This window comes from Idiotropiscis lumnitzeri, chromosome 10 (genome assembly GCF_059441095.1).
Source record: "Idiotropiscis lumnitzeri isolate Australia: NSW breed Sydney's pygmy pipehorse chromosome 10, RoL_Ilum_1.0, whole genome shotgun sequence".
Classification (NCBI taxonomy): domain Eukaryota; kingdom Metazoa; phylum Chordata; class Actinopteri; order Syngnathiformes; family Syngnathidae; genus Idiotropiscis; species Idiotropiscis lumnitzeri.
This window is the reverse complement of record NC_142400.1, coordinates 20,773,200-20,845,288: the sequence shown is the minus strand read 5'-3', so window position 1 is coordinate 20,845,288 and position 72,089 is coordinate 20,773,200. Positions and strand designations below refer to the sequence as shown.

The 72,089-nt window shown below is 42.7% G+C and overlaps 3 protein-coding genes across 6 annotated transcripts; 1 reads left to right on the top strand and 2 right to left on the bottom strand.

The window, feature by feature from the left end:
- Window positions 1–36,944: 36,944 nt before the first annotated feature.
- trmt11 (tRNA methyltransferase 11) lies at window positions 36,945–51,690 on the bottom strand. Of its 3 annotated transcripts, none has more exons than XM_088306861.1 (13): window positions 51,613–51,690; window positions 49,581–49,646; window positions 48,500–48,573; window positions 48,305–48,386; window positions 48,143–48,235; window positions 46,259–46,393; window positions 45,644–45,800; window positions 45,393–45,473; window positions 45,067–45,231; window positions 44,773–44,845; window positions 44,570–44,704; window positions 41,205–41,325; window positions 36,945–37,324 (listed from the first exon to the last, which is right to left on the bottom strand). In XM_088306861.1, the coding sequence occupies exons 1-13, from the start codon at window positions 51,673–51,675 to the stop codon at window positions 37,100–37,102; spliced, it is 1,470 nt and encodes a 489-aa protein (XP_088162987.1). In that variant the 5' UTR covers window positions 51,676–51,690; the 3' UTR covers window positions 36,945–37,099. The 3 variants fall into 3 exon arrangements, with proteins under 3 accessions (XP_088162987.1, XP_088162988.1, XP_088162986.1); XM_088306862.1 differs by lacking the exon at window positions 51,613–51,690 and adding an exon at window positions 51,475–51,575; XM_088306860.1 differs by lacking the exon at window positions 51,613–51,690 and adding an exon at window positions 51,177–51,311.
- Window positions 51,383–53,153, top strand: LOC148329632 (actin-binding Rho-activating protein). 2 transcript variants are annotated; one of them, XM_088306863.1, is made up of 2 exons: window positions 51,383–51,487; window positions 52,079–53,153. In XM_088306863.1, the coding sequence occupies exons 1-2, from the start codon at window positions 51,452–51,454 to the stop codon at window positions 52,601–52,603; spliced, it is 561 nt and encodes a 186-aa protein (XP_088162989.1). In that variant the 5' UTR covers window positions 51,383–51,451; the 3' UTR covers window positions 52,604–53,153. The 2 variants fall into 2 exon arrangements, with proteins under 2 accessions (XP_088162989.1, XP_088162990.1); XM_088306864.1 differs by lacking the exon at window positions 51,383–51,487 and adding an exon at window positions 51,722–51,867.
- Window positions 53,154–53,211: 58 nt separating this feature from the next.
- On the bottom strand, window positions 53,212–58,869 carry hint3 (histidine triad nucleotide binding protein 3). Its single transcript, XM_088306865.1, has 5 exons — window positions 58,506–58,869; window positions 58,058–58,175; window positions 57,354–57,423; window positions 55,519–55,645; window positions 53,212–55,033 (listed from the first exon to the last, which is right to left on the bottom strand). Exons 1-5 carry the CDS (start codon window positions 58,641–58,643, stop codon window positions 54,986–54,988), a joined length of 501 nt encoding a protein of 166 aa, XP_088162991.1. The 5' UTR covers window positions 58,644–58,869; the 3' UTR covers window positions 53,212–54,985.
- Window positions 58,870–72,089: the final 13,220 nt, after the last annotated feature.

Below are 72,089 nucleotides of genomic sequence, written 5' to 3'. Positions count from 1 at the left end.
GCACACACAATTGGAGGGGGATTGGTTAAATCTGAGATAAGTGCTGTGTCAACTCAAATCACAGATTCCCAGCAGACAAATCACACTTGCACGTAGTTCACTTTCACCCAGGATTAGCAAATCATACACACATGTTCTTCTTAAGATCAGAAACAACAGACTGCTCACAGACAAATACCATGTTTGTCCATGTAAGACTGCATGCTGCATTTTAAGAAACACACAAAATAAAGTGTTACAAGCATTCATTACAAACATTGCATAACGCAAATATAAATGATGTGAGCATGAAACAATGTTGTAGCTAATTGAATGGTGATCTCTCTCTCTCTGTCATGTTGCCCTCTTGAATGCTTGGCCTGGAGGCTCGACTTGGACTTAGAGAAGGCATCTGTTGAATATCGGCCTGCAACCTGCTGCGAAAGACCTCCAGAGTTGATTGCTAAGAAACATAAAACAGGTGCATGCAAACACGCACACACATACGCACACAGAGGAAATGGACCCCAGATTTTGACCAAGAGTCTGCAAAAGGGGATTTCTCCAAGTACGCAGTATGTGCATCTCTTGCACTAACATACAAGTTGGGTGTGCAGTGGGCATCATTTGAACCACTGATTGCTTGTGGTAAGGCTGAAAAATGTTGCAAAAATGTAACTTTTTGATGTTGTAGTTTGTTGCAAAATATTGTCTTTGTAGCATTGACTAAAATTTATTTGGCACATTACTCATCTCACAGTCTTGTGCAGTCGTCGCCAAGAATTGTGTAGTGACTCAAATGTTATGTTTCACTATCTGGGCTGCTTAGTTTTGTCTTCCACATTGTTTCTTTATTGTTGTAATGAGGGGCCTTTTTCTTTTTCCTTTCCTTTTTCTTTTTTGTCCCTCCCAATGTCATGATCCGCGTCGGGCATGACAGGGGCTTTGTTATTGTTTTCATGTGCATGCGGTTTTGTTATTGTTTTCGTCACCTCCCTGCCATGTGCACTTTGTTTTTGTTTTGTCAGCTGAGTGGGGCGTTTCCCCTCAGCACTCCCTCCTCACCAGCCACGCACCTGTTCCCCGTTACCCTCATCACGCACCTGATCCCCATCCGCTCCCTTAATGACCGGACTATTTAAGCCTCCCAGACCAACTACTCAGTGTCGGGTCATTGCCGCACTTTACGGACTTCCACGACCACGTTTGTTCTCGTTCCTTGTTCTCGTTCATGCTCTGATTCTCGTTCCGCTCTCGCTCACGCCCCCGCTCTCGTTCATGCCCTTTATCCTTGTCCCAGTTAGTCGTGTTCACTTTGCCCTGGTTGTTTTGTATCCAGCCACGTTGTTTGTCCATGTTCGATCCCTTCAATAAATTCCCTTAAGTTACCCTTTTCCCCTGCTTCCTCGCCTTTTGGGTCCACCTCCTCTTCGCCGAACGGCGAACCCTAACAGAATGACCCGACCAACTACGGACCCAGGGGGAAGCTCTCGGCGACGTCATCGTCGTCGCCGATCGGACAGACGCCCTCATCAGCCTGCCGACCAATCTCGCGTCCATCACGTAGGTGCAATGTTCCGTTCTACGTCTGTTTCTCCCCTCTCCTTCCACGATCACTGTATTGATTACCAACCGGTCATACCTCCACATCTTATCATAGACTGCGACTACGAAGACGAATTTGAGCGCCTTGCCATTTCACCCCCTCGCATTGTGGTCAGATCATGAGGACGATTTTGAATACATATACCACCTGTTATACGCCCAGCCTGACACAGATTCGGTTAGGACCCGTCACTTTCCTCCCCCCGAACAACTTCCGTCATCTTTTTCTTTTGACTGTTTTGAGTCCACTTCCCACTCTACCTCGCGCGCTTCACGTCCAAAGTCACGGTCCCGTCGCTCCCCTCGTCCACCGTCGCTTTCCGCACCTGATCACGTTCCCCTTGCGCATCATAGCTCACGTTCACCAGCACCTATAGTCTCGGTCCCTCGTGTCTCCCATTCCCCTGATTCCCTATGGCGGCAGGCTGATAGGGATCAGTTCCCCCGTCTCGGCTGCGCCCTGGCTGCAGCCTCCACGTCAGCTGCACAGACCATGCCGCCTCCACGCCTGTTGCAGCAACCAGTGCCGGCTCCTCGTCAGCTGCAGCCTCCAGTGCCGGCTCCTCGTCAGCTGCAGCCTCCAGTGCCGGCTCCTCGTCAGCTGCAGCCTCCAGTGCCGGCTCCTCGTCAGCTGCAGCCTCCAGTGCCGGCTCCTCGTCAGCTGCAGCCTCCTGTGCCGGCTCCTCGTCAGCGGCAGCCTCCTGTGCCGGCTCCTCGTCAGCGGCAGCCTCCTGTGCCGGCTCCTCGTCAGCGGCAGCCTCCTGTGCCGGCTCCTCGTCAGCGGCAGCCTCCTGTGCCGGCTCCTCGTCAGCGGCAGCCTCCTGTGCCGGCTCCTCGTCAGCGGCAGCCTCCTGTGCCGGCTCCTCGTCAGCGGCAGCCTCCTGTGCCGGCTCCTAGTCAGCGGCAGCCTCCTGTGCCGGCTCCTCGTCAGCGGCAGCCTCCTGTGCCGGCTCCTCGTCAGCGGCAGCCTCCTGTGCCGGCTCCTCGTCAGCGGCAGCCCTCTGTGCCGGTTCCTCGTCCGCTGCAGCCCTCTGCGCCGGTTCCTCGTCCGCTGCAGCCTCCAGAGTCCCACTCCGGCTCCTCCCCAGCTGCTGAGCCCCGTTCAGGCTCCCCGCCTGTTGCTGAGCCCGTCTCGGCTCCTCGCCAGTTGCTGAGCCTCGTTCCGGGCCCTGCCAGCGCCCCAGGTCCACGTTCCGGCGGAGCACGTCCTGCGTCCGCCCCAAGTCCATGTCCCGGCGGTGCACGTCGTGCGTTCGCCCCAAGTCCATGTTCCGGCGGTGCACGTCGTGCGTCCGCCCCAAGTCCATGTTCCGGCGGTGCACGTCGTGCGTCCGCCCCAAGTCCATGTCGCGGCGGAGCACGTCGTGCGTCCGTCCCCAGTTCATGTTCAGGCGGAGCACGTCGTGCGTCCGTCCCCAGTTCAAGTTCAGGCGGAGCATGTCGTGCGTCCGTCCCCAGTTCAAGTTCAGGCGGAGCACGTCGTGCGTCCGCCCCAAGTCCATGTCGCGGCGGAGCACGTCGTGCGTCCGCCCCAAGTCCATGTCCCGGCGGAGCACGTCGTGCGTCCGTCCCCAGTTCATGTTCCGGCGGAGCACGTCGTGCGTCCGTCCCCAGTTCAAGTTCAGGCGGAGCACGTCGTGCGTCCGTCCCCAGTTCACGTTCAGGCGGAGCACGTCGTGCGTCCGTCCCAGGTTCACGTTCAGGCGGAGCACGTCGTGCGTCCGTCCCAGGTTCAGGTTCAGGCGGAGCACGTTGTGCGTCCGTCCCAGGTTCAGGTTCAGGCGGAGCACGTTGTGCGTCCGTCCCAGGTTCACGTTCAGGCGGAGCACGTTGTGCGTCCGTCCCCGGTTCACGTTCAGGCGGAGCACGTGGTGCGTCCGTCCCCGGTTCACGTTCAGGCGGAGCACGTGGTGCGTCCGTCCCCGGTTCACGTTCAGGCGGAGCCCGTCCCGCGTCCGCCTCCGGTCCAGGATCCGACAGCGCCTGTCCTGCGCCCGTCGCAAGTGCCTGCCCCGGCAGCGCTCGGCGACCCACGGTCGCTCCCGGCTCCTGCCTCGGCGGTGGACGACGACACGCCGCCGCCTCTCGACTCTGCCTCGGCGGCCTTCGACGACGCGCCGCCGCTTCTCGTCACGGCCTCGGCGGCGTCCGACGGTCCACCGCCGCTCCACGTGCCTGTCTCGGCGGGGTTCGACCACCAACCGCCGCTCCACGTTCCTGTGTCGGCGGGGTTCGAGGACCAGCCGCCGCTCCACGTTCCTGTGTCGGCGGGGCTCGACGACCAGCCGTCGCTCCACGTTCCTGTCCCGGCGGGGTACGACGTCCAGCCCCCGCTCCACGTTCCTGTCCCGGGTGCGCCCGGACGTCCGCCTGAATGGCCACGGGTGGACTCATGGATCTGGCCTCCCGGACGTCCGCCCGAATGGCCTCGACGGGACTCGCTGGTCTGGCCTCCAGGACATCCGCCAGACCGGTCTCGCTCGCGGTCCCTGGTTCCGCCTCCCGGACGTCCGCCCGACTGGCCACGACGGGACTCGCTGGTCTGGCCTCCCGGACACCCGCCAGACCGGTCTCGAACTCGGGGTCGTTGAACCACCTCCCGACCCCTTCCGCCCACCCTCATTTTTGGACATGGTTTTTCTTTTTGTTCTTTTTGTGGAATCCGTCCCTTGAGGGGGGGGTACTGTCATGATCCGCGTCGGGCATGACAGGGGCTTTGTTATTGTTTTCATGTGCGTGCGGTTTTGTTATTGTTTTCGTCACCTCCCTGCCATGTGCACTTTGTTTTTGTTTTGTCAGGTGAGTGGGGCGTTTCCCCTCAGCACTCCCTCCTCACCAGCCACGCACCTGTTCCCCGTTACCCTCATCACGCACCTGATCCCCATCCGCTCCATTAATGACCGGACTATTTAAGCCTCCCAGACCAACTACTCAGTGTCGGGTCATTGCCGCACTTTACGGACTTCCACGACCACGTTTGTTCTCGTTCCTTGTTCTCGTTCATGCTCTGATTCTCGTTCCGCTCTCGCTCACGCCCCCGCTCTCGTTCATGCCCTTTATCCTTGTCCCAGTTAGTCGTGTTCACTTTGCCCTGGTTGTTTTGTATCCTGCCACGTTGTTTGTCCATGTTCGATCCCTTCAATAAATTCCCTTAAGTTACCCTTTTCCCCTGCTTCCTCGCCTTTTGGGTCCACCTCCTCTACGCCAAACGGCGAACCCTAACACCCAATAAATCTGTTCAACTCTGCTTCTCTGGCATTTTCTAAATTACAGTAGAATTGTATTGCACTGCACATAATACAAACCAATAATAATCATTCAATCAGACTTTTATTAAAAAAACACAAAAATTGAACTAGCAAATTTTTCAATGTCAAATGCCATAGTTAACATCATATACTTGTTTCCTGTTAATTTTGTTTTAACAATCACCATGTTTTGTTTCATTTTCACACAATTGCTTGTTTCTTAAATTTCACCAAAGGTGTGTGTTGGTGCTTATTTCCTTGGATTACTTTGTGTAGCTAAGTAAAATGTTCCAATTTTCTACTAATTGATACACACACTATCTTTTTTTTTCCAGATGGATACATTTATTAATTGTATCTTACCAAACAGAGACACAGTGGGCCATTTATTGTCTCCCACTGGGTAAGCAGACATACAGTGAGTTATTACAGATATCAAGAATGATTTGTCTTGGTTCAAAAGGCAGGGGGTCAGACAGCAAGCTCTAACCTGGTGTGAAAAATCTGTTCAGGAACATACTGTGCCATAACTCTACAAGCCTTGCAGCAAATAGCCATAAGAGCGCTATGGGGTTCATCTTGTCTTCTTTTTAAGGTACTTTAAATTTTCTTTCCTCAGCCAATATTTTTTTTCCATTAAAGAGAAAAAACTCTCTTACCATGCTCACAGTTTTTATTATGACAAAAGCTGGAGTGACAAATAGCCATAAAAGGCTTGCAAGTGTGATAATATACCACACTGTTGGGTGATTCATAATCAAATTTATTTGATGAATATTTCCAGCTATTCCTGTGTATAGTTACGATGACGAGCAACAAGGCCAATGAATGAATCAAATTTGATGACAAGTTCCAAACTAAGAGCTGTAACTCTGAATCTCAAAAACGGAAATGATGATTTCACACATTACATGACTGCTATTAATTTCCAACAACAAATAAATTAACACAGTTATTTTTCCCCCAGGTTCTTTTCACAGAGGTAGTTTTGAATATTCTTTTTCCCTTAATAAGTAATATCACCTTTTAAAAACTGCAATTTATCTTTACTCGGGCTATCTGATATTTGCATTTGTTTGACGATCTTAAACATTGTAGTAGGTGAACAATGAAGAGAAGTACGAATTTGAGAAGAGAGCAAATACTTTTTATTGTATCCATCCATTATCTGACCTGCTTCTCCTCTCTAGGGTCGCGGGGGGAGCCTATCCCAGCTTTCTTCTGGCAGTAGGTGTGGTACAACCTTAACTGGTTGCCAGCCAATCACAGGGTGCACAAAGACGAACAACCATTCAGACTCACAATCACACCTTGGGACAATTTAGAGCATAGGTATTCAATTAAAAGTCACAGAGGTCCACGACTAAAATTTCTTCCAATTAAAAGGTCCGAACCAAAGTCCAACTTCCCTTAATGTCTAGTCTATGATCACATTTTTACATAGTTTCAATATTTAGTCATTTTCAACAGAGCGCACTCATATACTAAATATTTAGCAATGTTTCCATTAAACACCTTTGCCACTCAAACAAATATAAGGCGTTTATTTCACATTCAAGAAAATGTGGCTTCAGGAATTTAAGGGTGCCACTTCCAAAAAAAAACCTGTAAAATATCTCCTTCAGAAATATATCAAGTGCTAAGCATTGAGTTAACATCTTTTACCTTTTTTTCCGAAATCAAAGAGTTATCAGCCTAAAAAAAACAGAAAGCCTAATTATCCAAGTAAAACAGGTTAACATGTTGAGTACACAATCAATAGAAATGGCTGTCCTCATGAAAAACAAATTCAAAATGAGCTTTGACACCGCCTTTTCTTTTGAATATTTTTAACTTCTCTTAATGAGAAAATGAGTTTGTGACTGCCCTGCCAGTGACTTAAATCTGGGTTGGAACGGAGTCAGGGACATTGGGATTTGGTAGATTATTTCACACATCTGGGCTTTGGGTTTTCCTCCGAGTTGGCTGCCAGGATGGCCGAGTGGTCTAAGGCGCCGCGTTCAGGACCCAGTCTCCCCAGGAGGCCTGGGTTCGAATCTCGAATTTCCCCATTGTGGGACTAATAAAGGGCAAATTATTATTATTATTATTATTATATTATTAAATAATGTTTGTGCAACCACATTTAAGCACTCCTTCACAACTTCCCCATCACTGAATTTTTTTTATGTTTCCCTAAAATCCATCATACTTTTAATGAACATTCGTTTGCATGCCGCTGGGCTGTAAAAGAAAATGTAAAAATCTGTTACACTGCACTGGAAGTTCGATGTTTTTGCGTGCGCTCACCTCAAACTTCAGCGGATAACTTTGCACAAAAGGGCGGTGCTTTGTTTCGTAGTGGCGCTTCGCAACGTTGCGACGGTTTCAGAGAATATGATGCACACTGGTTTTGAATTGGCTGCAGCCAGAACGAAACTAAATTTCTCCGTCCATTCATTTAAAACAACACGCATCGACCTTGCTAACTTTTTAGCACGGCAAACTGTCAGCAGCACTCTCTTCCGGTCTGCTGCGCAATTGGCAGTTGATCGTAAACAAAAGATTTGATTGGCTCAAATTGCAGCGTCAACGTTTGCGAATGCGCCCTGAAAAAAAATCATCATAGATTGGTCATGGGTCTGGTCCGAACCATCTGGTGATGCCTGATTTAGAGTGTTCAATCGACCTACGATGCATATTGTTGGAATGTGGAACAGGGAGAACATGCAAACTCCACACAGGAAGGCCGGATCCAGAATCGAACCATGCACCTCTGAACTGTGAGGCAGATGTGCTAAGGAGTCGGTTAACATGCCGCCCATACTTTATATTATATATTAATATTTTTACATGACTATTTCTGTTATAGTGTTAGCTCTTGTTTTTACTTTACCACTCAAAGTTATGAGTTTAGTTTTAAATTTTAAATTGTAAAAGATTAAAGTAAAATTAATAAATTGTTTTCTTTTTAATGTGGCAAATAAAATGACACATACAATCACATACTCGCATTTTAAGCATTAAATGTGTACTCAAGTCTCCGTCTCTTCTGTATTTCAGCTGTTTGCATCAGATTTTTTGACATTAAGTTGTATGTGCTGACAGTTTGTGAGGTTTGCTCTCTTTTCTTTCTGCACAAAGCGGGAGGATTTTGCTTGGCATAGCAAGCGAGGTTGTACACATGTTTTATGCAAGTAGCTCCAATAAGCTCCAAGAGAACAGAGACAAGTCAAACAAAAAGTGGAGAAAAAAAATAAGCAACCATTTGCGGTGGCATGAAAACCAGTATAATGTTGCGCACCATCCAAACTAAACTAAGCATTGCAAAAAGAAATGGCAACTGTTCTTTTTCCTCAGGTGAACCATGTCTGAACAAGAATAAATCTGCCTTAATTACCAGTCTAGAACAACACAGCTGCAATAGCAAAAGGCAGCCAGTCCATTCCTGGTGCGTCCTGGTCCGAGGGTGTCAAGAAAGCTGACCCTCACACATAGCAAATAAAAGTGATTTAGTGCTGCTTCACCGCTTGCACCACACTTTATAAAACTGTCCCGGGCAGAGTTATGACGCCAGGTAATGTGTCCATAGACACATATTCACACAACAAACACACATGCATGCAGACACACTTCATTTACACAAACACACAAGCACACACACAGATCCGATGATAGATCCAGAGGCTGAATAGGAATTTGATTGTATCTCAAGATATTTTCACATGCACAAACTCTACCCTTTTAAGGCAAAGAAAATGATGCTCATGAAATGTTCATGGCCATTTCACGATACAATTCATCGAGAAAATATTTCAAATTTTAGTTCTCTAACATTTTGTGCGGCACGGTGTATGACTGGTTAGCACAATGGCATCACGGTGCAGAGTTTGTGGGTTCCAGCTCCGGTCTTCCCGTATGGATTTTGCATGGTCTCCCCGTGCCTGCGTGGGTTTTCTCCGGGTACTCCGGTTTCCTCCCACATTCCAATAACATGCATGGCAGGTTGATTGGACACTCTAAATTGCCCCTAGGTAGGATGGTTGTTCGTGTTTGTGTGCCCAGCAATTGGCTGGCAACCAGTTCAGGGTGTCCCCCGCCTACTGCCCGAAGATAGCTGGGATAGGCTCCAGCGCCCCCCGCGACCCTAGTGAGGAGAAGCGGTATCGATAATGGATGGATGGATGTGTATAATGATTACTTTTTTTATTAGATCCTTGGGTTTATCAAGGAGACCTATAGTTTTAGAAATTTTACTTTAAATATTTTCTGTTTGTGATTTCCAACATAATTTTGCATCAATAACATCACCAAGAAATGTAATTTCATTTACTCTATTTCAATAAAATCAACGATAATTTTGACTTTGACTGCTGCCAAAGATTAGGAACTTCGTCTCTTTTAAATTCAAAGACCAAAAAAGCCTGGCAGGGGACCCCTGCATTAGACTTTGAAAAGCGTGCAGAAATGAGCGGATTTGAATTTGACACCATTACAATGTAGGAATGTGACTCATCATAATACCTGGTGGTGGCTACATGCCCACTCAACTCAGAGAAAATGACCGATGATGACAATGCAGAGATTAAAACATTGCATCAGCAGCCATTCTCAGAAAAAGTTGAGGCATAAGCCCATTAAATATAATTTTGGAGAAACTCCAAAGCATTTCAGACTCTATTGATCTGGGTTCTGCACATTTCGTGTAAGATCCCGGCTAAAAAAACAGAAAACAAAAACTAAATAGACCAGCATGATTTTGTTGTGTCCATGCTGGTCTTTTATGTAAAAAGGTTTTGTTTTTTTTAATGTATGCGTTATAGGGAGTGAGTGTACTAAAGGAGCTTAAGCAGCCTATCAACAGATTGATAATTTATGTTAATGAAGGAAAAAAATTACAATCTTGGCTTACATGGGCAGTGATAACATATTTACATGGGATTAATACCTTTAGAAATAATCATGATCTCCAAGAAAGGGATGGAGTTCAATTGTGCCGCCAACCCATTCAAAACAAAGGCCACATCCCAGAAGAATCGAGGCTTTTCTGGGAGGAGACGTTGACATTTTTCTCTTCAAACTGGCGTGTTGACCTTATTCATAGAAACAACTGTATAACTGTAATCATCCGTTTTATGTTGGTGAATTTGTGATGTCAAAATATGGACCACAAAAAACTTATTTTCGCGATCATGTTCAAGAGGATGGGAATGGAAACGTAAAGGAAGCAGCAAGACTCAGATTCCAAAGTGAACATTTAACACTTTCATAAATATTGCCAAGTACTAAGTTAGTACTTTACCACTGGCTAGTGTGAATGCATACAGAGACATTTGAACAGCATTGAAAGCAGAAACTGTTTTTAAAATAAGTGTAGATGTTTTGACTGTAATTTTGCAAAAAATCTTGGAGTCATGCAAAATGTGTGAGGTTTGGATAATTTTGCGAATATTGTGGAAAAAATTAGACCCGTTTTTTTTTGGGGGGGGGGGGGGCTTTCCTGGGTTAAGTTTGGTTGTTCTCTCTGCCTGTGTGGATTTTCTCCGGGTACTCCAGTGTCCTCCCACATTCCAAAAACATACATGGTTGATTGAACACTCTAAATTGTTACTGTGTGAGTGTGAGAGAGGAAGTTTGTTTGTCATTGTGTGCCCTGCAATTGGCTGGCAACCAGTTCAGGGTCTACCCTGCCGACTCTACTACCCATAGACAGCTGGGATAGGCTCCAACACCCTCGTGAGTCTCATGAGGAGGAGTGGAATAGATAATGGATGGAATTTTAAAAAAAAACACCAGCAGATTTGCAGTGTGTCAAGTTTGGCATAACAGTAACAGCTTGCTGAAAATATTCACATAGGTGGCACTGTAAGGTGGGAAAGTGCAAGAATTCTAACAACCCACAGGCCAGCATTGAAATTGGCATGATCTTTTTTTAAATCACTCACTCTAAATCCTAGTGGCATCTATAATTACTGTTACAGCTCACACAAACACCAATGTAGAAGGTATGACGTAATTAAATATTTTCAAAGATATTTGCATGACATATCAATGTTATCACCAAAATTCCATTCTGACATACTGTGTGAATGTAGTTTAGGAAATTATCACTCATAGATGCACGAGTGGAGCTGAAAGGAGGTCTCTGATTGCCCACGTCACATGCTCAGCTGACTAAATCATCCACAAGGGATCTTGCAATTTGCATGTATAAACGGAAGTACTTTGCACACACCAATCTCAGCTGGGGAGCACACCAGTCAGTGTTGAGAACATCGGCACTGGCCCTAGTCTACAGTGTGGCAGACTATTGCTCCCCGGTGTGGGCAAGAAGCGCACACACGTCCTTGATAGACATACAACTTCGTGCGACAATGAGAACAATCTCGGGCACTTTGAGACCCACCCCTTTAAACTGGCTCCCTACAATGTCGAACATTGCTCCTCCAAACATCAGGAGAGCTACAGCGACACAAGCAATTTTTGAACGGATGAACGCTCTTCCGGAGACCGCGCCGGTGCGAAAGATCATGCAGCAGGCACCGAATACCAACCGACTGAAATCTAGAACCTCTTTCTACAGCGCACAGATTGAAAACTACAATGAGGATGAGTCCTGGCGGCGGGAGTGGAAGCTGGAGGCCCCCAGGGCTGGTGAGGTAATTTCAGACCCCACTGAGAGGTTGCCGGGTTTCAATAGCTGCAGCAGAGGAGAGTGGGCGGCAGCAAACAGACTGCTTTGCAGACAGGCAAGAGTGGCGGCAAACATGCATAAATGGGGCTTACCCGAATCGCCTGTCTGCCCGAAATGCCATGAAGAGGACCAGACGGTCGACCACTTGGTTCTGCGATGCCGAGCGACAGCCTTGGAGGGAGGATTTGAAACCGTGCTCGGTGCACGGAGTACTTAAAGAGTTGGCTGAGAAGGAATGACGTGGAGGTGTAGACACCAAACGCAACTACTACTACCAATCTCATCCACCAGTCAATTTCTGCTACCACATTGTCAAGCATCGTGTGCACTTCCACCGCCCTGATTTTAATGGCAATGAGGAGAGCCACTTTGATTGGCCAGGAGTTGGCTATGTTCCACCTCACAACGGCACATACATAAGGGCGCAAATGCTCCCCGACGCTCTAATCAACCCATGGGCTCAGTTAGACTTTGCTTTGCGCCAGAGTTGCAGTAAACACAAAAAATTAGGGCCCTAAATACTTGACAAGACCCGTACATCTAGTCTGGTTAGTGTAGCATCTCTTTGTGGATGATGCTTGCTTTCATTTTGACACTTTGACAACTAGCTCGTTCGCCAAACGTTTCATCATGGATGCATTCATCACTTGATGGCTGTTCAGACGTTAAGTCATCTTGCATAGTCTTTGGGCCACCTTGAAAATCACATGCCAGAAAAAAAGAGACAGAATAATATGGACACAAATCAACATTACATACTCAAATCTATTTTTTGAGTCTACATGGCCAAATGAGAAAACAGAGCACGGGTGTCAAACTTCAGTCCTAGGGGGCTGCTTTCCTGCATGTTTTTCATCTCTCCCTGCTGCAATACACCCTCCTTCAGATCTTGCTGATGACCTGATGATTTGAATCAGGTGTGTTGCTGCAGAGAGCGATGGAGAACATGCAGGAAAGCGGCCCTTGAGGACTGGGAGTTTGACACCTAAGCTTAGAGCAGGGATCTATGATCCTGTTCCTCGAGGTTCACTGTCTTGCCTGCTTTCCATCTCTGCCTGCTGCAGTACACCTGATTCAAATGATCAGGATCATTATCCAGCTTCTGCAAACCTGCTGATTATCTGATCAATTGAATCAGAAATGTTGCAGAATGGAGAGATGGAAAACAGGCAGGACAATGGACCTCGAGGAACAGGATTGAAGACCCCCGCCCTTGAGGTTTGTGCAGCTCAGTAGTCACATAAATAGTCAGTGAGGCCTTGTCTTCCAGATTGGAGAAGAGAGTGATAATTCCACTAATATAGATAAACCCTTATTGGAGAAGAATAGAAATGACATCCATTTTTAGATATAGTTTACAGATAATTGAGCATGTGCAAAGTCTGTAAAATTAAAAATAGTGAGGAGTTGTGTTTATACTGCAACTTACCCATCACTGTCAGTCATATCTGCCATCAATATGTTGATGAGTTCCTCTCTTATAGTAAATAGGCCTTTAGTTTCTTCATACGCTTTGCATAAAACAGTATCTTCAGACCCTGGTTTCTGACAGCTCAATGTAAACAACCTACAACAGATGTTGCAGTTGTCTTGGAGAAGTTGGAACCGTGTGATTTCATTTTATCTTTTGGCTTTGACATTTTCCAGTTTCATACGTTTTTTCCTCACTATGTTTAGCAGTGCTGCGTTTGACTGGGATAAAATTGTATTCCTCTGGTTTCTTGAGAACCATGAAAGTAAATCAAATCAGAGTGAAGTTCATATTTAATTTTCCAATTAAAAAAGCTAATAAATTAACAAATCTGTTGTTTATGAATTTTTTGTACAAAACTGTAAATACAACACGCCACTAACTGCCACATATGTTGCTTCACCTACCATGGGTGCAAAACTTCCTGGGTAGCTTCTAAATAGTGGCCGTGCAGTAAGTAGCTGACGGTGAACCAACTGCACTCGCAAACAACAAACGTGCTCATAAATGTCATGCACAATATAAGAAAGGAACGCAGAAACTGAGCCCTTATATTAAGCTTGTCTTTTACTTGTCCGTAACCTCCTTGCTACCTGGCGACCAGTACAACAGCAAAGTTTCTGTTTGACAACACTTTACATTATTTTTGGCGCACACACCAACACACGGAACGTTAAGGACGTGACCGGTTGTTTTGGCCACTTGCACTTTGTAAGAAATAAATATTTTTAAATTGGAATATTTTATCCAACAGGGTGTGTAAATAAAGTATTCCATTTATATAAGCAGTAGTTTATACTGATAAAAATAGGTTTTGTTATGAATGGTCAGCAGCCTTTTGGCATCCTTAAAATGTGTCTTTCAACAGTTGGATTTTACTTCAATCCCAATCTTGTCCGACTGTCAACCTACAGGTTTAGATCAAGGAATAAAGACACCACCATTTGCTGCTGGCGTGGCCCGTAAAAAGGTTCATTCCACAGGACATCCGTTTCCCAAGCTCTCTTCACATGTTCCGAGTTGAGCATAGCCAGAGCGTTATACGACGATTTATCCAGTTCGGTTCAATCACATGAATGCCAAGATTAAGCAAATGTGCTGTGTGTTATCTTGTCATGCTACAGTGGTAGCAAAGACAACCCCTTCTTGGTTGCCTGCTGCCCTCTGATGTGGTCCGTGACGGCTCTAACAGTTGTTTGATTAACAGCAGCTGTTTAGGCAACGGAAACCTTCCACGTCAAGCTGTTGGATTCCCAAGAATACAGGTATGTAATCACACAAAGGCCATCACTCAAGATTGGTCCAAAAAAATCACATGCCCACTCAGGGAGCCAGCAGCAAGCATTATGAACTCTTCAGCCTTTCAAATGTTGGCATCTTCAAAAAGAATGTATCAATGAATCAGACACTGGATTTCATTGATGGAATGGAAGTTCTTATCATTTATGCCCAACTGCTTGAGGCAAAAGAATGGCTTGCTTGTTTGTGTCCACCAATTTGTTTGTCAGTTATGACACAGTAAAATGTTTTTTTCAACAGGCACAAGCAGGTGTTTACTTGTCACAACCTGAGTCTTTATCTGAGCAGGTTCAATGAGATTTGCGACACAAAGTCTGAAGTCATGTCCAATTTGGGCTAAAGCAGAACTAAGAGAATAATAGCTGCACACAGGAAGCCTTTAGCCCACCCCACCAAATGTCAAGTATATTTTAGCTTGTCATACTGTTTGTCTTAGTGAAGATTGTTTTATTTGCATAGTAGGCAAGTGAATAGTCCGTGTCCCAGCCACTTCTTCCTGCTCTTCCAGGGAAATCCCAAGGCATTCCCAGGCTAACCAGACATACAGTCCCCGCGGTCTCCTCCTAGTGGAACATGTGTGGAAAACCTCCCCAAGAGGCATTTCAACCAAATGGCAGAGCCACCTCATCTGGTTCCTCTCAATGTAGAAGATGTGAAGGTTCCTGTACTCTGAGCCCCTCCCGGATGCCCAAGCTTCTCACTCTGTCTGCAACAGAGAGCCAAGACACCCAGCAGAGGAAATTAATTTTGGCCGCTTGTATCCATGATCTCGTTCTTTCGGTCATGACCCACAGCTTGTGATAATAGGTGAGGGCAGGAACATGGATCCACTAGTAATTTGAGAGCTACACCATTCGGCTCTTTCTTCAACACGCAGCAGTCTGCATGGCTGCGGATGCTGCGCTGATCTGCCCTTTGATCCCCTGCGCCATTCTTTCCTCACTCATGAACAAGACCCTAAGAAACTTGAGCCCCACCACTTAGGGAAGGATCTCATCCCTACCTGGAGAGGACTCTCCACGCTTTCTCGACTGAGGATGGGAATCAATAAAATTTTAATAATACTACCAGTGCGTTTAACGATACAGCTTATTAAATTTATCTTCCTCTGAACTCGGTTAGTGGAATTATGACCAAAACGTTCCATGTAGGTCTCATCTGACCACAAAACCTTCTCCCATGACTCCTCTGTAACATCCAAATGGTCATTGGTAAATTTAAGGCGGGCCTTGACATGTGCTGGTTTAAGCAGGGAAACCTTCTGTGCTATGCATAATTTCAAACCATGACCGCTTGGTGCATTACCAGTCACCTTGGAAATGGAGGTCCCCGCTCTTTTCAGGTCGTTGACCAAGTCCTGTCGTGCAGTTCTGGGCTGATTCCTCACCTGTATTGGGATCATTGAGACCCCATGTGTTGATATCTTACATGGAGCTCCACGCTGATTGAGATTGGCCGTCAAGTTTATCTTCTTCCATTTTCTAATCCAGACGTAAAAGTTGGACCAGAGGAGAGAACCAACCAGGTATGATAGGTTATCCCACTCTTAGGAACAGAAACCATCGGGGCAGACATTTCTGGCACAACTTCACCCACTTTCCAAGACAATGGGTATGGAATGCAAGTCACTAGAGTCATAAAAATTGAGAAACACTTAAGCAGAAAGAAAAAAGTTCATTGTGTCTTTCACCAGGCTCACAAGTAAATGAAAGTAAAAGGTAATAAAAGGCAAGTGATTTGAGCCAATGCATGGCACACTTGAGAGCTAATAAATAATACGTTATTCAGACAACGGTAGCAATATGAACTGCAAGCTCTGACTGAAAACAACTCCCAATATCTGCCTATTAAAATACTGCTCTCAACAATCTAATGCGACATTACAAAAGAGCGAATAAGTGATAACCCCGTTTTGTGTGAAACTCTCAGTGAGGTATACAATTAATTTGCTAAAACTAAAGTTGTATTTTCCACTCACATTGGTTTTGTATTGGATCTCATTAGGTATCACCTAATATCTGCAGGATATTGTTTACCACATAGTGTATAAGGATAGGTCTACACTACTCATAAAAATCAGGGGATATTCAATTTTCAGGTGAAATTTTAGTATAAACCTATCATGCAATTAAACCTCGACTGGTGAACTTCATTGTACCTCTCATGTCAGACTGTTCAACATTACAGTACTCTTGTTCAACGTTCTCTTCTAACGAGCTGAACAAAAAACTTCACAGCAGCATGTTTGATCCACAAATTCACCAGTAAATGTCCTTGTTTGAATTGGTATTGAGTCTTCTACATTTTGACATTATGAACAAACCTAACAATCAACGAGTACAATGTTACAAACATGAGGCTTTAAAGGAGAAGTCAACTCCCAAAAATGATTTGCAAAAAAGTGTTCTATGTGTAATCACTAGTCTAAACATAGCATTCTGATAAATATTGCATTTGCGGAATCTGACTTAAGCAGCAAAATCCACCCGCTTTTAGCCATGTCAGGGGGAGGCCATTTTGTCACTTTCTATTGACTGAAAATTACATCACAGTTGCTCAGGGCTCAGGTCATGACCAACCGCAGCTCACCAGTTTTCTTAAGTTGAGCCATGGTTGGTCTTTACCTGAGCCCTGAGCAACAGTGATGTTTTGTCAGTCGACGAAAGTGGCAACAGTGCAGAGGTCGTGGCTTCGATTCCTGCTCCGGCCTTCCTGTGTGGAGTTTGCATGTTCTCCCCGTGCCTCCATGGGTTTTCTTTGGGTATTCTGGTTTCCTCCCACATTACAGAAACATGCATGGCAGGTTGATTGGACACTCTAAAATGCCCGAAGTATGAGTGTGAGCGCGGACCGTTGTTCGTCTATGTGTGCCCTGCGATTGGCTGGCAACCAGTTCAGGGTTTACCTTGCCTATACTGCCCGAAGATAGCTGGGAGAGGCTCCAGCACCCCCGCGACCCTTGTGAGGACAAGCGGTACAGATAATGGATGGATGGATAATATTTTTTTATTTTGCATTAATTCCAAGATATTATTCAAGTAAATATTTGGTACAAGCTTTACAAAAAATGTGATTAATCACAATTAATCATTGAAATATTTGGTGAATAGCCACTGATGGTGTAGTGGTACACTCGCCTGAGTTGTGTGTGGGCAGCGTGGGTTCAGTTCCCACTCAGTGACGATGTCTATGTCTGCCCTGTGACTGGCTGGCGACCAGTTCAGGGTGTAGTGCGCCTTTCGCCCGTAGTCAGCTGGGATAGGCTCCAGCACCCTCCCTCTACCCTATACAGGATAAGCGGTGTGGAAAATGACATGACATGACAAATATTTTCCGATTAATAAGTTTAAAAAAACTAATCACTTGACAGCACGAATATATTTATATACATACATATGTACAAACACACATATTTCCAAGGTTTATCATCCCATAGCTAACCATGGGAAAATCTTTGATGTGTACTGTAGCTGGCAATTGAGACCTAGTGGTGTTTGGCATGATAGTAAGTGTGAAAGATGAGATTTGCATCAAACTAACCAGCACGGATTCTCTCTATCCCCAGGTATAACAGCTATTCTGTTTCAGACGGAGATTATTGTCACCCCCTGCGTTGGACATAGGTGATAAAGGGACAGATGACGCGAGTGAACAGCACCCATCAGCGAGTCTTTGCTTTGACAATGAGATGACTTAGCCTGGTTAAACTGTGGCTGTAGGGGTGGGGTCAGGAGTCCATACCCACACACACACACACACACACGCACACCCCCCCCCCCCCCCACACACACACACACTCACACACACACACAGCCACGCACAAAGAAACATTTTCTTCGATCCTGCCTTGACCCTATGCTGACCTCAGCCAGTCTCTGATTCGTCTGTCCACAGAGGATGTCTTCAACCTTCCTCACCTGTGAGTGTCCACTTGCTTTGTCTTACGCAGGAATCAATGAGATTGTAGTTCTGAGAGCAAGGTTTTATGTCTCATATTACCAGTCAACTGATTATTTACTCATTAAAAACCAGATGACCAGCGGTCTCACACAGACTATAGTGTCACCCCCAAAAACTTTAGAGCCCTTTTTTAAAGCAGCACACCTAGCTGAGGTAGAGGTGATGTGTAGCTAATGAGAAACAGCCCTTTTACTCCCCCCTGTGGGAAAAAAAACACACGTTTGACCTGCAGCTAACCTTTACATGATTACAGTTCACATGATGTCCCGTTATTTGCTCAAAAGTGCTTTTTATTTACTTTGAATGATATCAGTGCTTTTCAATGTCCATACCTTTTTAAAGAAAGTGATATGATATATTATGTTTTTATAGATGCATGCAGTTAAATATGTCGTTTTTAAACATTTCCCCTAAAAGCATTGTGTTAAAGAGACAGATCATCTTGTTGTAGAAACCTATTTCCCCTTTGCTGTAAAACTCTTAAATTGGACAGTACCTCGTAAACTTGCAGTCGTTGTAAGTAGGAGTTAATACAAAAATCTGTAAATTCGCCTTGATACATAAAACAACAACAGACCAAAATTTAGCATGCGCTTGATAGTGTTGTCACTCTGCCACCAAGATTCCAACTTGGGATCGGAGAACGCTCACAAGCTCGCACCCTTTTTGAGGGCACAAGGAACTGAGGTTCTCAATTCAAACTGGCATCCGTTATAGTTAAGTTCCCCCACAAGGATTGAGAGTGAGAGAGTGAGGGAACGCAAAGTTTCTTTTGTTCGGATCCTTATCAAGCTGCTGCAGATCTTGATGATAAGCTGATCATTTGAATCAGGTGTGTTGGAAAAGGGAAACAACTAAAACATGCAGGATAGTAGCCCTCAAGGACGGAGTTTGGCACCTGTGCCTTCGGAGCTCCGTTGTTGTCTAATGACTGATGATGAGAGTGAAGTATGTCCTTCACCTTTACATGACACCCATCTGTCCACCATTGTAACTGGAGCTCTACAGAGAAATGGCCAGTATGCGTGTGTGTGTGTGCGCGTGTGTGTGGGGGTGAGTTGGGGTGTGTGTGAATGAGTATGACAGAGACGTCCACGGTTTTGACTACTTAGTCGTCCTATCATCAAAGCTCACACGTGAGAGCAGCATTGTGGGTACTGACTTCTCATGTTTCCCTTTCAACTCTGGGGGAGGCAGATCAAAGACAAATAATACACGCACTCACACATTAAGAATTGGTGCAGATTGCTCAACCTTAGAAAGTCAGGTGAACATCATCTATATAAGGATGTGATCAATACACTGAGAAGTAAAGATGGAAGAAGTGAGGAGTTGGTCTCTGCTTTTCACTCATGACTTTCTACAAGATGTCGTAGTATGTCACAGTCTCAGTTTTAGTTCCTCCCAAAATATGCTGACTGGGTTGAAGTCAGGGCTTTGAACTTGTTCCACACTAAAGTTATCCACCCATCCTTTTTTTGACCTTCCCCAAAACTACAAACGTGAAAACCGAATTACCTAAAAACTGGTAACAGCCAACCCCGATTGATTAAACACCGATCTTTACCTTAGCTTGAGAAGGCTTTTGTGATTGACTTTTAAGCCTCCAGAATCTCTTTAAACAACTTTGTCTTTGCCACTTTGACCTTCCCCTGACAAACTGTAATTCTCTCGCTGTACATCTGTATTTCATAATCTTCCGTGGAATATATCATAGACATCTCCTCCCTGACTAAAATATGAATGCAAGCTTATAAATAAGACTATTGCTGCTTAGGTTTGGCCATTACTCATCTCTCATCTGGCTTATGTGGGGATCGTGGGGAGATACTGGTAATGACCTGCCAACTCTTAAGGCCCATCTTTGACTGTTTTCCTCTTCTGGACTTGCATGAAGCAAACCTGTCAGACCTTGTTAGCAAGACAGTGGGGGTAGGCCAGGTGCTTGATAGCAGAAGCCAGAGCAGGCTTGACACACAACTTTCAGATGAGAGGAGCACCCAGCTCTGAACTTCATGCTTTGGAGTGCACCACTTTCTCGAAGGCAACTTGACACTGAAATCAGCCGTTGTTTGATTACTTGCAATACAGCTAACTTTTAAGTACTTGAAACTCAATGTGTACCTTCACATTATAGCCTTGTTGTAAAACCTTCCAAATAATAGAGTTCTCACAATTGTCTTCATGAACTTTCAACCATTTGTCTTATTTGTAAATCAATATTTCTCCATGATGCGCTGTAATACAGCAAAGTACCTGTGGTAATATTTTCCAGTTGTAATGGAACGCTGGCTTTGGCCAGTTATGCTACTTTGAAATGGGATCCTTCATGATCCATTGTCTGCTTTAATTTGTCTTTTATCGGTGATATGCTCAGCTCGCAAATATGCATTCGAAAGCCAACTATATTTTGCTGATGCTGAGATTTCTAAGCTTCTTCAGAGTAAGAGATTGACCAATACTTTGAGCAAATGGTATTTCGATTTAAAGGAGAAGTCAAGTCAAAAATGTTTTTTTACACTAGTGTGATTTATGCGCACCCACTATAGTCAAAACCTGCCATTCTGATATATATTAAATTTGTGAAGCCTTGAGTTTTGGTCATGTCCTAAATGCAGTGGTGGGCAGGTCGAGGCCTTAAAGGCCTTCTCTGCTAGGCCTAACATAATTAAGAAATCATTATAACATTTAAGATAAAAGTTGATTTTATTACGAATAAAATATCATAATAAATATTTTAACTCCGTTTTAATTAACAAGATATACGATATTATTCAAGTTAATCCCTGTTAAAAGCTTAACAGGTATTTGTTTAATGTGATTGATCACAATTAATTACAGAATTTTAATTAGTTGAAAAAATATTGAATCGCTTGACAGCATTTATTTTTTTATCCAATTCAGCTAGCTTGTGTTGCCCCGTAGATTTCATAGTACGCCTTCAGAATGAATCGTGCAAGTGTCTGTGCTGTGTGAGTGAACGGGCTCTTAGCGGTGATAGACAGTCGCGATAGCCAATCAGATCATGAGTTGGTGACAGTAAGCCTTCTCGCAGGCTGCATATTGAAGTGATGAGTCCTGTGATTCAATAATCACTTGTTAGACGGCAGAGCTATGCGGAATCAACAAATCCACACCAGGCAATCTTACTCTGTTTCCATTAGAAAATCTAAAATATATATATAATGTTTTTTAACCCACAATGGCCAAAGTAGCGAAAAGTGATTTGATTGCAGTTATACTTGCAAGTCCATTTTCAAGACGGCCCTTTCAAGAGAAGCTCACTCGTGAGCCGAGGTGTTGCAACACTCAGTATTGCGTAAGTGTGTATCTGTATATTATTTCTACAGCCGTGGTGTCATAAATAATGGTGTTATGAGGGGTCTTTATTCAAGTCAGACCAAGTAGTACTTCACTGAAAGCCAAGGTGTGAAATGTACATTCCGCCACTCTCTAAACATTGTCTTTAACATATTAATGACAAATCACTGTGACAAAAGCTCTCACCTTCTAGCTGAAGTGACTTGTTGTGTTTGGTGGATTTCAGATCAGCTCTCATAAATTCAAAAGAAAGAAAGCCTGCAACGTTGTCCCAGCAGGACTCCAAAGGCTTTGCCTGAATTCAAGCTTTGTTGCACTCTAACAGCATACCATACTTTCAGTTTACATTGTGCACATGTGGGCAGTATATTTTAGTCTAATAAGCATAACCCCAACCTGCGCACATTCAGTGCCCTCTGCAAAGACAACAAATGAAAGTGTGGGAGGATCGCAATAAATTACATGAATGATGTCGATCAAACAGAAGAACTCACCCATCTTTCATTTCTGGAACATACAGTATGCTATTCCCTGCTGTGCATCACAAAGGGGTAAAAATGTGGAGTGATATTTACATGAAAAACCTTGTAAAGTTTTGTTCAGTACATTTTACAAAGACAGTTTTTGAGTAAATTTTACTTGAATACGATTAGTTTATTAAAGAAAAGTCACTCAAGGGTTGAGAAATAAACTCATAACCTTCAGGTAGGGAGATGACCACTCTACCACCTCAGCCATGTACTTCCTGCTGGGTGTTAGTGTATTCTTTGTGTTGCTTTTACCTCCAAAAGAAAAAGATTTATATCCAAAATAGGAGTGACATGACTCCAGTGCAGGAGTTGCTTTCATCCTACCTGAAGTTGCGGGTTCATTCCTCAACCCTTGAGTGACAATTCTTTTAATAAATGAGCACTATGCAAGAAAATTTTTCTCAAAGTCTACTTGCAATATTTACTTTGGATTTTTCTTGTTTTTTTTTCAAGTAAATGTCACTAATTTGTAGGACACAGAATTGATATTGAATGTGTTGGAATAGGATGGGTGGAAGTTGACTGAAAAAAAAAGATTATCCATTTTATCAGTTGATGGTCGATACCGCTTATTACTCACAAAGCACTGTAGTCTGTCATAACTTTTTAATCTTTCTAAACCAAAGGCATTGCAAGACAACTTCTCACCTGTTGAGCATTTTTCAAGGTAGCACCACAATCCTTGTAGGACAATTACACATCTGTTCACACTCACCTAACTGACTGTAAGTCACTTTTATGAGAATGACCTTCCATTCCGCCTTAAACTTTAGCCGCTACCACCCATCAGTTATGACTCTTTGGAGCAAATCTAAGCAAGATTATATAAACAGTAGTAAAAAAATTATATATTTTATTGTATAAATGTATAGAATGGAAAGGGCATGCAAGAACATGTTTTAATAATAATAATAATAATTATATAGGTCAGTGTTGGGATTTTTGGCCATTACAAAATGGAACACTTGACAACTTTCACTGTTTTCTTCGAAAAGATTTGAGCATACATGATTGATGTTACACCCAAGAGAGAGCACAGGTCACATTGTGTTGTCTAATTAATCCAACACGTGTTTGAATGTGGTTGAGTTTTCTTCTCTCTTCCACACCAAACCCATCAAAACTGTTCCCAAAAAGTGAAGTTAGGGTTAAGACTTGTTCAAAAACAATTAGATGTCAAGCTCCAAACATGTCCATTGTGGGTCATGTGGGAAGGGACAATATAAATGGGATGAAATGACTGCAACATGATTTATAAATGTGTTTTAATTTCCTTAAAGTTGTGCCCTTGAGACACCACCATCTCCCTGAATTTTTCTGAGTCCTGGACATATTGTAGATTTCAGTCAGTCAAGTTCTCAGCAGAGTGACGGAAGTGCTTTAATTTGCCTTTTTTTGGTCGTGACCTCTTTGGGGGCCCCAAGCAAAATTCAATGGAGGGGCACATCTATTTGACATGTACTGTGACATGCAAATCATTTGCAGTTTAGTCATACTAACAGCAACAAAGTACAGACCTCCATCCCTCAAATTTGTTCTCCGTCTATGTTAGGCTTTCATCAAATTTGCTCAAGATGAGCCGTATCCAGCTTTATGCAGTAGACCACTAATCCACATGTTAATTATCACTGCTCATTTTATTCGTACCTCATAACCGTAACTGCAATTACTGTCTTGAATCGAAAGCCAGGTGCGTCCAAGAGGTGTGAGCATGCTTTGCATCGTCTAGGCGGCTTGTGCGTGACTATTTGAATTGAATCCTTGACATAGTTGTCTTTTCCGAGCAAGAGGTTGTAAACACAGCTGGCAGTTATCAAATGTAAGACAATTCAATAAGATTTATTATGTTGAGGAAATCTCTAAAGTAAAAAAAAGTGCATTAGTTTAAAAATTCTATCAAGTGAGTGATGGTTCGATTTTTGCCTTATCGGTCAGTGTTTTGCCTCTGCTTGCAGCCTCATGGAGACAAAAGTGCCCACAATCTTTGTAACCAAGACTTGAAACATTCCTCATAACGTAACATATCCCCTCCTTGTGTAGTCCGTCAGCTAATCAGAGCTTTGCGTTGGATGTTGTTTTTTTTTTTATGTTGAAAGTACCGCATTGCATATTTCTCTGCTCTGCTTCCTTTACAGAATGTTTTTAACTTTCTTTTTTTTTGCAAGCAAATGATGATGAATGGCTTTCGGAAACACATGCTATGTTACACTTCAGGCACATAAACCTTTGATGAGAACGAGACACACATGACAGGTAGGATGTTGGCGAACGTCTCCTTTGTCCAAATAAAAGCTCTTTTGATACTTTTGTTTTCCAATTAGTCATCAAAATGTAAATCGGTCCGTTTACAGTATTTGAACGAATGAGAGCAATCAAAGCTCATGACATCATGCAGCTTGGAATTTCTTGCCTGACTTCCTCTCATTGTGTGCTTTGCAGAAGCTGTCATTTATAATTTATTTCCATGGATCACACTCGGCCGGCGCAGTGGACGACTGGTGAGCACGTCCGCCACACTGTACAGAGGTGTAGGGTTCAATTCCGGCTACAGCCTGCCTGTGTGGAGTTTGGATTTTCTCTACGAGCCTGTGTGGGTTTTCTCCGGGTACTCTGGTTTCCTCCCACATTCCAAAGACATGCATGGTAGTTTGATGGAACACTCTACATTGGCCCTTGGCTGTGATTGTGTGTGAATGGTTGTTTTTCTATGTGTACCCTATGATTGGCTGGGAACCCATTCAGAGTGTACCCCGCCTACTGCTCATAGACGGCTGGGATGGGCTCCAGCATGCTCACGACCCTCATGGGGAAAAGCGTCTCGGATAATGGATGGATGGATCACACTATGATACTTGCTTCTTTCCTATGAGGGTGCTAATAACAGCTCAGAAATGTTTGATTATGTTTGCCATCATCATTAAAAATTACTGGAGAGATTGTTTTACAGGTTAAGCTTTGTTCAAAGAAATGCAGCCTGTTTCCAGAATGGTGTGGATGTATTGTTAGTGGGTGCTACTACAGAGGAAACACCTCCCAACACCTGCCATTCAGACTTAACGTTGCTACAGGTTGCCAAGCCTCCAGTAGTCCATTATTTCTGTCTGGAAAAGCTCTGATTAGGTGCTAAGTGTCTCATAAAAGGTGAGATAAAACTGCTTAAATACGGACGTGACTCCCACCACACTACAGCAATCGCTTCATCACTTGCCAGGAAATGTCCCGGGTGCTTTCAAGCTGCACAGATGGTGAAACTCTAATTCGAAGGGTTTAAACATTAAAAACAACAGCTATCATCTTCAGTGTATGGTAAAGATACTTTTGTCGTGACAATCCCCACATGACATTGCATGGTTGTTTGAGTGGATAGACGACTCTTTACTGGAGGAACGTGGATATAATTTCAGTCGTTTCTATTTTCAACAGTTCCTCACATGACCTTGAAACATAAACACACAGTAACAAGGCATACCAGCGTACATTTTAAATCCTAACCATTCAAAGAACCTGTCACACTGTGATTTGATTCCATCTGAACATTTTGTCCGAAATGCCAACCTTCTTCATCTCTCTTCCTGCTGTGCTGTTAGAATCGACCACATCTGGTTCAGTTCTCAGAAATCTCAGCAGGCAATTTTAAGTGCACAGCTCACTCTCGCCTTAGACGTAGATGTCAGTTTATATCAGAGGATACAATGCAAACACTACTCAGCTCTATTTTGTGTAGCAAAAATAGAAGTGTGTGTAATGAATAGCACATAAGTTTGATCAGTAAAATTAAGTAGTAGTAGCAACAAAAGAAAACAAACTGCATTTTTTGCTGTTTTTTAATGACTACTCATCATGAATTAGTCAACTGTATTTTTCTTGATGCAAATGTTCAGTCACTGATGTGTAATGTGTAACAAATGCAATGCACTTCCTTTCGCATTTGAGGTAATACTTGAAGTCGTTTGTGATGACATTTTGCTTGCACCTCTGCTGAAGAAATTGGTGGAAGGCTTGCGAAGGGTGATCTCTCCGAGGCAGTATATTTTGTGTGTGCTTCAAAATGCACAAGCTTCAAACTTAGGTTGTTGCAATCTATTCGCTCACCGACAGATTTAGTCTGATTTGTGAACAATATTTAAAGATTATAGAGTAGAGGAGGCGTTAGATCTTCTCCAAAATATTGACAAGTCTGAGCCTAAATTGTTGGATGAGAAAGTAAAAAAGTAAAAAAGTCCCCCTTGCCTTGGCCAAGTGGAGCCATGTCGCATGTAGTAAAAAAAGGGCTGTTCGATGTGCTAGGCACGACATTGTGGCCAGTGCATGCCAGACAGTCAAAATCAAAATAATTATCTTATGTGGAGCTTGATGAAATAATTTCCTCATGGAAAAAAAGAGTTGCAGTTTGCGCTTGGGAAGGAGCTGTTTTGTGTGCTGTACTAGAATTGACTTCCTATTTTTCTTTTTCTTCTATGAAGTGCAGTAAAGTCCATTGCAACATGTGTCTCCTTTCCTTCAGCGAGAGCCGCGTGGGAAAATGGCGCACAATGGCGCAAACGCCCTCGTTGCACCGGTAGAATTGGGTGTAAAAAAAAAAAAAAAAGCAAACTCCACCCATGTGCGCATTTCTGTTCAACTTCGCCTAGAACAAAAATAGGGCCCACATTTTTATGGTGGAACTTGGTTGTTCTCAGCTAGCTCATCTGTGCAGAAAAGACACGTGTGAGAGTGTTGGAAGCCTGCACTGATACGGGTCATAGAATCCACAAAGTACGGGAGGAGAAAACATGTGAACGTACATCATCCATATGCCCTGACCACAACAAACTAACATACACATACCCTCATGGATAAGACATTCCAGTCAGCTAAACAGCCATGATAGAGTTTGGCAAGTTGTTCCCATGAATGATGTATATTCTCACTATGCACAACATACATCGACAGCCACACCTGCACAATCTGAGATTCAACACAAGATCATAAAAAAACAGCATTTAGTAGCGCATAGACCTGCACCAAGGTCGGAAGATTATGGTCTTAATATTAACAGAAATGCCTCCTGCAAGGCAAAGAACAATTAATAAGCAAATTGTATTCATAGAGCTACATATAAACAGGAAAAGGATGAATGATGAAAGGGACGCTTGATTGACATTAACATTTCCACTTATACAATAAGTTTGCATGTAAAAATGTAGTAATAGTAGTAAAATGCCCACCCCAAAAACACTGTAGTGATTTTTTTTTTGTGATGAGATTTACAACAAATTGGCAAGCCTCCTTTAGGAGCTCGGCATATTTTCTTCCAATCTCAGCTGTCAGAATCAGAATGCCCTTTATTGTCATTGTACTAAGTGTGCAACAAGATTAGAGAGCTCCCCTGTCATGATCCGTCTGTTTGTTGTTACAGCTGAGTGGTGGGCATTCCCTCCTGCGCTCGTTCCCGTCACGTCACCTGGCCGGGAGAGACGCGCCCACGAGCCACTCAGCTGAATCACATTCCGTCGTTGATTACGGGCTACCTAAGCGGACTGGTCCGCGTCGGATTACTATCCAGCGTCGCTCTTGCTCATGTTCTGTGTACTAGTTCTCTGCCCTGTTTTTCCCGTGTGTAGTCTATTGCGTTTTTGTGTTTACTTAGTCCAGCTACTCCTCGGCTCGCCTTTTTTTCTTGTTTCGTTGTTTGGATTCTTCCTTATCCTTTGGTGGTAAGCAATTCTCCGTTATTCGTGCTCCTTGCATTTGCAAGCGCCTTCTGTTAACTCGTTATTCCTTTCCTGGTGTGAGTGTCTCCGCCAGCGTTTTTCGTTCTCGTCCCCGGCGACGAATGTAATTATAGATATCCTATTGCCATCTATACTCCCTAGTTATTCATACTATTGTATTCTTGTTAAGTGATTCATAACCTGACGGTCATAATAAATATCTTTGCAACCTCATTTTTTCGTGTCAGCGTTTTGAAGAGTCCACCCTCCGTTTTCCAGCCACGGCTGGGAAACGATCGTGACAGAATAATCCGACCATGGAATAATTTTCGCAGCTGTGGCCAGTCAAGGACGCTTAGTGGGTCAACAGGGGACCGAGCTCGCCACCCTACGCGATGCGGTCGGCCTGTTGGCTCATCGCTTCGAGAGTTTTGACACTTGTATGAGTTCCCTCTTCACGCCCGCCGCTCCGGGTTCCGACCCGGTAGCTTCCGCGTCCGGAACGCCGCCTCCGGGGTTTCCGGTAAGAGAACCCAGCCTGCCCCACCCCAACCGCTATGGCGGTGAACCCGGCCTCTGCGGGCCGTTTATCCATCACTGCCGGTTGATCTTTGATCAGCAGCCACTCACGTATGCGCACGATAGCTCTAAGGTCGCGTTTATGATGAGCCTCCTGACTGGTCAAGCGAGTGCATGGGCCATGGCCGTGAGCAACGCACGTCCGGACATTCGATCGTCCTTCTCCGCCTTCCTAACGGAGTTCCAGAGGGTGTTTCACCACCCTATTCGGGGAAAAGAGGCGGGGGCCGAGCTGCTGGACTGTACTCAGGGTTCCCGATCGGTAGCGGACTACTCCATCGCCTTCCGCATTCGGGCCGCAGAGAGCGGCTTCGACGACTGCGCCCTGCGAACCGTGTTCCGGAGGGGCCTGAACTCCGCCCTGAAGGACGAGCTGGCCGTACGAGAGGACGCCGAGTCGCTGGAGGAGCTCATCACCCTGGCCATCCGCCTAGACAACCGTCTACGAGGGCGTCGCCGAGAGAGGGTGGTGGAGCAGCGTCGCACCGAGCCCGCACGTTTCCGGGTCTCCGAACCTCCTCCAGCCGACGAGCCCATGCAGCTGGGAGCGGGCCGCCTGGAGTCCAGCGACGGCGCAGTTCGGGGGCGTGCTTCTACTGCGGTCTCCAGGGTCATCGAGTATCGGCGTGCCCGGGAAGACCTGTCCGCCGAGAGTCGCCTCCTGGTCACGTCGAACATTGTGAGTCCGCGTTCGACCTCCCCGCACCCCTCTACTCCGGGAAGGAGCGGTCCGGCGTCGGGCCCAAGAACATTGGGACGACAGTCCCAGGGGCGCTTTGAGACTGGAAGTGGAGGGGGTGATCATGGGTCCGAACACTTCCATCCGCATTCACGCTCTGATCGACTCGGGGGCGAACGATTGCTTTATCGACTCCGGGTTAGTGGCCGAACTCGGCTGTACGGTCACAGATCTCGATAAATCCGAGAAGTTGTGCGACCTTGACGGGCGCCTGCTGGTGGACATACGGCGGTTAACACAACCCCTGACCCTGAAAATATCGGGGAACCATATCGAGCAGCGTTCCTTTTTTGTAATGCCGTCAAGGGCAGCTCCGGTCGTTCTCTGTATTCCCTGGCTAAAAGCGCACAATCCGGTCATCGACTGGGAACGGTTATTGATTCAAAACTGGGGTTCCCATTTTTATGCTCATTGTTTGCGATCCGCCGAAGAGGGGTTACAGGTCAGAGCTGCCCCAATTAAAGAAGCAAACCTCGAAAACGTGCCACAGGCATACCACGACCTCCGAGCCGTCTTCAGCATGGAGAGCGCCAAGTCCCTGCCACCTCACCGCCCATACGATTGCGCGATCGACTTACGGCCGAACTCAGACCTGCCGTCGGTTCGTTTATACAAGGTCTCGCAGCCGGAACAAGCGGTGATGAAAGAATGTATTACAGAGTCCCTGGCCGCGGGCCTGATTAGACCCTCAAAGTCCCCGGTCGGAGCGGGGCTGTTTTTTGTAGAAAAGAAGGATAAAACCCTCCGGCCGTGCGTAGATTATAAAGAATTAAACGCGATTACGGTCAAGAATCGCTACCCGCTGCCAGATTCCGCATTTGCTCCCTTACAAGCAGCCACCATCTTCTCCAAATTGGACCTTCGCAGTGCCTATCACTTGGTCCGTATTAGGGAGGGCGACAAGTGGAAAACCGCGTTTAAGACGCCCCTGGGCCACTTCGAGTACTTAGTCATGCCTTTCGGCCTATCGAACGCCCCCGCGGTGTTCCAGGCGCTCATAAATGACGTGCTGAGGGACATGCTCAACGTCTGCTGCTTTGTATATCTCGATGACGTTCTCATATTCTCCCGCTCCGCTCAAGAACATCAATAGCACGTCCGGTCCATTCTACAACGCCTTCTCGAGAATAAGCTCTTTGTGAAAGCCGAGAAGTGCGAGTTTCATCAGACCACAGTCCAATTTCTCGGGTTAGTGGTGGAAAACGGGCAGCTCAAGGCCGATCCGGCCAAGACTCGCGCGATGGTGGACTGGCCGACGCCAACGACCCGAAAACAGCTGCAGAGATTCCTGTGCTTCGCTAATTTCTACCGGCGCTTTATCAAGGACTATAGGACATCCCCGCTCCAGTGCAATACAACAATAATTTAATTATGTATAAAAAAAATCGATTAATTAAAGATTAAATAATTAAATAGAAAATAAATATGAAATTTGATAAATGAAAACACATTATGTCGCTGTTCTGCAAGGTAAGAGTAGTTGTGTTGTGTTAGAGTTCAGCATGGAGACGGCTCTCAGGAAGAAACTGTTTTTCAGCCTGTTAGTCTTTGTTTTGATGCACCTGTAGCGCCTGCCAGAGAGCAACAGGTCGAACAGGTGTGAGTTCGGGTGAGTATTGTCTTTGATGATCTTGTGAGCTCTGCTGAGGCACCGGGTGGTGTAGACGTCCGACAGGGAGGGGCGAGGGCAGCCAATAATCCTCTGTGCTCACATCGCATCACTCTGTCTGCCTCAGTGCAGCCGCCGTACCAGATAGAGACGCAGAACGTCAGCAGGTTCTCGATGGACGAGTGGTAGAAGGCCAGCAAAAGCTTCTTGTCCATGTTGAATTTCCTGAGGACTCTGAGGAAGTGCGGACGCTGGTGGACCTTTTTTTTATCACTGCTGTGGTAGCGTGTCTCCAGGAGAGGTCATTGTCACAGCAGGGAGGCAAAAGTTGTAATATTGCTCGCTTTGTCTGTTCTGTTGACTAAAACGGCGACCGATCATGCCTGAAATGCAAGTGCACATTACTAGTCTTGTCCACTTGAACTGTGAAAGTAGAAAAGCATTCTGCACAATGGTTTGGATTTATTGACATCAAACGTGTGCTCATGTGTTCACCTTCAGAAAATCAAAAATACCGTGCCGATCGATTCTCCACTTACACAGGCCAAAGCGGACAAGAGCTTGAATGGCTACACAAACCCCGGCTGGTTATATTTTGGACATGCCCACATGAATTTTGGTGCCAATTGATCCCCATTTTTGGACGTTCTGAGCAATGAAAGTACATTGATTTCCAATGGAGAGTTTGTAATCGGTCCATTCAGTGACTTCCGCATTAACATGGAGAAAGCGGCCATATCATCATTCAAAGTAGGCATTTTTCATCACTTATTTCTTTTATTTCTCCAAAATAAAATTATAACTAATTTCCGTTTCCTGATCAAAATGGGCATCTTGGCTGGACCGATACTTTAAAGGGATCATTTTTAATCTTCCATGTCTTGGTAGGAGTCACATCAGGGAACAATCACAATTTGCCTATTCAAAGTGACTGTAAATATGTCACTAATAATGTCAAAATAACAGGTCCAACCGGCCCTAAAATGTACATGGACATCTCTACTTTTGCCCACTTCAACGTCTGAAAACAGGTCATCAAGATACACAAACACAATGCATTCCAAGAGGCTTTTCATAAGGTTAGTTGTTTGTTATGTGGTACTATTTAATTTATAAGTGAGCGTTTGACTTAATTTTTTTCACCAAGGCCATTCAGGGGCTACGCCTACACCACTCATCCGAAAACAATGTGATCAATGTAGCCACATTCGGCTGTGGAGTCTGCCTCCTTGCTGGAGCTCAGTTGCTCTAAATTTTTCAGTCTGGTCATCCATTTTCTGAGGTGCAGATCCTCACTGGGGTTGTGCACTGATGTGCTGGATTAGGAAGTCCAACTTAGAAATTTCACTAAGGCATGTCAACCAGGGTTGGCATGAAGCTCGCTATCCGACAACCATGCCTGGTTGCCTCCCGAGACTCAACAAAACTTTAGGGGGTTACTTTAGTACTGATGTAATTTTGACATGCATACCTATTGTAAAAGTGTCCCTTTAAGAAAATTAAATGAAGGTGGTGTTCCAATTGTCAATGAGGGTTATGAAATAAGTAAGCACTTAAAATAAATGAATAAAATAAAAAGCTCAGATTCCACAAACAGACATTAAAATGGAATATCATAATGAAATGATGTGAGGTGCTTCGATGTTGGGTCTACAGCATATAGGATGTGATTGTGAATGAAATAATGAGTGATATGATGAACTGAGTATATTTTAACTGGTAGTCATAATGTATTCCATTTAAACAGAACAATTACTTTATTGTAATAAATGAGCACGTTGGTTTACCAGAACTTGTACATATTTGCCCTGTGCAGAGCAATGATCTGTCCGTCCTGTTATTAATATAAAATGCTGTCATAGTGTCCATTCCCTCATTCGCTTGTTAAATCTGGCTAAACTACAAACATTTGTTGTTTGTGATTCCATTGGGAGACGTGTAAATGTGTCACGATCGTGCCATGTTGCCTGTATGCGTGCGTCTGCTCACTTGGCAGTTGCACTAAGTCATCGTTGTCGGACGTCAGGGAAAAGATTTGGTCATGAATGAAGAGCAGCGCTGACCACATACGAAAATGAGGACTACCCAGTATGCACGCAAAATGAGCACATTTCCTTCTTTTTATGGCAATACCGATGTACAACAGTAGCAAACAAGAAACTGAGTGGAAAATTGATTGGTTTATTTAAAGAAAAGCATCAGTGCTTGTAGCTTCCTGTGATAACGCACTGCATGGTGAGTCAAAAATGACCACCGAGAACAAACATTGACTAGATGAAAGACGGAAAAGGAAGTTGGGTGACAGGACGTTCAGTAACCCCCTTGTCTTCCGAGGCTAACAACCTTCTTTGCCACTTCCAGGCGGGTGTCTGAAAGAGGATGTTGCATGTCCTGGGCTGCTCTGCACTCCCTCAAGTGCAGCTCTATCACTTCAAAAGCATGGCCTCTCAACTGTTTGTTTACAAACTGCACAACACTGATTATAAATGGTCTGTAGCCTGGACTACAGCATATACAAATCAAAAGTGGGACCCTAACAGTCACCGTGAAGAGTTGCTTTTGCTCAAGTCTGACATCTCGTGGCACATGCATTCAGTATCTTACTGCAATCAAGTAATACAATACAATAAAACTTCTTCTATACGTATTGCACATTTCACAACAGCTGGGACTGTAACAAAGCAGTTTACATATATATATATATATATATATATATATATATATATATATACATATATATATATGTGTATATACATATATATATATATATATATATATAAATTAAAACATATAGACAGCATACACCAGAAAACAGTAGAACAGTGACAGTCTCATGTTGAGTTTTAAAGAATGAAAATGTGTCTTCAAACGAGTTTTAAAAGTGGACAGAGTGGAATGGATGGTCATTCAATAGAGAAGGACTGGCAACAGAAAAGACGGAATTCCCCCTGAGGCTCTGATTAGTCCTCGGCATCTCCAGCAGCATTTGGTTCAGTCATTACATTAGGGCGTGGTTTCAATTTCAACTAGACAACAATCGGGGTCGAATGCAGGTGACAAACCATCCAGTTACATCCTAGACTATGCGAGAGACACTAACATTCTGTTTTTAACAATGTGCCCAAACTGTTAAGACTTAACGATTTGCAGTGTAGTTGAGATACTCAAATTAACGTACAGTGAGTGTTGTTGCAATGTCTGGATTGAATTAGGGGATGAAAAGAGGAATTCCCTCCACCAAACTCATTCCTAATTACAGTCTCTAGTCTCTAATTGTGGAGATTGTGGGGTTTTGTCACTGTTATGTGCCATTGCAAACAAACACGAACACAGCAAGCTTCAAAGGGAAATCCAAGCAGATTTAAAACCTAACACACTCCGTCTTCCGATTAGAAACCATCGAAGGTGTTTATATTTAACAAGACAAGTGATGAGTGTGAGGTCTCCAATTGTTTGCCCTGCATAAAGATGTACAACAAAAGATCATGGTGGGAACAATAGACAACATGCGCCACAAATGGTGCGAGCCTGGCCTAACATGAAGGTGCGGAGGACTTACTCCCTTTGAAAAAAAGAAAAGAAAAGAGGAGTGTGGTCGTCTGGCTGATAAACATGAGATCTGCTGCCTCGCTCTCAGGAGATGCATAATAAGCCAGACTGTTTTGATATTTGTCTACCCTCTGGCCAATAAAGATGCTGCCTTTGTGTCGTTTAAAAACAGTCTGATCTAATTCTCAGACTCCAAAGTATTCCCTGTCATAACCAGGTAATATAAGTAGTTATGCTTTTTTTTTTTTTTGCTGTTGTTAATCATTGGCTAGTGTATCATTTAGCTAACTTCTTAGTGAGCATTGGAAGCAGGGAGATATTTAAAAGAAACAAAAATGTGCTTGTCTCAAAGGCATAAAACATTTGATAACATCTCCTTTATTCTAATTTGGAAAATGAGATGACATCATCCGATATAAATACCTTCAGACAAGTCAGCAAAACACATACATTAAAAGGGTATGCTTGTAGTATATAGAACAGAGTAGGTAAGGAAGAAAACATCCCATATCCTTCTGATTTTACACCGCTTGGGATACGCAACAGAGGTAGTAGATTATTGGGAATTTGTTGTGCTCATGAATTGTATCGGAAAAAATAAGTATTTCTTTTTTATTATGACAGTTAAAGATTAGTTTCATACCTCCACAAATAGTTACACAAACTTGCCAAAATCTTACATAAACACCTGCACAATCTATTGATTTACCACTGTAAAATGTACATACAAATACGGCCCTCATTAAGTGAATATTGTAACGTGGCGAGCTGAAGTGGAGCTCACAGCTTGTGCATATTGTGCTACATTTCAAGCAGCTTGTGAAAAAGGCTTTAGTTCATAGGCGGTTTTACAGGGTGGCAACAGGTGGCAACTGTCACACTAACCAAATGCCTTGATACAGAGTTGCCAGCCCAATGAGTGTCATCAAATGCTGAGCTTACAAGTAAAGATTTTCACTGCCTCATATTAAAGGCTGATGCTATATAAATACCAAACATTATTATTTGAATTATTATTCTTATGGCAAGTTTGATAGTTTTACAGGTGTCTCTGGATACTCCTGTCATCTCGATTGTCTAGTACAATGCTTTTTTCTTGCTTATTTTCTGTTAGCACTTGTTTAGTGCAAGGTGGTAATTGCCGACATTTTAGATAAATCTTTTCCCAGTTTTGGCCTCAAAATAGATATAATAGTCTTTCAGTCTTTGCGGGATCTTTGCGATCAGGAAAGCGGCATGAACGAGGGGGTAACACTAACAAAAACATGACTGCGCCACGAAAAGCGTCCAGAAAGAGAAGTTGCCATTGTCACCACATCACCAGCCAAAAAGTTTAAAATGACAAGCTATAACTGAATGTAACAAGCTGTACGGTCCGTTGAGACCGATCATCCTTTGCCAATGTGATCGCAAAGTGAGTGGCCAGGACTATTAGCTCAATGGTTAGCACTGTGTCTTCCCAAGCTGCAAATTTGCATTTTGAAGACAAAATGCTTAAAGAATCTTGTTGCAGTCTTGTAAATAGTAGTGACCGTGCAATATTAACAGTCTTTGCAAAATCTTAGTCTGAGAATAGGCTGACACTAAAAACTCTGGAACTTGTGTTAGATGTTGAGTAGGTATGAATTAAGTCTTTCCAAATCTTGTCAAAGTCTTCAGATGTAGAGGTGGCATAAAGTATCCTCCTATCACAGGTTAGCTACGGACAGTCGGGTCAGCGCGGTTGCTATCTTTAATAGGTTCAAAAGGTCTGTCATGTATGACAGCTTAGAGTATGTGAATGTGGTTAGGATTTTATTTTTTTAGCTAATTGGTGCTTAATGAGGTGCTGCGACATGATACCCTTTACTAGTTTGTTGCCTAGACCCTTTCTTGTACTAAGGAAAATTTGAAAACAATACTTTGTCTTCCAAGGATTGCGGGAGTGTCGTTAGTCAGTAAACATTTATTTTCAACAATTGTATGGCGTATAGCAGAGATGGACATTCTGTCTCATGGACAGAACGGTCCATCCGGCTCATTTTGGGGCCGGAGGATGAGTTGTTTTTTTGTATTCAAAAAAAGCATGGAAGTGAGTTTTATTGGTTGTTTTGGCAGAAAAATGTTAACTTGGTTGTTACTTGAACAGTTGCAAACTATTCAGTTAAGAAAAATGGCTGTGTTGTATGCATCCAAGACAGGAAGCCCAAGCAGGACCGAGGAAATCTCTGCTTATTCGCTTCTCTCTTTTTTAGGGCTAATGTTCCTGCCCAAGATGGCTGCCGGCCCAAGGTGAGTTGAATGAGCTGAATGAGAATCTGAAATGGTAAACGTGCCTTTGGGAATGAGTGAAAGAATCTTTGAAACATGGTAAGAGAGAATGAGGAGAAAATGTGAAAGGAGATACAGGAATGTGAAATGAATGACGTGACTCTTTTGACTGGCACCATGTAAATGTGAATGGTGAATGTGCCACTGGAAATGAATGAATAAATGAATGGATTACTCTTTGAAACGTGGTAAGAGTTAATGAGGTGGAAAATGTGAAAGGAGATACAGGAATGTAAAAGGAATGACCTGAATGTTTTGAATTTAGAACTGGAACTACATAAATTTGAAATGTTGACTGTTCCATTAGGAATGAATGAGAATTCGTGTGTTTGCTCAGACAGAAAAAAAATAGAGCAAACATTGACTATAGTACTGTATGTCTCATAATCATTTAGCGATGTTTATTTTTATGGTCAAATTGCTAAAACACCTCTCGGCGTGATTTTCACATCATAAAACTCTCTGATAGTGTCAATGAAAACTAAAAAATATTCTGATTCTATTTTTTTTTTTACAGCTCTTCTTTCCGGTATTTCACAGGTGAACTTTATGGATTGGCTGGTGTTTGTCTTTGTTTTCTTTTGGAGCCTGCCAAGAGTCATTATCTGAGCCTTGAATGATTGAGTCTCCATTGACATCAGATCTGCTCTCTTTGCTCAGTCTCTTGCTGAGTCCACTGAAGTACTTCTCTCTGAAGGTGTTGTGTCCCTGATAGGCGCTGAAGTGAGGGTTTGAAAGATGAGCCAGACTGTCCAGTTCCTTTAGAAAGACAGACAAAGGTTAAAGGTGATATGTCGCCTGACTCCAGAAGCAAAAGCAAGCATCCATTTATTTTCTAAACTACATGTCCACATTTGGATCACTGGTGAGATGGAGCCTATCACAGCTGAATTTGAGCAGGCAGGCTACACCCTGGAGTGGACACCAGTAAATACACAAGTGTACGCGTACGCACACGCACGCGCGCACACCCACACACACACACGCACACCCCCCCCCCCCCCCCCCCCCACACACACACACAGTAAGTATTTTCACCTATGGACCTCTGTCAAACAGAAATTCCCTCACCCAAAAAAAAAATTTATGTATTAAATTTTCTACTACTATATTACATTGAGGATTGATTCCTTACAACGGAAATTCCGCTATCGGAAACCGGAAGCCATAGCAAAGCCCACAGTAGCGCAAACTCAAGCAGTTCCCGCTCCCGCTCCATACAACGGAAAAACATTGACAGCTCCCCCATTATCAGATCCAAAACGGCGACATGTAAATGACCCTTTGTCATGAGTTTTACTGAAATTGAGAAAGATTTAAAATCCATTCATTTACATGTATGTCCGTAGATTATGGCATCCAAACGAAGAAGAAAGGTAATGACTGTGGAAGATAGTGAAATGCATCTTATTAAGCAAAGCGGGATACAAAGTAAATCTAGATTCCGGCAGTTTACCTGCGCGGAGGAAATTGCTAGTGGCTTGACAGATGAAGTGTAGCGGTGTAAATGAACGTGTCCTAGAATAATTTAACTGTTGTGCTAAAAACCTCCCGCTAACTGGACCGCTAATTAGAAAGAAGGCTAGATCAATAGCACTATATATGGGCATAGAGAGTGAGTGAGTAGAAGAAAAAGCTGTAAAAAAAAAAAACAGCATTTTGTTAACATACTTGCACATTCATACAGGTTTTGCGAGCATTGTGACAAGCTTGTGTGTGACGTGTGGGGGTGTGTGTGTGTATGTGTGTGTGTGTGTGTGAGTGAGTGTATATAGATAGATAGATATATATAGAGAGAGAGAGGGAGGGATGGAGGGAGAGAGAGAAAGAGAGAGAGAGAGAGAGGTATTTGTATGTTGATGTGTATGTGTGTGTTTATGTGCGTGTGTGTGTGTGCGCATGTGTGAGGAAGAGTGCAGTGGCAGCACATGTCACACATGTACCCTCGTCGTTTCCCACATAAGGAAATTCTGTTTTCGGAAAGATTGGACAATACAAATATGATTCCGTACTAGAGAATACTTACTGTGTGGGCGTGTGTGTGTGTGCGTGTGCGTGTATATATATATATATATATATATATATATATATAAATATATATATATACATAAATATATATACAGATATATATATATATATATATCAGTTTGATTTACTTAAAAAATAATTAGCATTCTTTGCAAATATTGTGCCAAATTAGCTGTCTTGTGCACGTCTCAGAACAAAACACTGTGTTTAAGTTACCACTGGGCCTTGCAAACCAACACTGCTGGAGTGTGGCGCTTGTGGGCTGTTTTGATAAATGTTTAGAAAATAAATGTCTGCACAGATGTCTCCATTTAGATCGTATTCAAGAATCCAAGAAAGCTATTAGAACAGTCCTTGAATTAAATATACTTCATATTTTGGTGATTTTGCATCAATTCCAAGAGATTATTCAAGTAAATATCTGTTATAAGCTTCGCAAAAAAACAGTAGTTGGAAAATGTGATTAATCATGATTAATCATGGAATTTTTTTTGTGATTAGTTAAAAAATAATCACTTGACAGCACTAATCTAGTTGCACACTTGAGTACAATGACAATAAAGGGATTTCTGATTTCTAATATGTATATATATATATATATATATATATATATATATACAGTGAAACCCCGGTTATCGCGGTTAATGGGGACCGAGACCACCCGCGAAAACTGAAAATCCGCAAAGTAGCGGCGCCCCTTCAAAAATGCTTAAAAAAAACCTATACAGGTATACAGTATACCCCCCTGTATACAGTACACCATATAGAATACGGGTAGAGAGAGAGAGAGAGAGAGTGAGAGTGTTATAACAAAAAAAACACAAATTATTATTAAAACTAATTATTTTTTTATTCCCCAGCCATTATTTTTGTATTTATTCAATTACTTCTTTTTGTATTTATTTAATTACTTCGACTTTTACCTGCTGGTACGCCGTCCGGTGTGCCCTGTGAAATGAAAGGTGGGATTCTTAATTTATTTATTTATTCATTTATTCATTCATAACTGGCAGCCTCGCGCTCCGCTCGTGCCCGGGCGGAAGAGGTGCTCCTCTTCGGCTTAATTGTCACGCACGCCGGACTTGCTCCCCCGAAGCGTGTCTCCGTTTGGTTGAACTCGGTTTCATTTCGCCCCGCTCGTGCCCCGGGCGGAAGGTGCTCCTATTCGGCTTAACTGTGACACACGCCCGCCCTCCTCCCCCGGAGCTTCCATTCGGTTAAACTTAGGGGCCGCTTGGCACCGCCCGTGCCCGGGGATGGTGCTCCTCTTCGGCTTAACTGTGACGCGAACATGCCCTCCTCCTCCGGAGCTTCCATTCGGTTAAACTTAGGGGCCGCTTGGCACCGCCCGTGCCCGGGGATGGTGCTCCTCTTCGGCTTAACTGTGACGCGAGCATGCCCTCCTCCTCCGGAGCTTCCATTCGGTTAAACTTAGGGGCCGCTTGACACCGCCCGTGCCCGGGGAAGGTGCTCCTATTCGGCGTAACTGTCACAAACGCCGGCCGGCCTCCTCCGGAGCTCTCGTACGGTCCCGAATGGAGCGAAATGTCGCCCCGCTCGTGCCCGGGCGGAAGGTGCTCCTCTTCGGCTTAACTGCCACGCACGCCGGTACGGTCCGAACCGCGCGAAACGTCGCCCCGATCGTGCCCGGGGGAACGTGCTCTTCTTCGTCCACTCTCCTCTTCGCCCACGCTCTTCTTCGGCGCACGCCGGCCGTCTAACCGCTCCAGCGCCCCGTCATGCCCCTGGGCGAAACTACAATGCCCCCGCAGAGCGGAGCGAATGGAGAACCCCGATCGTGCCCGGGCAAATAAGTTTTTAATTTTTGAATATTTTTTTTAGACCCGCGAAGCACTGAACCCGCGAAAGGTGAACCGCAAAGTAGCGGGGTTTCACTGTATATATATATAAACACTTCAGCAAAAATAGATGCATTTGTGAAAGGGATAAAAGAGAGAGACGGGTTTTTTTCCTGTATTATGTGTGATCGACTTCATTTCGGTTTCCAGTGTGAAAGAAATAAGGTGAGCATTGCCAGATGGTGAAGCTTTTGTCTAAAATGACACAATGGCTTCCATTCCACATGCACACACATGTACATGACACATATTTAGGTGGTTACGTATTAAAAAAAAATTGATGCAAACCAATAAAAGGGAGGATAGGCAGTTTGACATGTGCTCTCATTTCACATGAATTATGTCATATCTTTGTTGCTGTGCATGCTCACATATACTGTAGTAAACACAAAAGTTGTTACTGTGCAGATGTGTTCCTGTCACTTATAATTAGGAAACCACAAAACATAACTTAGAGCAGCACACTCTGAAAAGTCCTGACTTTAATTGCGAGAGGAATTAAAGTCTATCATAAGGTGAACTCCAGTCACACTAAGAAACAATATTCTTAAACACTTTTCTCAACAGAAAACTAATTCACATAACTTTGGCAAATTTTCACAACAGTGCATCCATAAAGAAATGTTAAAGGATACAAGAAGTAGGCCAAACAAGAGATGTTACGTGATAATTCACACAAAAAGACATGATGTAGACTATATACGAATGAGCAACCTATAATTTTCAACCTCCCCAAAAACATAGCCACACACCTCTGGTTCTTTGACTTTCTCCATGGTGATTAGGCGACGAGACGTGTGGCTTGATAGCATCTGTTCACAGTTGCTAATGAGCCGCAGACATGGATGGAGGGGAACCATCTCCTCGCAATATCTGCAAACATGCAAAAACATTTATTAGTGTCCAATTAGTCAGCCATGGGAAAGCCCAAAAATTATATTGAATAAAAAGAAATATCATTGGAATATACAGCACATAAACAATTACAACTCATTTTCCATTCACCAATTACATTCAAAGTCAATTACTATCTTTAGTTTTAGACAACTTTGATCCAAGTGTTCTAGTGCGTGTGGCTGTGTTTGCACATTAGTGACAAAAGTCCAACAGTTTTGATTTGCTAACGACTATTTGTTTGCACCGTTGCCATGACGACATGTAGTCCAATACAGTCAGCCAATGTTTAGCTGACACAGGAAACTAGATGTGATGCAGGCAGCCTACAATTCTTCCTTGGGTCTTTGGTCAGAGTCATTTCACACTAAATGCAGCTGAATACATTTTGGTGTTCATCCATCAATTTTCTATACTACATTTACTCATTAGGGTCACAGATGGTGCCTATCCCATCTGACGTTTGGCAAGAGGCAGGCTACATACAACTGGTTACACATACCAAACCACCATTCACAGTTCCACACCGATGGATAAATGAGAGCAGAGATTTGAAACTTGACTGTGGGGTAGACTGCAAAACACTAGTGTGCTTCCTGGTGTGCGGTTAAAGCAACACAAGACTCAAATATAATTTTCCTCTCTTTACTTAGGCAATGTGTATGAACATTAAAAATGCAAATATCAACGGCATCTGATTCCCAGAAAAAAGGTTTAAGCCGGTTAAGTCACAAAATATTGACATACCTTGTACCATAATGGACATTTTGACCGGTTCACTATCACTGTGACGTCTTCTTGATGTAACACAGTAACACGATACTGTTCATTTTGGACTTATTTCCTGATCTATTGTGCTATATGATGCCGCATGGGGTCATCAAGTTTTGCCATAATTTAGGAGGCACTCCTGGTTTCATATTCTTCCTTTGCGAAAAAGAATTGGCTAACGCAGCTAACCCGTGTACAGTACAACGGTGTGCAACCGGTCCATTTTGGTGGCATAATGTACAAAAACTGAGGTAGATCCTCACCAAAATGTATATGGACAAACATAGACGTGATAATCATAGTCTGAAATATTACAATAAAATTGGCAAAATGTATTATCCTATTCACGTCGTAAGGTTGTCTTGTAGTGATAAAACATTACGTCACTTAATATATAGAAAACCTGCACATAAATTGTGGTGACAATCGATTACATAGATATGAGTATCTTAATCACAGGCGGAAATTATTGAAATGAAACTAGCAATATTTTGGATTGTATTAACGTCTACACGTCCACGTAAAGGTGAGGATCGATCACGTTTTCCGTACACCACAATGGATTGGTTGCACACCGTTTTACAGTACACTGGTTGGCTGCATTAGCCAGTCGCTTCTGCAATAAATTTATTTTTTACCCCCTTTCACAAATGAAGTATATGAAACCTGTGATGGTTAGGATAGCCATTTTATGGGAACAATTGATGACGCCATATGGTATTTTGATATCACAATAAACCAGCAAAGAAGTCCAAAATGAACAGTAGCATGTTACAGCACAGAACACATCGCAGTGTTGTCAACCGGTCAAAAATGTCCAATATGGCAGCGAACAGGGTTTTTTGATATTGTTAATCATTTTAACTTATTTTTCTGGGAAGCAGACACCTTTGATATTTGCATTTTTAATGTTCATACACACGGCCTAATAGAATGAAGAAAAATTAGTTTGTCATGTGTTGCATTACGGTAAATATTTTACTTCCAATACTCATTCAATAAATATAACAATCCCAATTAATCATTTCTTCTCCACGACATTGTGAAGATGTAATGATGTGATTTTGTGACACCTGTTAATCTCACACACGCGCACTCACAAAAACATCTGCACACATATGAGCATGTGCAAGAGGCACACAGAAGGCAGGCAGACGCATGTGATCTCCACTGTTCCTATCATCCAAACACGGCTGCAGATATGTACACAAATTGGGGGGCTGGTAACAGAAACCTGATAGCTGCCATGTAGAGCTTCAGATTAGGCCCAAGAGACAGAACACATTTGGGCTTCCACACATATGAAAGCACACGGGGGTCAGACTGCAAACCACACAGACAGACAGTTGACATACATCTGACGTGCCTGGCTTCAGTCGTTTATTTTGGCAGTGCTCTGACAGACAGAGTCAAGCACGAGTAGATGAGTAGGAAAGACAAAAGTGTGAACATTATGACACACGTGTAAGCATGTGCTTGTAGGGGGGGCCACCCGCATCCGCGCAAACTCTGTGATAATGCAATTACAAATGCAAAAGCAGGAACAAAAATGATTGCTTCACGTAACGTTTCTGGATTTGCTGACAAACTTGCAGGAAAACCCAAACGATTCAGAATTATCTCATCGCCATCTCCCTTCAGGGTGTTATTATACAAATGTCCGTCATAGCTGCTGCTGTTTGTTGTGGTTATTACCTTTACCAACACCTGCATATGCAGTCAGCACAGAACTTTCAACAATAAACACCTTTGTTTCATGTGATACAGTACATCCTAAAGTGGTTCAGGGTAAAAGGGGGCGCGCTGTTGTCAGTTGTGGTTAAGTGGGACCTAAGGGGAGACACTTGTATAGTGCTTGCTGCAAATACTGTCATTTACACAGGTGAGTATGCACTTACAGGGCAAGGTTTCATATAAGTGGGAATGGGATAGTGCTTGAGGGCGTTTTGCAAAGCAATGGGAAAATTTGTTGAAAAATCCTTTGTGGTTCTGGTCAACAGCACAAACTGAGACAGATGTTCAAACTGCTGAAAAACAGCTGAATTTCCCGAAACGTGTCTCGGGTGGTTTCTCAGGTCTTTACTATATACAAAAGCAGTATATAACTCTAATAGAGTTTGGTGCTGTTTTTGGTGCAAAGGTGCCCCCTTTTGGTAGGTAATCGCATTACCTCACAAGCATAAATGAAGCGATGCAGTGAATCACAACAGGCCTGAATAAATCACAGGGAAAGTTGACTGAGTGAAATGCAAGAGTTCCATGGAAGAACCAGGAATGCATTTCATTGAACATTTATCACTGCCTGTGGAGTTGAAGATTCCTCTCAGTTTCTGAGATATTACTGGTCCTCTACTGCGGCAGTTTACAATGGTTCAATATTATACAAAATGGTTGATATTGTTTGATAGTTCAGAGCTTATTATCCACTGATAGCATACATAGGTTTACTCACTCTGGCCTATAAACAGGCAGCCAGTAGACCAGCCTCCCTCCCATGACCAAGCGATGAGCAGAGAAGTTTAGCATGTCAGCTAATATTTCACTCAGGTGGTAGGACTGGGATACAGCCACGTGGGACTCGGCATAGCTAGAATGAACAGAATATTTAACATTTTCCCATTACTTTTTTGGTGGTAGACTATCAAATTAACTTACATTCCATCCACAGATTTTGTAGTTTCTTTCTGGGAGCCTGTTCTCCTTGTGGACTCGCGTATACCATAAGGAGCTGATAACAAGAGACAAACAAGTGACACAAAGATTTTTAGAAACAGAAGATGTATAAACCTACAAAATACATTCACATGATCAACTTGAGATAAACTAACAGATTTATACCAGTTTCAATTTCTGTAATATAAGCATAAATGCTTAAGAATTATTAACGTGGCGGTCCAAATGACAAATTGAGAAAAACTACACAGATGCTATGATGAGAAACGAACATACGATCGGTAATGATGGCATCAAAGAGAGCGGTCTCTCTCCACACAGGCTTGGATGCATCAGACACCATCACATCCACGTACATCTTCTCTGTTCCGTACTGTCGCAGGTTGGCTCTGATGTTCTCATCTGGTCCTCGCCACTTCTGATCTTTGCGGCTGGACCTTCCTAGAAAAAAGAAGAGAAGATAACACTCAATGATACAGTTGAATTATATACCAAATTCAGACCTTGTGTTTTGACACGTTTGACTTGCTAGAACATTTCCACATCTTGATGAACAAACAGAATGATTACAACTATGATTATGAAGGGGAAAAAAAAGATACCTTTGCCATGGATGGTGTTGTAATCAATATCTGATCCACACACATAAGCTCCAAAATGCGAACAAGCAACCAACAGGCTTCCTTTAACACATCAAGAGAATGCCATTTCATTCTAAACTCTGTAATCAAAATGTCAATGTCATCACATTTTTCTAAATAATTATGTTATTGTTACATTATTTAATAATACATCTTTATCAAGGTACTTCTCTGCATGTGCATGACGGAAATATAGAAGCAAGCTAACTCACCAGTGCCGACAAACGGGTCAAAGACAAGATCATACTCTTTGACCTTGCCGTGGTTGGCCATGATGAAGGAGAGGCCTGCATCCATACTGGTGTTTCCAATGAAGTGTCTGTTCTTCACACTGTGAGAACGAATCAATTCACGCTGCCCATCCGCTATCTGTGTGGAGATTAATCACAAGTCGTACCGCAAAATGATGACAATATTTTTTGCACATTTAAAGCTACTATTCAACTTGCTTGTGGGCTCTTACTGGTGTCAAATGATTTTTGCTTCTAGACGCCACCGGCTTGTGCGTAAAGTAATGTATTTTCAAACCACTGTGGTGAACATTTTTTGATAATATAATTCTATAGAAGAAGAATAAAGTAAGAGAACATATTGTTTGAAATATACCATATATAGCATTGAAATAACCACTTTCTGGGAAATTCTAAACATGTCCACATTTGTCATAGCAAAGACATAGATATTCTTTTCTTGTTAAAAATGTGAATCATCAGCACAATTTTGAAGCTCTTATTTAGATTATTATATCATATTATCTAACTATTACGGCTGTGGATTCTTGTTAAAATATAGATGCCATCTGCAGTCCAATCTCTCAAGTTTCTCACCCATCGGCCAAAATAAATATAATATGGATGCTGAGGAATGTTGTTTGGGTCAGTGCCGTAATCTTCCAGCAAACAGAAGACATGCTGAGGGCTCTTCAGACTTACAAGACCCTCAAATGGAAGGTAATCCATTGCCTGTAGAGATAATACACAATACAGTCACTTAAGCTTGAGATACACGTACACCCCCATTTCTAATGAAATCAAATACAAGAAAAGTCCAGTGATTTGATTTTTTTATTGTCAATGTGTTTCGATGGGCCACTGATTTTACATACCTAAGTAGCTGTAAAAAAGTAAATTCCCATATTTGTTCTTGATATTTAATTTTTTATAGATGATTCTGCCTCACGTAACATGTTCTTAATGAAATAAAGTGGGCAAAGTAAAGTACTCATTACGTGTATTTAACAAATGTGTATCATTTGACCTGAGCTTTAACACAAGACAACTGAAGTGTCTCTGTTTGAACACTGGGTGGCACCCACGTAATGATGTCTATCACATGCCAGAGCACTCTGATGAGTTGAAAATATTAATAATAATGCATAAATAAACAAAAAGATGATTGTTGAAAATACAGCACGGAGCAGATAGTGACCCTACCTATTGTGAAACTCTTTGCGGCAATCAATGGCTTATCTGTGGTGGTCGGAGCACAACGAAGCTAACCTAAAGCTAACAGCCCACATTCTATCACCGCAATGAACACATGCTATTATCTGGTTACAAAAACACACGAGAATCAACTGTTGTTATACAATGTGGTCGACCTCAGTGACTTTCCATCGGACAATGCATGTGTGTTGAGAACCAAAAATTCACATTGGTGCCAAAAATTCACATTAGAAAAATTATAAATAATACTACATACCATGTCATAATATCATTACACAGCATTACATTGGCACAGGAAAGAGTCATAGTTGCCTCTCGCACGGGGCTGCAGTGGAGCGAGATGGTTCACCTCTGACTGTGACCATGCCTCTTAGACCAGTGTTTCTCAATTAATTTCTGTTACACCCCCCCTAGCAAGAAGAAAAAAAAATTCACCCCCACCCCACCACCCACTCTCCACCCCAACTCTAAATAATAGCATTTTTGTTGCAAAGCAAACCTACACCGTCGAGTTAATACTCGCTGTGCACAATGGGCAATGAGAGTGCCACTGCCAACTACTGGAGGGGATGTGCAATTACACTTTATTGCATGAAAGTAACAATAATTGTCCAATTAATTGGCCACGGCCTACAAATTTGTACTGTTGGCCTAGTTGGGCTACCATGAGTGGATTTCAGTTGGCCCAACACAGTCGCGGTGGCCACGGGGCCACTGTTAACATCCAACCCTGTATATGCAGTATTTTATTTTTTAAGATTTTGTATATAAACCATAATAAAGCATAATGGCTTATGACGAAACAAATCGTGGGGTTGTGTGAATTGATGCACAAGTTGATCGAAATTAGGGCTCCACAATATATTGAAAAAAATATATTGATTTTTGGTTGCGATAATGGCCCATATACATATACATATTACAAAGACATGTAATAGTTTTCTGATGGAATTTTATGCTTTTATTTGAATTTGACCAGTCAGATGCAAACTTAAATGCTCATCGCCAACTAATTCTTGGATTATCTAGAGGAATTACAATTAATTAGCTCTGAATGTTAAGATTGCTTATTTCCACGCGTGAAAAAATGTGACTTCTTTCATTAGATAATAAATATGTCATTTCTCTAGGTACATGTTAAATATCGCAATAATATTGATGTCACTACAGTAAACATCCATAACACATGTTTTTCCAATATTGCACAGCCCTAAATGAAATGCTAACTATTTAATTCAAATGTACATTCCTATTTCAAACACTTACATCAATTCGTTTAATTCTCTCTGTGAAATCCAGGGTTTTGTTGAAGGTGTAGACATTGATTCTGTATGTTGAGTCTTTATGCAAGAATGGCAACTGCAAAGGTAAAGCAGAAAATTAATCTTTTAGTAGAACCATTTTTTTACACTACACAGTATCACTAACCATCTTTTCTGCTGGGTAGTTCAGTAAGGATGTTCTGAGCTCACTGTGGTTTCGTCCGTGACCCCATAGCTCAAACGCAGACCTTGAAGTATATTTAGTAAGAACAATTTCATCAGTGTGCATAACACCCCATAAAAATACACCTCATAAATGGCAATACATAAAAATCTACGACGCAAGCATAAAAATTCTTACTTTGCACAAACAGATCGGGCCATGATGCAGCAGACATCGTCCTCTGTCAAATCCTCTAGACACCAGAAAGGACACTTGGAGAAAGTTAAAGTCCCGTTAACTTTATAATTCACTTGAAATTAACAATTTTCCTCTTTTGTATATCATTTATATCACATAATCATGTTAATGGTCACAGGGCGATGAAGCCTATCACAGCTGACTGCGGGGGAAAGCCAGACTACACTTGTGACTGGTCATCCGTCAATCACAGGGCACAGACAATCAAAGTTAGCTGAGATTGGCTCCAGATCACCGGCAACCCTAATGAGAACGATCAGAAAGTGATGGATGGAAGGACGAATGTCTTCAATTATCAATGGAAGTGGCCCAATTTCAGACAAAGACAAAGATTTTTTTTTTATATTTTGAGATTATGTTTGTTTTTCTTTTTCCCTTAAAAGCAGATTACATGTGTCCTTGTGCTCTGTCAATAATGAATCTCATATAAAGTAGGAATGGGCAAAAACAGATCAGTATCAATCATGCGTTGTCAATATATTGATATTAACATGCTACTTACAGTGCATCCAGTAAAGGATTCGGTCCGAAATAAAATAAATTAATTTCTTCTCCTCAAAATTCTACACACAACACCATCGTCACACCATAAATTGAAGAAATTCCGAACCAGCATTACTCTTCAGAAAGTTGGCCGCCCATCTTTACTGAGCAATCGGGGGAGAATGGCCTTTGTCAGGGAGGTGTGAAAGAGAGGAGAACCAGGCCTAAAGTTGGAGCTGGATGGCAAGAGACTGTTGGCTTGGCTGAGCACACATATACATGTTGTTGTTCTACTTTGGATGTCTTCTTTGTATAGAAATAACCTACTTGTGTAATAATTTGATACTAACAAAGGGGTAGGACTACATAAGTATTATACTTCTTCCAACTCCCTTTGAACATGTAAACCGAGTTGATCAATGACATCTATTGATTTTTTTTTTTGTTCCAATTAAGGCTTTTATCTTGTAATGTGTTTAGATGCTCAATAACGCAATCAATCAATATCATAAATTCATTATACAAACCCTGTGGTTACCTTTTCTTGAAAGTTCTCCCCAGGATTGAAACATTTTCCTCTGAGAGCCAGCAGAGCCTTGATTTCCTGGAGACATGAAGACGTGAAAAATTATTTTAGATATAGCACACCTTTTTAGATAAATGTAGTATTGTTGCACCAGCCAGGCCCAGATTGGGTAATGTGGACATTCTGGCGAATTGCAGCTGTGCCGGACTACAATATACACTAGAGATGAGCAACTCCAATTAACTTTTCAGTATTTTCTGATTTTTCTTCATATCCCCCCATCTCCCATGGGAATCTTATATTGGATATTTATCAAAGTTTTCTAATAATTTTGAGGGCTTGTAATATTTTTTTCCTGAAATTTAATCAAAGAGCAACTTAGAGTGCGGCCTGTGGCCTACCAGTTGCTCATCCCTGATATACACGGATGTAGGGCTACTTCAGCCTGCCCTGTAGTTGTTTTTTTTTTTTCGGCCAGCAGTTCTGTTTTGAAAAATTTAATGCGTTCACAACATTTGAATCTGACGATCTCATTGTTGTTCAAAAATATTACTTTTGCTCATGACAATGGCCATTATATTATGTATAGCACTTACTACTTTACTTACCTACCTTTGTTACTAAAGGTGACACTAAATCACAAAACCAGCGAAAATGTAAAAGTGTTATTTGTCACAACAACAAAACGGGACGGGAAAGCCTACAACGAATTCCGTTGCTGTCTAAAGTTAGCATCAGTCGGCTTAGTAGTCCATCAGAAGTGGTATGGCCGGGTAACTAAATAAGAGCTCAAAAGGGAAGTCAAGTTTTTGATGCCTTTGTCTTGCTAGCTCAACAGCGTTTGGTAAATGTGTCTTGTTAAGTGTAAAACGTCTTATCCCATGTTATGCATACTTCCCTGTTGGTCCCTTTTGCCCTAACGATTTGTGTTGTCGTATTTGTTCAAATAAACACTGATTGTGATCTTATATGCAAATTCAATTGCAAATTCGATTTTGTAATATTTGCAAGATGGATATCATTGGATGAAATGTAAGCTACGTTGTAACGATACAGTTATAAATGTAAAAGTGTGTATCCGAATTAAAACGTGAACTCAAGTGGACCGTTCTGAGCCCGAGGGCTACTCTGGGGCTGAAAATGAGTCGCACGCAAGTCCTGACAACAGCAGTGGCAGACGAATAAGTGGCATTGAAGCAAATCCGTATTATGAAGAGAGGGAAAAAAGACATTGTCTAACCTAAAAGCTTACTTTATGGCGACACAATTATTGTAAAAATAAAGGCAAATACCATTCAGATAAACCAAATTGGATACATCAGGCAAATACTGACCAATTTAAATTACTTAAATTAACGATTACAACAACGGAACCACAATTATATGATTTACTAATAGTCTCATTTTTTATGTGATCACACAGTCACGATAATCAAAGTATTCATTTATCTTAATTCAACCGTTCCCTGAAATCTTCCGATTGCATGAGCGGGCAGCTAACGCGATAGTCGGACGTCTAATTTCAACTAAATCCAATTTCTCAAAATATATGCACTGTCCCTCGTGACAACAGCAGGATGGAGTTCATATCGGTTTATCTACATTTACCGGTAACCTGAAGTCCAAGTTATCTTGAGCAAGATGTATTAAATATTTAAAGCATGCACGTCTGCCGGGGGCTGCCATGTTTGTTGTTGAATCAAAATACGCCCGACTAGAAACAAAGTTGACGTGAAAAATGACCCATTGAGTGGGAGAACCTGTCTTCTGTGCCACACGTGATTACATAACAACGTAACGTACTAATAGGATAACAACAAGCCCTATTAGCTGTGTATTGTACGCAACAGGTGTATGAGAAATTATTTTAATAACACAGATATATGTGCAGATTAAAATATCTCACCTCCACCCCGAAGGTATGTAATCTAATTGTTAACATGCATTTATTCACCAAAGTAATTTAGTACCACAGTTTTCGAGCACAACAGTTTTCTTGTGTGTCAAGAGCAATCAATTCATTCCAGGTTGTAATCTGCTTTACCTCAATTGGGCAGCGTCCTGTCCATCCCGCCTTCTCTCCGCTGTGATTGGCTTTTTGGGTCATCTCGAAGCGCTCATTGGTTGAAAAGGGTCTATCGCAGCGGCTTTGCTTTGGCACAGCGATATTCTCGATGTCCACTTTCTTTAGGCAGCAATGGTGCTTCACTATTTACAGCAGCTGATTTTAATACCGGTGGTCGCTATGCACTTTGGCTCAAGTGAACCTTCATTGCACGAGACGATTAGAGTTTGAGATGTAAGTTTCATCACGTCTACTAGTTTAGATACCATTCCTTAAAAGGTGTCGCTATAGAGTGGAACCGGTATTTTTTATTTATTTTTTTTTTGGGGGGGGGCAACTAGTTTACTGTTCAAATGACGAGGAAGAATACTTTCTTAAAGATTTGATTTAAACCAGAATTTTGAATGCATATTTCTTTAACCTAAATGTTTCTTCTCCAACAAAGCAATTTGACTGGAAACTAACAAGGCAGAGCCCCATCATGATGGATGGAATTAATTCTCCTGCTCAGTTCACGGATGACAAAGCAGCATGCATCGTATCTGTCAAAGGCCTGAAGGACAACTGGCAGAAGTGGTCTGATAATTACCAAGAACACCAGAAGCACAACCCCTTCAGTCATGACAGCAGGCCCATGGCAGTGGTCCCTCAGAGGGGTCACGATGACTATGGGAGGCCGCTGCAGGGCTCATTGACAGCACAACGTGGGGTGGATGCTCAAATACACATCAGCAGAGAGGTTCAGGAGTTGTGCGAGGTGATTAAAGACCTTGGGATGCAGAGCCACAAAGATGGGGATGGGAGTGATGTCTCAGTGGAATTTGGCAAGCTTTTTGAGCATTATGTGACTATCTCCAACAAACTGGTGGGGATTCTTCTCAGAGCCCGGAAGCAGAAGCTGGTTAACTTTGAAGGGGAGATGCTGTGGCAAGGGAAGGATGACCATGTAGTGATTACTCTCTTGCAATGACCAAAGCAAAAGTCGCGTCGTATGCTGCCATTGTTTGTTGTGGTTGCTCATTACAACTTGTTTTAAATTGAAATACTTTTAGTAACATATCCGAAAATCAAGGTGAGGTTATTATGTAATGGTAGATCTGCAGTTTTTATTGTTGCTAAATCACTAAAACAAATGTAGTTTATAGCAATTTACGTAAGCATGTCAACATCAATGTTGAGACTTATACTAATACTGTATTTAAAAAGAGAACATAACTGATGATTCATATATATCAGTCAAGAGCCACTTATTTGCCAGCAGTGCTATCAATAGTTCATGCATGCATGCATACATTTGTGTTGTGTGGATGAGTTGAATTTTAAAATGAAGTAAAAGTAACAAAAGACACGGTGCTACAATTTACATATATTTTCATGAATTTCATGTTAGACATGCAAAGATTTACAACACAATAACTGCTGTTGTTAAAAGTAAAGCATTATTTTTTTCACCAGTTTGCGGCTTGATTAACAAGTTCAACCATTTAGACATAGATGCTTGAATAAAAATAATAATATCATTTTTTAAAGTGCAGTGTTTTGTGACCGTGGGCCAATGTTTAAAGTAATGACAAGAAAAAGTGTTTGATGTTTAATCACAATATATTAATGATTATTAAAGTGCATAACTTTTTACATTTCCCTGGTTTTACATTCAGATTAACATGCAGTGCTGGGCATATTCTTGCTAAAAAAAAAATAAAAAAAAAACAACAACAAAAAAAGCAACCGAACCTTTGGTCACTGAGTAACCCGCGCTACCAAATGTGCTCCAGCCACCCAGCAAGACCAACATGTTGGTCACTAGTGATCACCAGCTCCTGGCAGGACCCCAGCAACATGCTGACATCGCTGAACAACTGTGGCTCAGTTCATAGAGCGAGTTGCTAAGTGATAGAAAGTTCGGCTTTTCGTTCTTGGCTGTTGTTTTGTTAATATTGCACAAAAACAACAACACCATGCTGGGTTTTTCTTTAGTAGGGTAGGCTAGACCACAACAGTGGTGAGAACGTTTTACATTTCTTTTCAAAATGAATCTTTTCAATAGTTTACAATAAAATACAATACTTCCACACATTTGGTCCAGCGCTTTGCCATACAAATATGGTTTGCCAATGTGAATAGAAAGGCAATTTTCTAACAAATGTATTTGTCGCAAAAAAAACACAAATCAAGGTGCAACCAAGCAACATTTAACATGTTTAGGATTTAAGAGTTACTCATTTATGTCAATTATGTTGTATAATAAAACTAATCAGCACATCACTAACTTACAGACGAAAAAATTGATCAATCTTCACGCATAAATGCACAAGATTATAACTATTTACTTTTTCTAAGGGTTATGAGACATATTATACTTAACCCGTAGTGTCAGGCTTACTTACTTGTTTCCACATAAAAGGCGCCTTATAAATAGTTCATGCAGATGGTACTTGATGCTCGAACTCTTATTTCCACTGTTACAAAACACCCAGCACTAGCGATCCCACATAACTGAGGTAGTTATGCAATTTGTGTTAAATTTGCTGTATGTCACAATAACGAGATGATCCAAGGTTAATATCAAACTGATGAAGGCTTTTGTACCTTGATCAAAAAGTACTTTCAAATAATGTCATCGACCCATGGATCCCTATTTTGGTAGGCAGGTGACCATGCACTCAGCGTAAAAATGGGAGCAACTTCATTTTGGTGCCAGGGCAAGTCTAGTCAAGTGTGTTTGGAACCGCAATGGGCCCCATGGGGCGTTGCGGCACCCCTGACGCACCTGGTAATTTGGTAACAGAAAGTAGACTATGCTCGCCGTCGAAATGGGTCCATGCCATTTTTGTGACAGGAAAAGTCTATTTATTATTGACACATACGTGGCCAACTACATCATCCGCAAAGGGGAGTTCTTGCAGTTTTCCTGCCAATGTCATGCAGGGTAACAACAGTAAGTTTAATAAATGTAATTCTGTTTCCGCGAAGTCAAGTACGGCATGCACTCTGACAGCCCTGATTTGAATGAAAATGAAGGATGCTGCCACAATTGGTCCGGTCTCAGATAGGTTCCATACCCACGCCCTGTTATGTCCAATTCTACCAGAACAAAGGCTAACAAAATACTAAAAGAAAGAGAAAGAAAATTCCTGTTGCGCACAATTAGAGTACACTTTGTGCTAGACTTCCGTTGTGTCCAAAAATAGGACCCATGGTCTAAAATCCTGAGTTGGTATCATTTCAACAAAAAATATCACTGTTTATGTTGGTAAAAAGAAGATTCAGAATGTTGTATCATTTGCCTCAATTTAGACATTAGGCACAGGAACACCAATTGAACTGGATCCGAAGTACAGTAAAAGTATATTCAACTGCTTTCTTCCTTGGAGTTGAGAAGATCTATCAGTTGCTCTACCTGAAAAACATTAATGTAAAATAAATTCACACATGCTATTTCTTTTTGCTTAATCAGAAAACACAAATAATGTGCATGAGAGAGAATTAACATACTGTAGATGTCATGTCAGAGACAAAATGACTAATGTGACAGTGCAACTACAGAATAAAGATCTTTGAGATCATTAAATGATGAGCCATCCATTCAAACATACATCATCTACCTCTAATCTTGCTTAAGGGTGATTTGGGCAACAGTTGGAGTTGACTGTGGCTTAGACGGGGAGTAGCCAATCACAAGGCATATCATGACAAAAACATTCATTCACACATACTGGCAATTTAGAGTCTCCAACATGCATTTAGGAGTTTGATGGCAGTTTGGAGTACCCATATAAGCACCTCACTAAGCACACAAACTCCACTAAGCTGCCCTATAAAGTTAATATTCTCAACTGTACAACTACTAAAGAGCGTAGCATAATAATATAGGGGAAAGCTTACCGTAATGAACCAGTAGGAATTTAATCTGTAGAACAGGCGTGACATGAAGCTCATCTGGCTGGCAGGTGCCAGAACATGAAGGTGTAGATGTGTGACTGAACAGAAGGGGGGCCAATGGAACCCAAACCTGTAGAGAAAGCAAGTTTAATTGAGAACCAGAAACAAGTACAAACTGTGATGTCATACAGCGTTTGGGCCACAGATAAATAAAATAACAATAATGATCATCAGATTTTTTTTTTTTCAAGGAGCGGCCCATTATGTCGAAAGCCTTTGATATCCAGTTTAAGGTCCATGTACTAACTAGTAGGCCTATGCAAATTGTCTTCAATGGTAAGATACGCCTGCTTACACTAGAATGACAGGGACAAACTATTAAGTAATGTTTCCCCCACCCCCACTACTACTGTCACTTAAGGTTTAAAATTACACAATTACATATACCTGGTCAACTAATGTGCAGCATTAGGAACACCAATAGGCCCAACTAGGAGCCATGTGTCACGCACTCCTAATCAAGGATCTCAAATACATGTATAACAGCATGAATAAATGTTCTTTCAGTGAAAATTACAATAAAATAAAACATCAAATATAATCCAAACAATGTGCAACTGTTCAATTAAAATTATTCAAATGGAGGAATGGACTATTAATTAAATGTATAATTAACCAATAAACTACTTACGACTCTAACTACATGCTTTCCATGAAGCCATTTGAGCATTTGGGGACATATTCTCCCGTTTGTTTTTACATTAAGTCCAGTTTGTTTGTTTGTTCGTTTTTTTTTTTCCGCGCCTGTCTTGTGCAACGTTTATTCTGTCCAGATTTCTGACACACCCACCATGTCCAACCTGGAAATGCATGTGCAAACACCAAACAGACATGAATCGGTGTTGTCGAAGGGTGCCCCTGATTTACGTAGAGTGGTGTTTTAATGAAATGTGAATTGCAGAGATTTATTTAGAAAATATGTCACACTTTAAATGTGAAATTGACTTGCATTGTGGATCTGGACGTTATACTGATCGTCGCAAGTGACGTGTGTGCAGCTCATCTACAGGTTTTTGTATTCACTTATTAATGAATCCAATACATGCAATTTAATCAGAATACAAAAAGAAGCCATTGCAAAGTCAGTAAAAGTAGATCAGGTTGCCAAGCAGCGCATCGCGCGCATGGCCCACACTTGATCAAATACTCTACAAACAAATGATTAAATATCTATAATTCACTGCAACGTTATTATGATGTCTGTTGATGTTTCTGATCAGCGCTACAAAATTTCAAGCCCCCACCAGCATGTGGAAATGGTCCTCACTGGTGAAAAATACAGTAAATTGGAGTTGCTCCCGTTTTTCACCAATTAATATGATATACTGCAATTAGCCAACGTTCGGCTATCAGTGTAATGTTGTAGGGAACCCCCCCTGTAATAATATTACAAATATATTTCAAATAACTTGCTGTATTACTACGTAACTGCCTCAATATAATATACCCCCAATCCCAACACTGCATACTAGCACATATCAATAATACTGAATAATTGCTCAAACCACTTGCCATACGTCTGACAACAAAAAGAAAGAATTAGCAAACAAGAAACATGTGACGCCACAATACATTCAAAATTGCTTACCAGAGAGAAAACAAGCACAATTTGTGTTTTTTTAGGCATAAAATAGTATTAATTCTCAAAAACAAATTTATTTATTTATTTATTTTTAACTGTTCATCTACAACAGTTTTACTCTAAAACCATTATACAAAAAATGTTGGCGACCACTGAATTAGATAGGTTAAGAGTTGTGTGCTGGAATGTAGCTCACCTGACATCGCTGAGATCAGTCACATTGTTTTTCTGCAGGATTTCCTTCCCTATCTCCACCATGTGTTTTACTGCATATGAGAACAAATACAGGACAATAAGCAAACTGTTAAAATATACAGTATGAACATGCAAGGTTGGATAATGGTAGGTACAGCAGATGTAAAAAACTTTAAAAAAAAAAAAAACTCTCCACACCAGTTTTTGTGATATGTTTTCCCCACCATTAGTGTTACCTGTAACCTTACAACTCTATCGATTGTTTTTAATATAAAACTTTTAGAGAGTGGAAGTAAAAAAGATGTGATGTGGTTGTGTTCAGTATTAACAAATCAGTACTTGTACTGAACATCCCATGCCATCAAACCTTTCTACCGAAAATGTTTAATGTGGTGCCGAGGACCAATGAGTCTTTCCCAAAAAGACTGAATTAAGTAATAAAAGCCAAAGGTGCTGACACAAATTAGTCAGTCGAATGCGTTAATATTTATGCAACCACATTTTCCCCTTATTCATTTTTATTTGTTTCACTCTATCTTTTGAGTTGAGTCATGCTTACGTCACAAAAGCCTGTCTAGCAAGTAAGATTGTTTGCTGTCAATACTCAACTTGATGTGCCTGTGCTTGAGGTACTTGTAACGTGACTGCCACAATCAATGAGCATTCAGCATACTGTATCACAAATATGTGAAAATGTGACTTTACCTAAGGGCACGTGTTCTTTGCGGAGTGATTTACAGTTTCCAACATGCTTAGTCGGGACAACTAGGTAATGGTGCGGCGCTCCAGGCTTGATGTCTCTGAAACATGATATATCCTCATCCTGTGGTACACAATGGACTTGGATGAAGCAACATAATGAGAGACCCCTTTCAGACCCCAGTTCACTTCAGTAAAACATTCCTTCAAATGTACTTGTTACAATAGGAACAACGAGCAAACGGTCTGTAAACAAGAGATGAGTAGAATTAACCTCCTCGTGTAATAAACACACTAAATGAACCCAAGGACAGAATATGAGACCAATATATATTTTTTTAGCAAACCGTTGTAATATGAATTACAGTATCGAGTGACTCGACTCGAACGACATGCTAGCTAGCGAGTACAGTATGCTACGACTATTTTACACGTTATATTAAAATGTTCTCACATAGTGGAGAAGTTCCGTGTCCATTTCGTGATTAACAATCCTGCAAAAAATACATTTTTTGTCATATCCTTCGGCTAAAACGTTAGTATTGGAATTATCCTGCACAGGTTGTGTGACGGTAACGTCGGATCCCTCCATTTTTAAGAGTGCAATTGGAAGACTACGAGAGAAGCCTAGAGGGAGGGCGCGTTCAGAAATAAATTCGAGCGTGCACTGGTTCACTTCGACCGTTCGGAAACGTGGTTGTGTCCGAATGTCCACCCTTATCCAGTAACTCAATATATATCCTGTGCCGTATGTAATACAATAGCCCTGTCCAAATACCCACACCACATCCAACAGTCCTTAATGTCGTGAACACCTAGAAGAAATGTATGTAGTGTTCAGATTGCAGATTACAAGTGTGCGAAACTGTAGGATTGGGACGGTGCGTGTGACGCCATCAATTTGCGCCATAGTGTAAACGTCAGCGTCAATCTTCTCAAATCGCGTACGGTATTGTTTGAAAGGGAATTCAACGAGGAATTAAAATCATTTAATAGATTGATGAATATTTTAGTAACCTTGTGGCTATAATGATTTTTGTTTTCATGAAATGTAATACTTCACATGTTCTCTAAAACAAAAGTTTCAGAGATGTAAAATGTTTTGTTTAGCAGCATTAAGGATTGAAAGTCTGCATACCTCAAACATTCGTTTAATATTTATTGAATATTAATTGAAAGTTGAGTAAACACTAAATATTTATCGAAAGTTGAATATTCCTTGAGTATTCATTGGCTATTCATTGCAAATCGGACTCCTTATTGCTGCTAAACAAAAAAATTAACTCTCTGAAATGTTTATGTTTTAGAGAACGCGGTCAAATTATTGGTCAAAAGGTCAAGTTAATAAATTACGCACCAATCTTTTGCAGATTAAGATGGGATAGGCTCCAACACGCACGCAACCCTCATGAGGATAAGAGGCTCGGATAATGGATGGATTCTTTCTTAAATTCCCTTTCCACCAATACATGTTTTGTGAATATTGGCCCAGTTGTTCCTGAGATATATACAAGGTCAAAGAAAGGTGACCAAGCCCCTTTTTGCCAAATTAATAAAATTGGTGGGTCGTAACTCCCAAACGCCTGCTCGGATTGACCAAAAATTTGAGATTTAGTGTTGTGCCATCACTATCAACAAGTACACTGCATTCATTAAAATGAAAATCTGCTTGGTTAAAACTACTGGGTGATTGGGCATGGAATGACCCAGAATCCTCTTCTGTATCCTACTTTTGCCATGCACATAAGCGTGTAGAACTGCGATGTTATGTATTAATAATGTATGAATGGTTAGGTTTGTATATGTATATATTTGCCCACTGTGTACATTCCCTGACGTTCTTGTCGTTCATCTATTTTGTAGAAACAACAATTTAGAACCTGCCTTTAATTAATCCATTGGTTTTAGAAATGTCTCATATGAAAGCTATGACCATCCCAAATTATGTACATGTAAACTAAAATAAATTTGATTCACTGAAGAAAGCTTTATCATTGAATCAACACAGAAAGGTCAGATTTTGGCAAGACAAACGCTTTGTCGACAACAAAGAGTAATGTGAAAATTTAACAAATTTACTTAAAATACAAAATAATGTTGCTTAACATCAGTGAATGAAGTAGTGAAGATCCATATTCAATATCTTGACTTTCATGAGCTTGAGGACAATCCATTTGGTTTGGCAATGATTCATGCCATTTATTGATTAAGTCACCAGGAAAAGCAATTAAAGCAGTCCCAGAGTTCATCAACATTCTTTGGTTTCTTCTTCCATGCTTACCGCTTTACATTCTAACCCAGACATGCTCAATGATGCTCATGCCTAGTGATTGGGCTGGCCAGTGATACACCACTAACCCGACACATTAGCGTGTAGAACGAGCTTGAACTTTTTATTGCTCCTGACAGAGATGACGCACACATTTTCCAGCCATCGCTACAGCAGCGCAATTTTTTTACACTCTCTTTTCAAGTGTCGTCCTTTTCTCTTGTGATTCTTCTTCACTGCTTCACTTCGCCAACCACCCTTTCAAATAAAATATTCAACACTGCCCTCTGCTGTACTGCACAGTATCACACTAAATGACTTACTAATTAATTGCAATATTATTTCAATGAAAATATACTATTTCAGGTGTTACAACATTCCCCCCCAAAATAAAAGTTGTCCTCGTTTGCATAGATTTGCAGTAGTCATAGCATACAATAGCTCAAATTACAAAAAATGCAATATCCAAATTAACGCACAAGGTTTTACATTAAACAATAGCTTTAACTACCATTTAAAAAGATGGATTGGCATAAATTGGTTCAAATGCATTTCACTGGGTTTCTACCACAATTGAGAACTTTTTTTCCAACAGACCTAGGCTGTGACGGAGAGCCCCTACACATCCTCCACCCGAACGCTGAGCACCGGTTGCCCTGAGGGATGCGTGCCAAGCCCTCAAGCCCACCGAAACAACATCATTGTCAAATTTGCTGTGGTCGGTCTGATCTTAAAAGGAGATGAAAAAGATGGGGAAGCCTGAATGTGGCACAGGGAGAGGCATAATCCTCCATCATAACCATGAAAGTCCTTACCACACCAACCCAAGGTACAGGAAGAAAACAAAATCTTCCAAGTCAGCAATAGAACAGCTTCACCAAGACATCTGATGAAGTATCAGCAGTCTCAGAAAGCTCAGATGAAGAGGAATGTTTCTGGCCTCATGGTATATTATTATATTATTTTAAAGAAAATATACACTTTCAGGTGCTGCAGTAGCACCATCCTGCTGCAGAATTTGACCTCTTTTATGGTTGGGAATGTAAAAGGTAGCTAATAGAATCACAAAATTCATCTTGTCTTCTTAATGGTTATTAAGGTAGCTAATACTTCTTAATATTTTTGACTATTGATACTGGCTTCCACCCTATAAATCTCTTGCGCACACCCATACTGGATTGAAGCCAAGGCCATGATTTTTCCGCTGTTTTTTGGGGGAGAATCTTGGATTATGCAAGTTCTAGAAGGTCTCCTGCAATATTTGCGGCAGCTGTGATGTAATTCAACTGAAGAGTCATCTGATATCCAGATCCACCTGCCACTTTTCCAGCTACCATCCTTTTAGCGGGTCTTGGCAATTTTTTTTAATTGCCTTTTATTCAGTGCATGTTTCTGGGCACTGATTGGACAATGGAGGCCATTTTGAGACATAAATCTACAAACTGTTCTGGTTGACACGGGGACTAGAGGTGACCAAGCCTGGTAGAGCTTTGCTGCAGTGCAAAAAGGGCTGACTTTGGATTTTCAAACCAACAAATGGTCCTCCTGAGCAGTTGTCTTGCTGGGGCTGCTGGGCCTGGGCTTGTCAAAAACATCTCCAGTCTCTTCCTATCTTTTTCTTATTTATTTCACATGACGCTAAAGGATAATGTAATCATGGCAGTCATGATCTAAACACAGAGCAAAGGGTAGACTGATAGGAGCCACCAGCATGACTTTTGTTGTCCCGGCATGAAAGTCCATTGTTTCAGAGGTGTCGCGTTCACACCTCCTTTGTTGCAGCCTTGATCCAATCTTCCTGCAGTCATCTCCTGAGGGTCTTGTCATTAGCATGGTCCAAACTTTGGTTACACTTAAAGGATTTCATACATTTGACTATTAAAGGAATATAGGAATTTGAGCTTGGTGTAGACCATTAGATGTTGCTGCATCCTGTGTGTGACTGGTGGAGCGGAACGGTGTGTGGGGTGCAGGAATGTGCAAGAATGGAATGTTTTAGAAGCAGACGGTGCTGAGCGAGACGAGATAACTCGGGGGGCAGTGGATGAATGAGAAGCCATCAAAAGATCACACGCAGGAGGAGCCACGGGATTCGGCGGGGGAGAAAGACCAATGAGAGCAATCTTAAGTTAACTGCAAGATACACATGGCCAATAGAATCATGCCAGGATGCCTTTGTCTCTGTGTCATTTGCATATTGTGTAGTATGAATTATTGCTGAGCAACAGAGGCGAGCAGAGCTGTATTGAGAGGGACCCAAGCCCAAAGTGTAGACTTGTGTGTTAGGAATAAATCCACTCGTGTGTGAAAATGCCGGCTTGCTGATACCTTTTTATTGCAGAACGAGCGCGCATATTGTTGGATGAGTGACAGTTGCAGAAGGTCACAAATTGGAGTCAGATTACTAACTTAAATTTATGTTGATTGAGAAATACTTCCAACAACGCGAAGACACATTGAAGGTGTCAGCCACCTCAGCAGTGAATCTGTTCTTGAACCTCTTGGTTGTCAATGCTTTGGTCTCTGGGTGAATCTTCGGCATGTTGTCAGAGGTCAAGTCGCAGTTGATATGAAGGTCTGGTGTGCTAGGGTTCTTTTTATATACTGTATTTTCGTGACCATAAGGCGCACTTTAAAGTCCCAAATTTTCCCCAATACAAACGAGAGGCGCCTCGTAATGCGACACGCCTATTGTATAGACCAGAGGTATTCAGTTAAAAGTCACAGAGGTCTACGACGAAAATTTCTTCCAATTAAAAGGTCCGAACCAAAGTTCAACTTCCCGAAATGTCTAGCCTAGGTTCACATTTTTATATAGTTTCAATATTTAGTCATTTTCAACAGAGCACACTTATATACTAAATATTTAGCAATGTTCCCATTAAACACCTTTGCCAGTCAAACAAATATAAGGCGTTTATTTCACATTCAAGAAATGTGGCTCCAGGAATTTAAGGGTGCCACTTCCAAAAAAAACTGTAAAATATCTCCTGCAGAAATATATCAAGTGCTAAGCATTGAGTTAACATCTTTTACCTTTTTTTTTTTTAAATCATTGTTGTTTTCTGCTCAGCTGACGTGGGGGCGTTCACTTCAGCACCTGTTTCCTGTCTTGTCGTCACGGCTGGAGAGACGCGCCCACCTGCCACGCACCTGTTGCCCATTGATTACCTTGCTATTTAAATGCGCCGCGCTGACGTCTCAGCGTTGGATTATTCCCTTGTGCGCATGTCCATGTTCCAAGTGTTTACGCTCGCCATTCTTGTTAACTGCTTTACGTGTTTCTCCACCTCCTTTCCGCCCATTGACTATGCACCCAGCCTTTGTCCTTCTCGGCCGTGTTTGCTCGCCAATTGGCTCATCTTACCCTTTGGTGGTAAGCGATTTTTGTTCGGTTTTTGTTCCTTGCCTTTTGCAAGCTTTTTCTGTTTTCTGCGTAGTTTTCCTGGTGTGATTTTTCCACCAGCGATTTATGTTCCACTTTCGGTACCGCGTAATTGTTTGTATAGATCTGTTTTTGTATATAGATTTTGCTACTGGAGTAATAAATTCCTTGATCACGAATCTCTCTTCTCTGAGCCTGCGTTCCGGCGCTGCCGGAAAAGCAAACCCAACAGACACCACTTTTTCTTTTGAATATTATTTTAACTTCTCTTAATGATAAAAATGAGTGTAAAATATTTGCTTGTAGGACTGATTTTCAGGAGTTGATAACCGCTGCAGTATGTCCAGTTAGAACACAATATTGTCCAGATGAGGAATAATCAAACCAGTTTGGTCCATGTAAACTTTAATTTGTTTCGATATGGATGTGTGTATGTGTGGTTTCTGTAGAGCAAATAAAAAGAAAACATGAGCGGATACAATGGAAAGCCTCATCGACACAACATTAATTGCCGTAGTCATAACCATAACAAATCAACAAAACAGCACAAGCAACATTAGCTGAAATGCCCACAAACAAATCGCGTTCCCACAAAAAATGATATTTTATGTTGAGTCACTTACATGCTAATGCACGCACACCTTGTGGTTGGATGGCTTCGGAGAGAATGACTGTACATCCCTTGTCTGTTACCTTTCGTGGGTCCTAAAATAGGTGGCTAAAAACATGCCCATCTAAAATTCAATTGTATGAACAGGCGAGCCACCAGAGGGTGCTACAACGGCATACTACAAAACAACCTGACCTTTTTAACAGCCGCCCCCAAATCTGAGAAGCAGATTTGTATCCCTTGAAGCCAGTTAATTGTCTTCTTCTGGTGGAAAGGCGGGCAACTTTATGAGGCGAGACATCAGTCTTACGAAAATTTTGTCATTCACGCGAACCTCTGCCGGTTGGATCCTATTGTCTCTTCCCTGTATAGTAGTCTTAACTATTCCGACAAGCCAAAGGGCTCTCTGAGACTGTGGGTCCGCCAACATCACCACAGCTCCGACCCTGAGGTCATCCTTGTCCTCTGTCCATTTGTTAAGAGTTTGTAAGGCGGGCAGGTGATTTTGTGTGAAGCATTTCCAAAACTGGTCACCAAGAATTTGACTATGTCTCCAACGCTTCCTGCTCAGAAGATCGGATTCGGGGTACACCACCTGTGGCAGAGATGAATCATGCCGCCCCGTCAAGAGTGTATTTGGTGTAATGGGATCGGGATCTGCGATGTCAGATGGGTCATGATGGGTTTGAGTGACCCAAAGTTTTGTACTTTCCGATGCGCACTCAACGGGAAGGTGTTCAAGCGTTTCTGGGTGACTGGTTGCCCACTGCCTGAGTTCAAATCCACCTTCTGCCAGCAAATCTCGTAGTTTGTTGGCTAGTGACTTAGCTTTCTCGACTGATGGTAAACTTTTCAGCCAATTGTCTACGTAGAAACAACGCTCAATTGCCGCACGCACATCTTCATTAGGTTGACTGTTATTTGTCACATGCATTTGCAAAGCAAACGTAGCACAGCAAGGGCTTGAGACGGTTCCGAACAACAGAACTAACCACTGGTACACTTCAGGGGGTTCAGTCACTGTGTTCCGCCAGAGAAATCTCAGGTACGACTGATCTTCGGGAAGGAGACGTATCTGGTGGGACATTCCCTTTATGTCGCTGCTAATGGACACCATATTCTTTCTGAACCGCAACAAGATCCCCAAAAGACTTGAGGTTAGTCTGGGGCCGGGCAGCAGATGTTCATTCGGTGATAGTCCTTTATACTTGAGTGAACAGTTAAACACTATTCGGTTTTTGGCATTGTGCGTTACCGTGTGATGGGGAATGTACCAACCTTCGCTGGAATCGACTTCGTCAGGTGGGATTTTCTTGATGTATCCCAAGGTGGGTAGCTTGTTGATCTCGTTTTTATAAGCTATCAACTTACTATTATCCTTTGTTAACCTTTTCTCCATACTGCGTGAATGAGGTAGAACAGCTTCTTTGGGTGCGACCAGCTGTGGCAGATTCTTTCTCCACGACAAGAGTGTGGCATATCTGGAGGCACCATTTACGTCACCCTTGACAGGTTTTTGGGATAACGTCTCGAGTGCTTCAGTGTCATCCCTGGACCTGATAACCACCCTCTCACTTCGATAAGGCAAGATGTCCAACTGCCATAAACGTTCGACATGAGTAAGAAGATTGGCTTGGGGTGGCTGAGTGGAGGTGAAATGGCATTGCGCGGAGTGGGGGGAATGCTTCAGGTACCGGGAAGGACCTTGCAGGGTCCAGCCCATCGCTGTCTTGATTGCAGCTGGACCGTCAAGTGGTCCGCGCCGGACACGCTCTGTTGGTAGGATGAGGTGTGGATGGTCCGACCCTATTAGGAGCAGTGGTTGTGCATTATATATTTCAGGGATTGGCAACTCTCTCAGGTGGTGATATTTCGTCTTGAGGGCGGCTACTGGGTAGGAATGACTTCCTAGAGCTAGCTCTTTAGCTGCAAAGGCATCTTGTATTTGGTATTTATAATTGGGATTGGTCGCTGAGGACACGGTGAATGACACAGAGGCACCATGAATGATACAGACATCTTGCCGTACAGTGCGCAGGTGTAAGTCCTCCGGGCTCCCCAGGATACCTAATGCTTGAGCTGCCTCGTGAAGTAGAAAAGAACGCTCCGATCCATCATCGAGCACAGCATGGGTGTCGAGTGATGCATCTCCATGTCTCAGGGTGACAGGAATAATTTTGAGCAGCACTTTATTGTGTCCAATTGGTCTGTCCACATAGAGTGTTTCGGCGGTAGAATTTATTGCACGGGGGCTGTCGGCCATGATCGGATGGATGGATGTGGGAGTGGGAAATTCACCGGCATTTACCTCATGAAGCACTTCCAAGTGTTTCCCTTTGCATTTATTACATCTTGCCTTTAAAGTGCATTGTGATGAGAAATGGTTACGCCCACATCTCCAGCACCTCTTGTATGTCTTAATCCAGTTATTAATTTGCTCTTTTGTGAGAATCTTAAAGTTTGTACACTGGTTGAGATAGTGTTGAGTGGTGTTACAGAATGGGCAGAATTTTTTTGGTTCTATTGTAGTTTCTTCGGGTTCGCATGTAACTGTTATGCTTTCTATTTGATTATGATCACTACCAAGGAGAACAAATGTACCTCTAGGCCTAACCCCTTGTGCTTGCTCTTTCTTGGTGAAAGGGCGGTCTCTGCTGGCGGTTTGGGGGGACTGCATACTATCATCTTGTACCCTGACTTCGTATTCGAGCCAATCTGATAAGTGTACTAAGGTAGGGATGGGGGTTCTAAGAGGATTAATATGTCTCTTGAAGTCTGCTCTGAGATGATGCGGCAACTTAGTTAATACTCGGGTGACATGTGATCCACATTTTAGCTCCGTTTGGCCTATGTCGCCCAACTGGTCCAGCATTCCTACTAGGGCCCGAACCTTTAGAGCAAACTTTCGGAATGATTTTATGTCACCGCTCTTGATGTTCGGTTCATCCATAAGCTGGGCGATACGCTTCAGTGCTAACTGATGGGGCTGACTGTATTGTTCATTAAGAGCATCCATAGTGTCACTGTATGGATAACGACTGCTACAGTACGAATCGGCTATAAGTAGTGCCTCCTCTAGCCTGAGATGATCTAGTAAAATCTGGTATTTAAATTGTTCTGTCGCATCCCGTGGCAGGAGATTATCGAGTGCGACCTTAAGACATGTGAACTCTCGTGGGTCTTCATTTACAAAATGGGGAATAGTAGGAGTTGGCCCTCGATATGTTGGTTCACCACGAGGTGGTGAAAATGTACGTTGGCGTGTATTGTATCTAGGGGGGTCATATCTGTTCTCTGGACTATCACTTTGTGGGTTGTAACTTGAATCAATGAAGGTGGACATGATTCGTCTTTGATCGCCTGACTCATAGTGATGCTGGTGGTGAGAATAATACTGTCTATTACGCTGCTGGGTGAGTTCATGACGGCATTCACGTAGATTCTGAGACTCATGGTCACGCTGGCAATGGTGTGAAATTGAAAGTTCACGACGGTGATAGTGAGGACTTGCAGACTCACGAAGATGTTGACGCGAACTTGAAGCTTCACTACGGTGGCTGCGCGGACTTGGAGGCTCGCGACGATGATGATGTGGACGACGGTGCTGACGTGGACTTGAAGACTCACGATGGCGATGATGATGTGGGCTTGAAGACTCACGACGGCGTTGGCGTGGACTTGAAGACTCACGGCGGTTTTGCTGATGACGATGACGTGGACTTGGAGGTTCACGACAGTGTGGATGAGGACGATGACGTGGATTTGAAGACTCACGACGGCGTTGGCGTGGACTTGAAGACTCACGACGGTGTTGCTGATGAAGATGACGTGGACTTGGAGGTTCACGACGGTGTGGATGAGGACGATGACGTGGACTTGAAGACTTACGACGACGTGGACTTGGAGACTCACGACGATGCTGACGTGGACTTGAAGACTCACGACGATGCTGACATGGACTTGTGGACTCACAACGATGCTGATGTGGACTTGGAGACTCACGGCGATGCTGACGTGGACTTGAGGACTCACGACGGCGTGTACTTGGAGACTCACGACGATGCTGACGTGGACTTGAAGACTCACGACGATGCTGACGTGGACTTGAAGACTTACGACGACGTGGACTTGGAGACTCACGACGATGCTGACGTGGACTTGAAGACTCACGACGATGCTGACGTGGACTTGTGGACTCACAACGATGCTGATGTGGACTTGAAGACTCACGACGATGCTGACGTGGACTTGGAGACTCACGACGATGCTGACGTGGACTTGAAGACTCACGACGATGCTGACGTGGACTTGTGGACTCACAACGATGCTGATGTGGACTTGAAGACTCACGACGATGCTGACGTGGACTTGGAGACTCACGGCGATGCTGACGTGGACTTGAGGACTCACGACGGCGTGGACTTGGAGACTCACGACGATGCTGACGTGGACTTGTGGACTCACAACGATGCTGATGTGGACTTGGAGACTCACGGCGATGCTGACGTGGACTTGAGGACTCACGACGGCGTGTACTTGGAGACTCACGACGATGCTGACGTGGACTTGAAGACTCACGACGATGCTGACGTGGACTTGAAGACTTACGACGACGTGGACTTGGAGACTCACGACGATGCTGACGTGGACTTGAAGACTCACGACGATGCTGACGTGGACTTGTGGACTCACAACGATGCTGATGTGGACTTGAAGACTCACGACGATGCTGACGTGGACTTGGAGACTCACGACGATGCTGACGTGGACTTGAAGACTCACGACGATGCTGACGTGGACTTGTGGACTCACAACGATGCTGATGTGGACTTGAAGACTCACGACGATGCTGACGTGGACTTGGAGACTCACGGCGAGGCTGACGTGAACTTGAGGACTCACGACGGCGTGGACTTGGAGACTCACGACGATGCTGACGTGGACTTGTGGACTCACAACGATGCTGATGTGGACTTGAAGACTCACGACGATGCTGACGTGGACTTGGAGACTCACGGCGATGCTGACGTGGACTTGAGGACTCACGACGGCGTGGACTTGGAGACTCACGACGATACTGACGTGGACTTGTGGACTCACGACGATGCTGATGTGGACTTGTGGACTCACCACGATGCTGACGTGGACTTGAAGACTCACGACGACATTGGCGTGATGACTCTTTTTTTCTAAGACTGTTTTCACCACTCATTTGTACTGCTTCTTGATTCTTTGGTGGTTGTATTGACTGATCGTATGTCAAACAGGAGATTATGGTCTCTTCCGCTGGACTGTCTTCAGAAAATTCTTGTTCATTTACAGATTCCATTAGTTGAGTATGTTCAGAGTCATTCTCGTGATGTTCAGTTTTAACATCATAGTCTTTTAAGTAGTGTGGAGGGTGAGTTAAACGTTTAGGTCTGGTTTGTACTTCTTCCTGAGAGGACATCGTTGTCTGCAGTAATTATCGAATCCGGCTCGAAGGACCATGTAAAATATTTGCTTGTAGGACTGATTTTCAGGAGTTGATAACCGCTGCAGTATGTCCAGTTAGAACACAATATTGTCCAGATGAGGAATAATCAAACCAGTTTGGCCCATGTAAACTTTAATTTGTTTCGATATGGATGTGTGTATGTGTGGTTTCTGTAGAGCAAATACAAAGAAAACATGAGCGGATACAATGGAAAGCCTCATCGACACAACATTAATTGCCGTAGTCATAACCATAACAAATCAACAAAACAGCACAAGCAACATTAGCTGAAATGCCCACAAACAAATCGCGTTCCCACAAAAAATGATATTTTATGTTGAGTCACTTACATGCTAATGCACGCACACCTAGTGGTTGGATGGCTTCGGAGAGAATGACTGTACATCCCTTGTCTGTTACCTTTCGTGGGTCCTAAAATAGGTGGCTAAAAACATGCCCATCTAAAATTCAATTGTATGAACAGGCGAGCCACCAGAGGGTGCTACAACGGCATACTACAAAACAACCTGACCTTTTTAACAATGAGTTTGTGACTGTTATGTATTTTTGGTCTGTGTTGAATCTCGTGGTTATGCGTGACGTCATCACGCAGTGCGTGTGTTGACAATGTTAATGAGAGCTCTTCATGTCATCCTGCTCTGCTCCGTTGCGATTAAAAAGTCATCCGTCTACACCTGAGCCTTCCTTCATCCTTACCCGAAATAATAGTAGAGGATACAACAAAAGTGGCGACGAGGACGTCTGAACCTACAACGTTTTTTTTGGGGGGGAGTTTCTGCGGGTCGCGGAGCTCGGATCCATGTGTTAGTCGGTGCCAGTCCCCCGGCGGTGACGATGTTTTTTCTCTCTCGGGGAGGACTTTACGCTGAGTGCGGAGGAGAAGTGGCGGCAAAAGGTTTTTGGAAGCTGCGGACATTAAAAGTTTTGAGGAAGACAGTCAAGTAAGTGGCAGGCTGATTAACCAGGCGCAGAATGGCGGGAGTTATCGGCTCGATTGGCCCCTTTGACGAGGACGTTGAGCAGTGGAGCTCGTACACGGAACGTTTTGGCTATTTCGTTCAAGCTAATGCTATTGAGGACGAAAGGAAAGTACCAACGTTTTTGAGTGTGATGGGTCCGAAGACATTTACTTTGCTTCGTAATCTGGTACAACCAGCTGCACCGGGGAGTAAAACATATGAAGAGATAGTGGGTGTTCTCACTGGCCATTTTTCACCAAAACCTCTTGTCATTGCCGAGAGATATAGATTTCACAAGCACAGTCAAGAGGAGGGGGAGTCCGTAACCATTTTTGTGGCAGCTTTGAGAAAGCTAGCTGAACATTGTGAGTTCAAAGAGGTGCTAAATGACACACTAAGGGACAGACTAGTGTGTGGATTAAGAAATGAAGCAGCACAGAAAAAGTTGCTGACTGAAAGTGACCTGACCCTGGAAAAGGCTATCAACATCAGCGTTACAATGGAAATGGCGTCCAGAGAGGCTCAGCAACTAAATGCTACAGGAAGAGTGCACAACGTTGCAGGCAGTCAGAGCAGCTCTCCGGGACCATGTTATCGGTGTGGTAAAACAGGTCATCTTGCATCTACCTGCTGGTGTAAAGAAATGGACTGTCGTCAATGTGGCAAGAAAGGACATGTGGAAAGATCATGTCGGAACAAGAAAACTATGGAAAAGAGTAAGAAACGGGACTTAAAAGACAAATTCAGAAATAAAAAGAAAGTGTACACTGTAAAAAATGACAAAAGCTCATCTTCTGATGAAGAAATGAACGTCAACACAAGTGCGTATAATGAATGCAGATGAAAGCTCAGATTGCTATTGGGCTCAGACTAACCTGGAAGGGCATCCAGTTAAAATGCAGATAGACACAGGGTCTAAGGCATCGCTTGTGTCATATCAAGTCTACAAGCGGTGCATGAAACATGTTCCATTACGCCCTTCTGACACTGTTTTCAAGGCATATATACAGGGCACAAAGAGCACATTAAAGGAATGACCGATATAACGGTTGAGCGTAACAGTCAAACTGCTAAGCTACCAGTGTATGTTACGAGAGGAAATTTTGCACCAATCATGGGGCGTGTGTGGCTGAAAGCATTATGTCTTGATTGCCAAGAAGTCAGACGGTTGTCAAACGAGAATTTCCAACTGCAAACCATCCTTGACAAGAATGAGGAGGTTTTCCGACCAGAGTTGGGTAGCATGAAAAATATCACAGTGAAACTACACATTAAGCAAGGAAGCAAACCAGTGTTTATGAAGGCTAGGACAGTGCCT

Bases quoted from the DNA above. Each gene is read 5' to 3' on its own strand.
- LOC148329632 (XM_088306863.1), top strand. From the start codon at position 51,452: ATGTGCAGATTAAAATATCTCACCTCCACCCCGAAG. The intron at 51,488-52,078 runs GTATGTAATCTA...TCTCCAACAAAG, and splicing joins ATCTCACCTCCACCCCGAAG to CAATTTGACTGGAAACTAAC.
- trmt11 (XM_088306860.1), bottom strand. From the start codon at position 51,254: ATGGCAGCCCCCGGCAGACGTGCATGCTTTAAATATTTAATACATCTT. The intron at 45,232-45,392 runs GTATCTTTTTTT...TCTTTTTTCTAG, and splicing joins CAACACCATCCATGGCAAAG to GAAGGTCCAGCCGCAAAGAT. The intron at 44,846-45,066 runs GTATGTTCGTTT...TCTTGTTATCAG, and splicing joins TGATGCCATCATTACCGATC to CTCCTTATGGTATACGCGAG.
- hint3 (XM_088306865.1), bottom strand. From the start codon at position 58,643: ATGGAGGGATCCGACGTTACCGTCACACAACCTGTGCAGGATAATTCC. The intron at 58,176-58,505 runs GTGAGAACATTT...TGTGTACCACAG, and splicing joins ACACGGAACTTCTCCACTAT to GATGAGGATATATCATGTTT. The intron at 55,034-55,518 runs GTAAGCTTTCCC...AATGTTTTTCAG, and splicing joins ATTCCTACTGGTTCATTACG to GTAGAGCAACTGATAGATCT.